The 72089-nt window shown below is 44.8% G+C and overlaps 1 long non-coding RNA gene and 8 other non-coding genes across 9 annotated transcripts in view; all 9 read right to left on the reverse strand.

Moving 5' to 3' along the window:
• TRNAL-AAG (transfer RNA leucine (anticodon AAG)) overlaps positions 1-75 on the reverse strand; it is an 82-nt gene extending 7 nt beyond the window's left edge. Inside the window, exon 1 of the tRNA in view lies at positions 1-75. This exon is cut by the window's left edge and continues 7 nt beyond it. This is a non-coding gene — a tRNA (tRNA-Leu).
• An 8245-nt stretch (positions 76-8320) lies between these two features.
• TRNAL-UAG (transfer RNA leucine (anticodon UAG)) lies at positions 8321-8402 on the reverse strand. The gene has a single exon. It is a non-coding gene; the product is annotated as a tRNA-Leu (tRNA).
• Positions 8403-13876: 5474 nt separating this feature from the next.
• TRNAL-AAG (transfer RNA leucine (anticodon AAG)) lies at positions 13877-13958 on the reverse strand. Its single transcript has one exon. It is a non-coding gene; the product is annotated as a tRNA-Leu (tRNA).
• Positions 13959-19369: 5411 nt separating this feature from the next.
• Positions 19370-19451, reverse strand: TRNAL-UAG (transfer RNA leucine (anticodon UAG)). The gene has a single exon. It is a non-coding gene; the product is annotated as a tRNA-Leu (tRNA).
• A 13085-nt stretch (positions 19452-32536) lies between these two features.
• Positions 32537-32618, reverse strand: TRNAL-AAG (transfer RNA leucine (anticodon AAG)). Its single transcript has one exon. It is a non-coding gene; the product is annotated as a tRNA-Leu (tRNA).
• A 4972-nt stretch (positions 32619-37590) lies between these two features.
• On the reverse strand, positions 37591-45771 carry LOC139057887 (uncharacterized). The gene is made up of 3 exons (XR_011513066.1): positions 45502-45771; positions 43863-43999; positions 37591-38815 (listed from the first exon to the last, which is right to left on the reverse strand). It is a non-coding gene; the product is annotated as an uncharacterized lncRNA (long non-coding RNA).
• Positions 45772-49869: 4098 nt separating this feature from the next.
• Positions 49870-49951, reverse strand: TRNAL-UAG (transfer RNA leucine (anticodon UAG)). Its single transcript has one exon. It is a non-coding gene; the product is annotated as a tRNA-Leu (tRNA).
• Positions 49952-60205: 10254 nt separating this feature from the next.
• On the reverse strand, positions 60206-60287 carry TRNAL-AAG (transfer RNA leucine (anticodon AAG)). Its single transcript has one exon. It is a non-coding gene; the product is annotated as a tRNA-Leu (tRNA).
• Positions 60288-64563: 4276 nt separating this feature from the next.
• Positions 64564-64645, reverse strand: TRNAL-AAG (transfer RNA leucine (anticodon AAG)). Its single transcript has one exon. It is a non-coding gene; the product is annotated as a tRNA-Leu (tRNA).
• Between the last annotated feature and the right edge of the window lie 7444 nt (positions 64646-72089).

A 72089-nucleotide genomic window follows, 5' to 3' on the forward strand; every position in this document is an offset into this window, starting at 1 on the left:
GGTGGGATTCGAACCCACGCCCCCGAAGAGACTGGTGCCTTAAACCAGCGCCTTAGACCGCTCGGCCACGCTACCGACAGGTTTATCGAGGCTGCTTGTTGCAATCGGCCGTCGCTCATGTGTGCTCGATACGCGACCTAATTCTTTTGAGTTTCCCGCCTTGCTCGCCTCTTTATCGCGTTCAATGGCAGCCCGGATAAAATAAACTATAAGCTAGCATCGCGGTTAAACAGAGCACAACCCCTGTTACTTTGTCAACGACCTTCACACATTGCACATCGAAAGGGTAGGCACATTCGCCGGGAACAGTGGCGTTGTCTGTTATAACAGAGATGTTTTCGCTCTTAAAACAGTCGCTGTGAACGGGCATATTATCATGTTTCCCTTCTATATGCTTTCTCGTTTTGCTTTCGTCCTTCTTTCTTCCTGTTTCTTGTTTTTCTCTTTTGGTTCCGTCATTCTCTCTTGCCTTAATTTTGTCACTGCGCTTTCTTCTTTTACATTTCTTCTTTGGTTTTCCTGCTCCTCTTTTCTAGTCCTTATTAGCTTATTGTCTTCATTCTATGCTGTTTGTGTCGCACACAGCACAGAATGAGAAAATAAGAATAATGTGAAGGCGATCACGAAGGTGATGTCGTCATCACCATCAGTAATCTCTTGTTGTTAGCCGAACTATTACAAACAGTACTAGTTACTAGGAGCAGTAATAGCAGTAGCAGTATGCTGTTCCACTTGATCCTGTGAGGACCGCAACCATCAAACAGGTTAGATATTATCCCATTTCCGCAAGAACAACGGCATCTGCTGGGTTACTATCGTCAATTCCCATACTGGCTTAGTGGTGATGGCGTTGCATTGCTAAGCCCCAGAGTACAGTATCCAATCCCGCTCACGGCAGCTGCATTCCTATATGGGCGGAATGCAAGAACGTCAGTGTGCCGTGCATTTGGGGCCCATTAAAGATCCCAAAGTGTTAAAATTAATCCGTAGTCCCCCACACGGCATGCCTCATAACCAAATCGTGGTTTTCGCACGCAACAGCCCAGAATTTTCTCAATTCATTAACACTGAATTACTGCTTGAAAGAACGCCAGCGACAGTGACTGGCTATTGAGTTTATTATTAAACGAGAATCCGTATAAAATACCTGGCACGGTGCGCCATCTCGCGGCATCTCGTCAAAGTGTCGACCCCCCGTCAAGATCTCTCAGATGAGTCAACATGCTGAAAGCGCGCTCGTTATCTGGTCGGCTCGGAAGCGTCAGTTGGTTATATCGTGTAGAAACTTATCTGTCACATAAGGTACGTAATCTTGAGACTCGCATCGGTCCGTGCTATCTAGTATGCATCGAACAGTTCTGTGTGCCAGATAAGTGTTTCGACCTTAAGGTTGCCAGAACAATTACATAAAAAGCAAAGAAAAACGCTTGAATTTGATCTTGATGGTGTAACATAGTGTCTCGAGGGGATGCATTATTTTTTTTTTCGCCGCTGTCCAATTTCCCCGGAATATCACTTTTATCAAGTTTTCGCTGAGCGCAAGACGCGCCTAGTTTATCCGAATTTTTTCTTACGTTGTAACGGATCCAATGGTAGATGGGCAGTGTCTGCTCAGATTGCGCGCAAGTCGCGAATATCTTTGTGCATTCTCGAAGCTACGCGAGCATCATTGACTGTTCTGGATACTACAATGAAGCACAAATAAAACGCGGACACACCCTCACCACTAACATTGTGGTTTGAGCGCATGGTTTGAGTGCTGCCTGCCTGTCCGGCCTCACTGTCAGGGCAATTTCGCCGCCACTACAACGTAATAGCGATTTCGAAACAAGAGAGAGAATGCAGTCGTCTGCCCGTAACTATAGCACTGAGACACAAAGCAAACCCGTGCAATTTCCGCGGAAACAATGCTTCGTCATTGAACAAAAGCTCGTCCTGGTCGGCCGGTCATTTTTATTCGGCGAGGAAGCCTTTCTTCTGTTGATTTATGTCATTATCTAGAAGCATTATACCTGTATCCCCCACGAGGCAAGAGAAGCCGGCGTTCTTGTTCTCATCGGGTGGCACCAAAAATTAATGTGACCTCATCACCGTCTTGTATGATGTCAGTAGTAGCACAGAAAATAGTAAATGGTACCACAACGTTAATTAGCAGTAATTATGGGTAATTCACGTAACTTAATCTGAATTGAAGTGAATTAAGGCGTATTAGGGTGAAGCAAATTGAATTAAAGTTAAACCAAGTTAAATTAGGGTGACTTAAGGGGGAGTAAAGTGAGTGAAAGCAGATTAGGCCGGATTAAAGTGGAATAAGGTGGATTAAAGTACATTAAAATGGATTAAGGATGGTGCAAATCAGAGCAGGGTGGTTTAAGGTGGGCTAAGGTAGAGTTGTGAAAGAGTGAAAATTATGACGCTACGTATCGTGGACGTAACCAAATAATTCGAGAAGTCATGATGCTGTCGCATTCAAATCACGAAAGCATGCTGAGTTGACTCAATATCTTTTTTTTTTTTTTCATCTTGAGCGACGAAGCTTCCTTTCTCATGAATCCCGACGGGTGTGCTCTGTCTAGAGACCTTCCTTTTTCGGGCAAATGCTACTTTTTAAGGCATGTTCAAATAAGAAAATTTTAAATACAAACTAAATGCACTTAATAAAAAGAAGAAAAAATCAAGCTTTGAATAACAAATCGCATACCGAATATTTTATCATTTGTGAGCACATTTAAATGGAAAGCTTGCGTCAAATCTATTTTACAAGAAAGGCTTGAAGAAGGCTAGACAGGAACTGCATATACCGGGTGTTTCAGCGAACACTTTCAATTTTTTAAAAAGTTGGCTGTGGCGCATTCCACAATTCTGGTTCATGAACTGGTCCATGCACTCGAAGAGGCGGACATTACTTGCAAAAAAAATTGAAATACACAATCGACTAACTAACAAAAACCGGTAAATAAGTTTTTGACTAATTACCTCATGGCCCATATTGCAATTTACAAATTCTAACCCGCCATGGTTGCTCAGTGGCTATGGTGTTGGGCTGCTGAGCACGAGGTCGTGGGATCGAAACCCCGCCACGGAGGCCGCATTTCGATGGGGGCGAAATGCGAAAACACCCGTGTGCTTAGATTTAGGTGCACGCTAAGGATCCCCAGGTGGTCGAAATTTTTGGAGTCTTCCACTACGGCGTGCCTCATAATCAAAGAGTGGTTTTGGCACGTTAAACCCCACATTTTAATTTACAAATTCTAACCGCGTAGTTCGCAAGGCCGATCCACTTGAAACGATTTCTCAGGATGACACCAGTTTCGAGATATTAATTCCAGAACATTGCGGAGAAATGAATTGGAGTTCCAGTAACTTCTTAACAAAACAACGTTTTACGCATTCAAGCACAAAATTGCGTTTTCTGAGCCAGACAAGATTGCTAAGCTGTGCTCCCGAACTTGCGGTGGCAGCAATTAACCGAGGATGCCAAATCATGCACGGAATCACCCACATCCCACGTACCATCGGTGTGGTTTATGCTTTCCCTCTCTCATGTGGAAAGACTTACATTGAGCAGGCAGGGCGATGTATCAATGAGCGAGTTAGGGAAAATGAGCAAACTGGGGAAGAATAATGCAGACAAATCTTGCTGCCCATCTTAATCCTGGTCGCAATGGTAAACCGCGATTTGGTGAGACGTCTATTCTTGGCAGAAGCATGAATGAACACGCGCGGCTGGCCTTGGAAGCTTTCCACATAAAGAAGAAATCATACGGCTGTACCAGTGATACCTCGTTGTCCCTGTAGTCAGCCGAATTTAGTTTCTTGTGCACACGTAGTCGGTGACTATATATATATATATATATATATATATATATATATATATATATATATATATATATATATATATATATATATATATATATATATATATATATATATATATATATATATATATATAAACGAGAAGAAAGGGAGTTAACCGAGGGACCCGATATTTATTAGTCATATAATGAGAAGCCAACAAACACTGACACCAAGAACAACATAGGGGAAATTGCATGTGCTTAATAAATGAAATAAAGTAATGATAAATTAATGGAAATTAAAGTGGATGAAAAAACAACTTGCCGCAGGTGGGAACCGAACCCACAACCTTCGCATGTCGCGTGCGATGCTCTACCAATTGAGCTACCGCGGCGGCGTTTCCCCATCCACTTTTCTTGGGTATTCATGTGTACTAGTAGAACCCTGGGAGTGTTAGCCAGCGCCCCCACTCACAGACCTTGGCGGCGGACGTGGAACGTCTTTTCTTGCCGCAGGCGTCACGAGAACGGAGAAAGTGGATGAAAAAACAACTTGCCGCAGGTGGGAACCGAACCCACAACCTTCGCATGTCGCGTGCGATGCTCTACCAATTGGTGTCAGTGTTTGTATATATATATATATATATATATATATATATATATATATATATATATATATATATAATGAGAAGCCAACAAACACTGACACCAAGTACAACATAGGGGAAATTGCATGTGCTTAATAAATGAAATAAAGTAATGATAAATTAATGGAAATTAAAGTGGATGCAAAAACAACTTGCCGCAGGTGGGAACCGAACCCACAACCTTCGCAGGTCGCGTGCGATGCTCTACCAATTGAGCTACCGCGGCGGCGTTTCCCCATCCACTTTCTCCGGCAACATTGATGCCTTCAGGTAGCATATGTGGGTTTATTGACCAGTTGCCTTCACCCGAAAAGATCACGTTCTCGTGACGCCTGCGGCAAGAAAGACGTTCCACGTCCGCCGCCAAGGTCTGTGAGTGGGGGCGCTGGCTAACACTCCCAGGGTTCTACTAGTACACATAAATACCCAAGAAAGTGGATGGGGAAACGCCGCCGCGGTAGCTCAATTGGTAGAGCATCGCACGCGACATGCGAAGGTTGTGGGTTCGGTTCCCACCTGCGGCAAGTTGTTTTTTCATCCACTTTAATTTCCATTAACACATGCTATTTCCCCTATGTTGTACTTGGTGTCAGTGTTTGTTGGCTTCTCATTATATGACTCATAATTATCGGGTCCCTCGGGTAACCCCCTTTCTTCTCGTTTATACATATATATATATATATATATATATATATATATATATATATATATATATATATATATATATATATATATATGCCCTTAAGAAGAATAAAGCAGTTGTTATTTAGCGCCAGTGCTTGTCTCGTCTCTTCTTTGTGGATTGTTCTATGTGTTTGCGCTGAATTGTTTTTACCTTAGAAAAAGCGAACAAATGAGCTCCAGAGCTACAGAACAGGGAACCAGCTGGTTGTCCCATAAACAATTCAAGAGCCTTATCAGTGTCGTGCATGGCGTTACAATTCTAAATGAAACAGCGTTTGAACGATCTAAAGAAGTCGCTGGCAGCGCTGGGATTCAAACCCACGCCACTTAAGAGACTGCTAACACCAACGCCTTAGAGCACTCTGCCGCGCAAAGTTTCGTTTTTTTTTTCTTTTTTGACTTGCTTGACACAGAGTTCACGCGCTCAAAAGAACACAATAACAAGATCATAGCACGGACAACGGTCAGCTGTTTTCTGACTACAAGCAGAGTCCTTTCATGTTTTTCTGGTCACGAAACTCCACCGTCACGCTATGGGAGAGGTTCATATACTGCCCAAAGGTGCCGCGACGCGGCGCCACTGTGCCACAGAGGGCATCGTTCGCGGACCGAAACACGTGCGCAGTGCGAGGCGAGCTGAGTGATCGGGTGCGTTTTGTGCATGTGCTGCGCAATTTGTCGAGTGCTGGGCTGTTTAGTTGAAGTGGCGGGGTGGGACAACGATGCTGAACACGTGTTGCAAGTAACAGCTGCAGAAGTAGAATGGTGGTATCTCTAACAAGCCAATTAAAAAAAAATGCTGTATTTGTGATGCGGCTACTTGTGTTCGTTTGAGATTTGTTTTGTCATGTGTTATGAAATGCTTATGTTTTAGACTTTCTTGTTGATAGAAACAATCGATTATGCATTCTGTATTTATTGCCATTCGTTTGCTCGTGTTTGTTTCCTGCCCCCCAATGCATATCTCTCACGTTTGATGTTATTTCTTTATGCTTATTATATCAGTGTCATGCTTTTAACAAACTTCTTGCATTGTGATTGTGGACCATTCGTGAACGGACGCCTCTGTGCTGTCTGTATTTCTGTCCGCTTATTTTAATGATAAATGAATGATCGTGCTTGTATGTTGCTTTTGCACCAACACGTTCTATTTCTTTTATTAAGCGAATTATAAAGTTTTTAACATATTGTAATTAGTTGCGCATTAAGAACCAAAATACCTAGTCTCGCCGCTTCTGCGTCGAAACCACGAGCAGCGTGAATAAGTGCTGGGCTTACTGACGCTTCTAAACGACTGTTTGCTAAGGCAATTGCCTAATTACAATACAGCTAGTTTCAACTGCGCAGGTCCTAACACTTTACGTTCGCCTCAATCCGTTGCTAAAGGCCGCACCAAAGACATTTAGTAGCGAAGTTTGTCTTGCATTAATCCTACCTAAATCTCATTCAGAAATGGCATCGCTTTGCAGAGAAATCTTAAGCGCACGGAGCAGCTCAAATTCCTTTTATTTGTCATTAAGTATTCTACGGTGCTGCCCTTTGCAATAACAATTTCATTCTTTTCATCTCCTTATAAGATACTGCCCACAGTCAGAGTTCTTCGCTGCCACAGTTAAACAGAAAGTGAACAGCTGTGCTCGGCGAACAATCTCGCGCTATGCGCAACGGGGAGTTGGCGCTTACTTACTGGTAAGCGGCGGTGCAAGAGCCCGTATGTTTGCATCTGGTGATAAGTGGGACCACTGGCGCTTTGTTGCGAGTGCGCGGAGTTCAATCTCAGGCAAATATTAAAAAGCGGAGACCACCAAAGTGCTGAGGCGAACGGCGATGATGTAGAAATGTGAACCGAGACCAGCTGGCCGAGTACAGCGGACGCATTTCGACGGGGGCGCAAGGCAAAACACCAGTTTATTTAAATTCAGGTGCATTTTAAAGACATTTAGTAGCGAAGTTTGTCTTGCATTACTCCTACCTAAATCTCATTCAGAAATGGCATCGCTTTGCAGACCTTTAGGTGCATTTAAAGACATTTAGTAGCGAAGTTTGTCTTGCATTAATCGTATACCTAAATCTCATTCAGACGTTTATTTACGTTTATTTAAATTCAGGTGCACTTTAAAGGATCCCAGGTGGTCAAAATTAATGCTCAGTCCCCCACTGCAGCATGCCTCATAATCGTATCGTGGTTTTGGCTCTTAAAGTCCCAGATTTTTTAATTTTTTAATTTTTTTTGTCTGAGACCGCCGCAAGGTTCATGTTATGAGCGGCTTCCGTTCGTCCCGGGCGCTCATATCATGGCAAAAGACGCGCTCAGGCAGTAATTTAAGCATATTCAATGTTAAAAACAGTTACGTGAAACTAAAGCGACGGTTGAGGAAGTTGAGAAAGCTAGAATACCGAGGCTGCCCCACACACAACCACAGCGGTAGCGGGGTTCGCATGCCCTCTCATGCACGGTTGCGCCTCTTGCGGCGGGCGCTGGCTCTATATGAAACTGAGGCGGCAGTTTCGTGACCAGAAAGAAATGGAAGGACTCTGCTACAAGTCATCAGTATTCCGACGTGTGCAACAACATTTCCAATCTTGGAGCCCAATGTGGTACATACGTCTGCACCTTCAGCACTTCGACAAAATGGGACACAGGTTCGCAAAAATATTCGCGAACTCGTCTAACATCGATATCTGCGTTGCGTACAGCAGTACAAGCTCGCATTATACTGCGCCGGCCCAGGAGCATAACCAGATCAAAAGGCACACCATCGTCGTTTTCGACCGTGAGATAACTGATTCCATGCGGACATAATGTCAACTCTTTTTTTTTTTTCAAAGTTCTCTTTAGGATGTCCCAGGAAAACACCCCATCCCAGCAATCTAAAAACAGATGCTCAATTGTCTCTGTTTTTTTTTTTTGCATAATAACGATGAGCACCCTACGGAACAAATAAAGCCCTCTATTCTAACCATGTTTAACGGGTAAGGATAAGAATACAGCAGTTAGTCAGCGTCAGAGCTTGTATCGTTTCCTATTAGTGGGTTGTACTGTGTATTTGCGCTGATTTTACAAATCAGCTCAAGAACTACAGCACAGTGCACCAGCTGGTTAGTACATAAATAATTGCGGAGCCGTATCAGTGTCGTGCGCGGCGCTACAATTTATAATAAAACACGGCTTGAATGATCTTAAAAAGATTCTGGCAGCGGTGGGATTCGAACCCACGCCCCCGAAGAGACTGGTGCCTAAAACCAGCGCCTTAGACCGCTCGGCCACGCTACCGACGTCGAAGGGGCGCAGAATATTGCGGTGTGCCATGGAGGACCCTCCGCGGAGAGAGGGGTAAACTTTGCAGAACCAGATATGCGCGGCGTTCGGTGTTGAGTAGATGCTCGTTGCGGGAAAATTAAGGCGCCCGAATGCCCCTCAATTTCATCCTCTCTTATCTATCCGTTTTCCCCGTTTCCTATTCTTGCAGTTGTGGCATAGACTTATCCGGAATGAAGAGGCGTGATGTTTGAACGTTCCTGTTGACGTTACCCTGGGTATGTCCATGTTGACAGCAAGAAAACTACGAAAAAAGAAAGTGGGCAGACTATGAAAACAAACCGTATTTTTTTTCTAAACCGTTGCATTCGACTAAAAATTAAGTACGATTCCTTCGCATCATTTCATGTGTCTATTAATGAGGAGTATCAGAGTCTGAAGGGATTCACTGTGGCCGCGCCCTTCCTTCTACAAGCCCTTCATAGTTCAACATTACGATACTATGATACCGAAATATTTTCATCAAGAAGAAAAGGAGCATCAGTGATGTGAGAGTTTTCTATTAGAATATTCGTGGATTACGTACAAAGGTGAAGAACTTTTTCTCCAACGTCATTTCAACTTCTTTCTCCATCACTGCCTTAACAGAGACCTCTGAAATACCACCTAATTCATACTTACCGTCCACTTATCAATTTTTCCGACGAGACCGCGATCCTTCGCAAAGAAGGTTCACATCTATAGTTAAACATTCATTCTGTCAAAAGCTTTCCATCTTCATAGAGCTAACACAAACACTCACGTTACCTACCCTCTCCTGCAGACGCAACAAATCGGATATTCTTTTTCTTTCCAAATTATTAATGGAATAATCTGCTGCTCGCACTTGCTTTCTAACGTGCGCTTTTACATTCCGCAGAAAGGCGCAATTCTCATACTGGCTTCAGAAGACGTTTCTAAAGCTGTTCCATTTGTGGCGCGTAAACGTAACCATCTCGTGAGGTTACACATTGCACAAGACAAAAGTGAACAAATAAATTCGCAGTTCCACCCGAAAGGCGAAGCACCGATTGCGATAGCAAGTTAGTAGAAAGCTGTATGAAGTAAGGATGGTAGTTTTATCGGCGGTATAAATATGTAAGAACTAAATTAAAAATGATAGAATATGTAAACGTGACTCAACCAGGACGTACAAAGAAACAGACACACACATACAGTGCTGTCTTTGTGTGTCTGCTTCTTTATACGTTTTCGTTTAATCACGCTCACACATTCTATCATGAATTCAAACCAACTAGCCCGCCAAGGTATTTTAACTAGATTAACCAGCACGGTGTCACGCGCGCACAGATATGAATGAATATATCATCTCGCTTGATGAGCGCGGAAACTCTCAAAATTATGGAATGTGGAATCACGACAGCAGCTAGCGAACTGACCTTCACGCGAACGAAATGTTTCGTTTATAGCGAACGAAACGTCGAAAGCACCTACCGGCATTACGCGCACTCGGAAACATCGCAGATCGCTTTGAATGTGAGGCCCGCGCGGGCGGGCACTTTGGCCACGTCGCAGATGGCGTTCCAGACACACGAGCGCCGGCAATGCATCCCTATGGCGTCCGTCAAAGGCGTCTATACTACGGCGTCCGCGATTTGCGGGGCTAATGCCGTAGTAGACGCCGCGGTTGTCTCCACTCAGTACGGAGCGGCAGGCGAGGAGGACATCGAGACAGTCTGGCAACAGCCGAAGAAGAACGCTCTCCACCCTCGCCGGACCACCCTTACTTGCGTACGACCAGAGAGGGAACTCATCCGGGCCGCCTTCTTCGCTATCGCACGCGAGGTTAAGCCGCCGTTTGTTGGCACCCCTCACACGCGTTCACTCATACGTAACGTCACGGCACCGCCGACTGTGACGGCAGAAATGTGCCTGGAGTGTCTTCATTGCTGACTCAAGAAAATTTAGAGGACGCTTAAGCTTCGCCTTTAAGAGTGGAACGCAATGGCATTCAAAGATCCCTGACATGCTTCTCACGCATCCCGACAAATCCAGCTTATGGAACCGTAATGTTTAGCGCGAAACGCTGGCGGCTAACGCTATGCACCAAGGCGAGCTATTTGGCAGAAACGCAGCCGGTTGCGTCGAGCCTCGTCGCGGCGGATGCAAGCGCCATCTTGAGGTGTTGCAAGGATCCTGAAGCGCAGCTTTGTGGCTCTTGAGATTTTGAGCGGTATGGATTGTCAGAATAAAGAAAGAAAGCTGCGATTGTTTTCAGTGCAAGACATTGTATCAACGTGTGTCCATGCTTTGAGGCCTTTGAAATATTGGGAGACATTTACGTAGTAATCCCAGAGCTTCTGCCGAGGTCGTGTGACATTGCATGACCGCTATTTACCACATAGCGGCGTGTGCGTTTACAGTGGATTGCCCTAGCCTGCAGATCCAACGTATACATGTTGAGCTTATTTGCAGTAGTCAATTACAACGCGTAGAATTGTCTTGACGCGCGAGGAAGAAAGGCGGCACGCCTCGACAGCGTCGAGGCTTTCATCTCCTGACTAGAGCGAGCCAACGCACTAATGCTTGAATGTGTTGCCACCGCGTGCTGCGGAACTATGTTTTATCTCGTTGTGTGAATTAATTTATGTCATATCGGTTCGTACAGTCACGTCGGGAAATTACTGTTATTGCGCTTGGGTGCGGCAGGTAATACAGTATACGCTGAAATGTATCATGGCTGAAGAGAGCACTGTAATAAGCCAGCATTAGAAGATATCATAAGAAGCCAACAAAGACACCAAAGACAACACAGCGGAAGTTGATTGTGCTTACTAATTAAATTAATGAAATGATAAATGAATTCCAATGAAAGTGGACGAAAAAACAACTTGCCGCTGCTACGAAACGATCCCACGTCTTCGCATTGCGCATGCGAATGCTCTACCAACTGAGGTACCGCGGTGCCGTTTCCCCATCCGCTTCCTTGGGTATTTATGTTTTTACTACCACAACTGACCTTGGGAATGTTAGCCAGCGCCACCACTCACAAACCTTGGCGGCGGATGTGGAACATCCTTTGTGCCGCAGACGTCACGAGCACGTCACGAGTATAGCTGGATGTTTCACAAGCCGAGCCGCGGCATATTACGTGGACGCCGCCTCCGCCCCCGAGAGCTGGGTGTCGGATTTGCCGGATCGGGACGCCACGACAGAAACGCAGCAGCAACAGGAATCTCAATAGGCGTGGGGCGATTACCTGACCACGTTCAGAGACCTCACCCAACACTATACAGACTCCAAAGACGCACATTCCCGCCAACGCACGATAAGCTAAACAGGAACGAGGCTGTAATGTTACGCTTACTGCAAACACACACCTATACCCTAGCCAGGCCGTCTTACACCATTGTTACCCAGAATTATACCTAACCGAAGCGTGTAAAGCTTGTAGTCAGAGAGAGACGCTGCTACACATGCTCTAAGAATGTGCCGGCAACAACGGTACTGAAACCGCCGCCGTTCGCGACGCGTCCATAACCGTGGCCGTTACCAGCGCAAAGGAAGCCTCGAACTCGCTCCTTCCCGACGCCGCCCCGGCTGCGATGGCCGCCGGGGACCTTCTCCGTCGGCGTCGCCGCCGCTGCGAGGCGGATCTCAAAAGTTCGGAGCTGGAAGACCAGCTCTGGGACGTCCGGCAAGCCGAAAATGCCACCCGAGTCCAACAACTTCGAGCGGCCGCATGAGGCCACCACAAAAAAAACTACCGGACCATTCCTTTCAGTAAAGTTTATTTTGTTCTTCAAGAAACCGATGTTTAATGCATTGAAACAGTAAGTAACTGGAACGCCACTGCATGTCGACGGACACTGAAAATGAATATCTCGTAAATGGCGCTGTCCAGAGAATTCGTTCCAAGTGAATACGTCGGTGCAAATTCAGCGGCTATAATTCGTAGATGGATATATGTAGCTTATTCTAATTATTTAAATAGTGAATTAGCCTAATTACGGGTTATTATTTGATTGAACATCTTGATTTCTCGTAGAAGGCCTCCTCATGGAGTAATTTGGATCAAGAGTTAGAATTCTGCTATCTGCCATAGGAAACCTATTTAAAATTTGGTAAAGCTATAAGAACACCCTGTATAATTTCATTCGAACACTACACCATGCGGGGCAACCCAGGCAAACAAAAGAAAAGCAGTTTAGACTGACAAACATTATTTTAAAGCATCTGTTTTTGCATTGTTCTGCTGCAGCAAAATTTGTCATTACCGTTCGCAGCGGTCAGTCGTGCTTGTCCGGTTCATCTCGCCTTACTTTGTCCCGTCTATCACGCTTCACCGTACTCAAATATGCACCACCATCTCTCCCAAAATTTTCTACTCTTCAGAATATGTTTCGAAAATTTATGTTTGTTGATTTTACGTCAATAGGCTTATTGTTAGCTCTATAGATAAAACTAAATTTTCCTTTTTTTCTCTCTTTTTCTTTTTTCTTCTAAAGTTTCGCTCCGGAACCCCTTCGTCCGCCGGTATACGTCAGCGTGACGTCACGCCTCTTTAAGTATGTCACCTTGTTCTGGTTGTTGTGGCGCAATATATGTTTCCGAAACATTGCTTGTATCGCAGAAGCATAATTTGCTTATACGGTGAAACCTGCTTTTCTTCCTTTTAGTGAACCGTTCAACGATTAGGCTTTCTGCTCACTGAATGTTGATCTATCACGCGGGAGCCGTTCCACTCGCATTCACGCACTAAGTTGCACAACACTGCATATTAGCCTAATGATTTGCTCTACTTCTAAGCAAGTAAAGAATATAAATTCCAACCGGCATACTTCGTTGACAAATGTGCGCAACAGGACAATAATGCGGTATTATCGGGACAATGAAAGGTGGTTATAGAGTACACTGACTAAATGAGAGGACGGGGCCGTGAAGATCGGTCTGAACTCGCTCTATGGCGCACGTGCCCAAATTGTAATGTCAAATAATATCATATCTGGTGTAGCGATAAGATTAGGAAAGTTGAAGCCTGCATAGGATGTGTGAGCGGTAATTGAAAGTAACACGGTAGAATACTTTGACCGACAGGTTCGCATAAAAGTAGGTGGTGTAGGGGGGGATGATGATTATAATGACGATGCTGTTCTTGCGAGCGCCTCGTTTCCCTTAGTATTATACTATATCTTTCCAAGTCACGAGTAGGGTGTATCATATGTTATAGTTTTGATTCACAAGAGGAGAGGAAACTGAATGCCATTTTAATTAACTTAAATAGGCGCCTCTCCAGACCGTATTCTCGCTGAGGATAACAGCATTTAGTTGTAATAATAAGTTAACGTGGAGTAATAAAGCAAAACGTCAATAAGTAAACAGTGAATGCCTGTAAGTCTTAGTGTCGTATAACGACCGTAAGCTAGATAAAGCAGGAAAGAAAGCTCCCCGAATGTTTATATGATTAAAAGCAAACTTTAAAAAGATATTGGCAGCGGTGGGATTCGAACCCACGCCCCCGAAGAGACTGGTGCCTTAAACCAGCGCCTTAGACCGCTCGGCCACGCTACCGACGAGTCTGCACAGTGGCGAGTTACATCGACCTTCGCCAAAGCGGGCTCGATACACGACCTACTTCCTTAGCAGCTGCACGCCCTGCCCGCCTCTTTAATGCGTCTAAAGGCAGCTAGGCCAATAAAACGCATAAACTAGCGTCGCCGTTAAGCCGAACACAACACGTGCTACTTTGTCAACGACCATTCACACAATGCACACCGAAATGGCAGCCACATTCGCCAAGAACAGCGGCATTGTCTCTTCCGGCAACAGGACGATTTTCGCTCTTTAAGTTATCCTGTGAACGGGAATTTCGCCGCTTTTCACTTCCCTCTCGTTTTGCTTTCGTGGTTCTTCCTGCTTTTATTTTTCTTTTCTGCTTCTTTTTCTCGATTCCGTCATTTTCCCTTAGCTCATTTTTGTCATTGTGCCTTTTTCTTTTATATTTTTTTCTTTGGTTTTCCCCTTCCCCCTTTTTGTCGTTAGTCATTTTTCTTCGTTTTTATTTTGTGCTGTTTGTTTCGGAAACAGCACAGAATGAGAAAATAAGAAAAATGTGATGACGATCACGAAGGTGATGGCAAAACTTGCGCTTGCTCCCGTCATCGCAATCAGTAATTTTTTATTGTAGTTAGCAGTACTAGATATAGTACTAGTTAGTGGGAGCAGTGACAGCAGTAGCAGTATTCCGTTCCATTTGATCCAGTGTAGACCGTAATCTTGAAACAGGGTAAATATTATCATCACATTTTCACAAGAATAGCAGCAGCTGCTGGGTTACTCTCGTCAATCCCCGTGGTGGCTTAGCGCCAACGGTGTTGCATTACTAAGACTCAGGGCGGGGTCTGAATTGCCACCCACGGGGGATACATTTCGATGGGGGCGAAATGCAAGAACGCCCATGCCCCGTGCATTGCGGACACGTTAAAAATCCCCAGGTGGTCAAAATTACTCCACAGCTCCCCATTACGGCGTGCCTCATAGTCAAATCGTGGTTTTGGCACGTAAAACCCCAGAATTCATTCATTCATTCACTTACACTGATGAATTGCTCGAAGGAACGACAGCGACAATGAGTAGCTATTGAATTTATTATTGAACGAAAATCCATACAAAAAAACCTGGCAGGGCGCGCCACCTTGTGGCACCTCGTCCAGGTGTCAACCCCCTGTCAAAGTGTCTCAGACGTTTCACACACTGAAAACGCGCTTGTTATCTCGCAGGCTCCGGCAGACCACTCGGGAGCGTCAGTTGGATATTTCCCGTAGTTGAGATGTGCCAGATAAGATACGTATGGCATGCCCTGTCTTGTGTGCATCGGAGAAGTCTGCGTGTCAGACAGGTGCTTCCACCTTAAGGTTGCCAGAACTTACAGAAAAAGAAAAAAAAACGCTTGAACTTGAGCCTGATGCTGTAACGCATTGTCGCGCGTGGGCGTTTCACTTTTCCACCGCTGTCCATTTTCACCGGAATATCACTCTTATCAAGCTTTCGCTGGGTGCAACACGCGCCTAGATTATCAGGAAATTTTTCGTACGTTGCCGCCCATTCAATGGTAAATGGGGCGTGTCGCGAATATATTGGCGCATTCTCGAATCTACGCGAGCATCGGTGATTATTCTGGATGCTACGATGAAGCACTTATAAAACGCGAACACACCCTCGCCACTATCATTGTGGTTTGAGCACATGGTTTGCGTGTTGCCTGCCTATCCGGGCTCACCGCCGCTACAACGTGACAGTAATTTCAGTGCTGAGAGACAAGTGATGTGCAGTGTACTAGACCAGTTGGACAATCGTACACTTTCAGAACTAAAAGCTTTAGGCCAATGCTCCGAAAGAACATCCGCGTTGAAGGCCTTACTCGCGCTGGTAAGGTTCTTGCGGTCTACGGGGCTTCACGACAGACTCTAAGAATGCCGTCCCTTACCGCTCTGTAGTGTACGCGCTTTGTTCGTGCTTGTCTCCCTTTCTATCTCCCCCTGCTACTATGTTTCTCTTTTTAACCCTCTTGACCCTTCCCCCTGCGCAGGGTAGCCAACCGGAACTACCTCTGGTTAACCTCCCTGCCTTTCTCTGCATTATTTTCTCTCTCTCTCTCTCTCTCTCTCTCTCTCGAAACAAGAAACAGAATGCAGTCGTCTGCCCGTGAATAAAGCACTGAGACACAAAGCGAACCCGTGCAGTTTTCACGGAAACAAAGCTTCGTCATTGAAGAAAAGCTAGTCCTCGTCGGCCGGACATCTTTCTTCAGCGAGGAAGCGTCCTTTCTTTTGAATTATGACATTATATTAAAGCATTACACCTGTATGCCCCAAGAGGCAAGAAAAGCCGACGTTTTGTCCACAACGGATGGTAGCAAAAATTAGTATGACGTCATCAGCGCCTTGTATGACGTCCGTAGTAATACAGAAAATAGTAAATGGTATGCCAACGTTAATAAGTAGTAAGTATGGATTATTTATGTAAGTTAAGGGGAATTAAAGTGAATTAAGTGGTATTAGGGTGAAATAAATTGAATTAAAGTTATTAGTCACATTAGGGTCACTTACGGTGTAGGAAAGTGAGTGAAAGGGGATTTGGGCGGAACAACGTGGAATAAGGTGTATTAAAGTGAATTAGGGTGGATTAAGGATGGTGCGAATCAGAGCAAGATAAATTTAAACGGATAATGGTTCGTACCAATTAGAGCAAGGTGGATTAAGGTAGAGTTGAGAAGGACACGTGAAAATGTATGTCATTACGTATCATAGACGTAACCAAGTATTTCGAGAAGTAGGGCCAAAGAACAAAATCTTCCTTACCTCAGTAAGGAAGCCTTCATTGTGGTGAGGCCACCTTATGTCACTCTAAAAGCTTCCTTACTGGGGGGCCCTCGGTGAAGGCTTCCTTGGTTCTTCCTCAGCGTAAGGTAGCTCCGAAGCTACCTTCATGCGTCCTTACGCCGCTCCTGGCCCTGAACGAGCGCTTCACCTCAACGCATAGCCACGGGACGTTTCCTTGCGCATGCGCGCTGTCGTACACCTGCGGAGAAGCGCGAGCACGGTACATCTTGCCAGGCATGTTCATTTCGGTCACACGTGCGGCATGAAAGCGTTCCTAGGCGTTGCTGGGCGTTGCACGACGCCGGCGTGCAAGCGTTGCTGGAGCACATCAAGTTTTGCACTGTAATGTGGTAATTTTTTTATGCGAAGCATATTAACGTAGGTTTCGGGCCTTCGCGCGACGCCCGGCGGTGGCCACCATTGACCCTGAAGTGGGGTCACGTGACATGTCGTCACGTGATGACGTCACACAGGCTGCAGATGGGGCCTCACATCGCGCCGTCGGTCGCCTCCCGGCGGTGGCCACCATTGACCTTCAAGTGACCTTCAAGTAGGTCACGTGACATGACGTCACGTGATGACGTCACACCGGCTGCAGATGGGGCCTCATATCGCGCCGTCGGTCGCCTCCCGGCGGTGGCCACCATTGACCCTGGCGTGACGTCACATATCACGTGATGCAGCAATGGTGGCGCCGCCGCCGCGTCGCGCGCGACGGCGCGAACCGAAGCGTGGAGGCCTCCGCCGGGCGACGTCCGACGGCGCGATATGAGGCCCCATCTGCAGCTGGTGTGACGTCATCACGTGACGTCACATCATGTGATGTGTGCCCGCAACCGCGCGAGCGTCTTTGCGCCGGGCGTGTATGCGGTCAAGATGCCTTCAAACGCTAAGGATACGCTAAGGTTAAGCCCAGTGGATGCTTCGCATCCACTGGGCTTCGCATCCAACGAAGAAGCTCCCTTTCTGATGAATCCCTACGGGTCTGCTTTGTATATAGTCCTTCTCTTTTCGAGTAAATGACAATTCTTAAGACATGTTTAAATAAAAACTTTTTCGAAACAAATTAAATAAGACTATTAAAAAGAATACGAAAAAATCAACTTTAATTAAAAAATTGTATACCGAATATTTTCTCACTTCTATGCAAATATAAATGCAAAGCTGTTGTGAAATCCATTTTATATGAAAGGCCGACTTATATTGTTTGGTACATGCATACACCGGGTGTTTCAGCGAACACTTTCAAAAAATTTGAAATGTTGCCTGTGGCAGACAGCACAATGGTAGTTGATGAGCTGGTCTGCTAGAAGAGGCGGACATGCAAAACAATAGTTCACATGCATAATCGACTGATTAACGAAAAATCACGCATTAACTTTTCAACTAATTATCTCATGTCCCATATTGCAATTTACAAATTCTAACCGCGGGGTACTCAAGGCAGATCCACTTGAAACGAATTCTCAGGATGACACCAGTTTCGAGATATTAATTCTCGAACATTGAGGAGAAATGCATTGAAGTTCCAGTTACTTTCTTAACAAAACGTCGTTTTAAGCATTCAAGCACAAAAATGCGTTTTCGGCGCCGGACAAGCTGGCTAATCTGTGGTCCCGAACTTGCGGTGATAGCAAGCGAGGACGCCAAGTCAGGCACGGAATCATCCACATCCCAAGTACCACCGGTGTGGTTTATGCTTTCCCTCAGCTCATGTGGAAAGACTCATATTGGGCAGGCAGGGCGATGTATGAATGAGGGAGTTAGGGAACACGAGGGAGCAAAATGGGAATAATAATGCAGGCAAAGGGGCACATCTTGTTGCCCATCTTCATTCTTGCCGCAATTGTAAACCGCGATTTGATGAGACGTCTATTCTTGGCAGAAGCATGAATGAACACGAGAGGTTGGCCTTGGAGGCCTTCCACATAAAGGAAAAAGCAGACGACTGTATCAGTGATTAGTACTTCTCCATGTAGTCAGCCGAATACAGTTATTTCTGCACACGTCTTCGGTAACTGGCTATGGTGTGACATGCGTCTTTCTATGGCTTGCATTGCGTGGACATGCATGGTTAAGTGGTTAAGGATATAGATGCGTTGTGAGAAGAAAAAATCAGTTGCCAGTCGGCGCCAGTATCGTCTCATCTTTATTGGTTGTCGTGTGTGTTTGCGCTGAATTCGTTTGCCTCGAAACAAAACCTATCGAATGAGCTACAGAGCGGTGAACCAGCTGTTTATTCCATAAATGATTCCAGAGCCGTATACCAGTGTCATGCACGGCGGTGCAATTCATAATAAAACACGATTTGAACGACTTCAAAAAGTTTCTGGCAGCGGTGGTATTCGAGTTACAACGAGGTGCGTTGTAAGAAGGAAAAATCAGTTGTTCGTCAGCCCCAGCATCGTCTCTTCTTTGTTGGGTGCCCTGAGTGTATGCGCCTGAATTTCTTCACCTTACACCAAAACCTAAAAATGAGGTCCAAAACTGTATGAACCCGCTGGTTGGTTATTCCATAAATAATTCTCGAGTTTTATCTGTGTCGCGCACTGCGTTACGGTTCTAAATACAACAGTCTTTCAACAATCTAAAAACAGTCGCTCGCAGCGGTGGGATTCGAACCCACGCCCCCGAAGAGACTGGTGTCTAAAACCAGCGCCTTATACCGCTCGGCCACGCTACCGACGTTTGAACCAGGCAGAATTTTGCGGTTTGTCTCGGACGACGCTTCGCGGAGAGAAGGGTAAACTGTGCTGAAGTAAATAGGCGTGGGGTTCGGTCCTGATTAGATGCTCATTGCAGGCAAATAAAGGCGCCCGAGTGCCCCAAAGTGTCATCATTTCTTATACATCCGTATTCCCCATTTCCTACTCTCGCAGTTGCAACATAGACTATCCCGGAATGAAAAGGCGGCATGTTTGAACGTTCCTCTTGACGTTACCCTGGGTATGTATATGTTGGGAGCAAAAGAAACAACGAAAAAAGCAAGTGGGCAGACGATGAGAACAAACGGCATTTTTTCTAAACCACTTTCTGCCCGGCCCAAATGAGAAACACGCGCTTACAATGCGTCTACTTCAAGATTGGTGAAGCCTATATACATATAAAAAAGCAACTCGTTAGGCGCGGAGCACACTGCATGTCGAGCGAGCACTAAAGGATCCGTAAAAATTAGTTTCGGGCTCCGCCAACGTGAACGGCAGCAAGGAAGTTCACCTTACACTTGCCCGCGACCGGCACCCGGAAATGGCACCGTAATTGTAGCTCGGTAGTTGCGTCACGTCTTCACGTCGCCTTCGTTATGCTTGCCGCCGGGTTTTCCGCAATGGTTAACGACATTGTGCTCACCTTCGTGTCACAACCTGTTTCCAGCGAAACCCGTCGCGAATGCTGAAGCATGACCTCCACAATCACCAGCGCAGCGGCAGCGATGACTTCCGGTTGAACAATCTCGACGATAGCGGCACCGTGGTCTGATGCATATTGTTTGTTGAGGACTCGCGAATTACCTACCACGTAAATAACATTAGCGTGGTAACGCTGAAGGTGCGGATACCATTCGACCCCACTCCACAGTTATGATTTCGAACCATAATGTGGTCTGGAAAGCATCGAGACTGCCAGAAGCTGTTGGTGTGACCTGGCCACGCTGCTCGTTCGTGCAGTAACTAGTTCTGAAGGATCTTCCGCGCAAGTATGGATGTGAATGGTCACCGTGTTTCATGACGTAAAGGATTGCCCCTTCTCCGCTATCCGCTATGGTAGGTGTCTTGAATTTCAGCGTTGCGGAAAAGGACAGACACAAAATGCAAATACGTTAAAAACACATTTATCCCGAGAAACAACTCTAATACAAAACAAATAAAGAGCGAAGTAAGCTCCCGCACCATAAATCCTATACACATAAGAGAAATTCATGAAACTAGACATATGCATAAATAACTAACTGACCCTCGGCTATTTATTGTTCTTCCGTTCGAATAAAAAAGCAACAAGGAGTCACGAGAAATCAATCGTTCTGACCGTCACCACCCGTGTCGGATTTCGGCCCAACATGGCATATGACGTTGGCCTGTGTGGTTCTGGCGCGGCGTGGGCGTCCACCTCCGTTGCGAGCGAAGGGGTCGTAGTCCTCTTCCCAGACCCTCGTGGCATAGGATCCAGTCTGGGCCAGTGGGGCCTTGTGCCACTGACGTGGCCAAGCGATTGTCTCCGTGGCACGTGACAGTGGGCCGGTCACGGCAGCGTCCATGGGGCTGGTCCCAGGCCGTGGAGCACTGCCACGGCGACGTCGTCGGGGCTGAAGAACTGGAACTGTCAGCGGTCAGCTCAATCCTGTCCAGTCGGTGACCCTCGAAGCTGCCGCTTCCTGTCTCCATGGCACAGCTGGAAATGCGTCTGCCCTGCTGCTCGTCCACGTCAGCAACGCTAACTCTGCGGCCTTTATCTCCTTTCTACAGCGAAGCTGTCTATTGTTAGGGTTCCGTGCATTTTTGTTCCGCGTATGCAAAAACTCAGGTCCCCAATTTGTTGCGGAACCGTTTGATTCTATCCAAAAGTGTATACGTCTCATCCCTTGGGTATCCATTAGTTATATCAGAGTCCTTCCATGTTTTTCTGGTCACGAAACTCCGCCGTCACGCTATGGGAGAGGTTCATATGCTGCCCAAAGGTGCCGCGACGCGGCGCCACTGTGCCACGGAGGGCATCGTTCGCGTACCGAAATGCGTGCGCAGTGCGTGGCGAGCTGACTTTTCGGGTGCGTTCTGTGCATGTGCTATGCTATTTTTCGAGTGTTGGGCTGTTTGGTTGAAGTGGTGGGGTGGGACAACGATGCCGAACACGTGTTGCGTGCCTGGGTGCCGTTCCGGCTACAAGGGCACGACCGAAAAGGTGTCGTTGTTCTGTTTACCTAATAACAAGGAGCAGCGCGAGAAATGGAAGCGGGCCATACCGCGGCAGGAAAGTGGCGGTTTTAATTTCGAATCGAAGTATACACGTGTGTGCGCGAAACACTTTGACGCCTCGGACATCGTCACTGCGTACAATTTCAACATCAACGGCGACGACGTGTCCCTGGAGCGTGAGAAGCCGACGCTGAACACATTTGCTTTATGCTTTGTTGCAACCTCAATTTGTGTTATACCAGGATAGAGTAGTTCACAGCAATAGCACCCTTACTCCGACCATCTATGAAAGGTATAGCATTAGAATTTCTTTAAATGCAAGTGTTAGAACAGAATAATATGCATTGTTTTATTTTCCATTGTCCTTTAGTCTTGGCTAATGATTGGCTACAATTCTTCAATTGCACGTGCTTTTAAGTCTATAAGCTGCTATGAGTAAGAAGGTTATTAGCACACTGTTAGCTACATTTGTATTGTGATTTGCTGAGCAAGTTTTGTCTGCATGTTTAAGTAACAGCTGAAGAAGTAGAAAGGTGGTATCTCTAACAAGCCATTTAAAAAAAATTGCTGTATTTGTGATGTGGCTACTTGTGTTCGTTTGAGAGTTCTTTAGCCGTGTGTTACGAAATGCTTATGCTTTACACTTTCTTTACACGACTATGCATTCTGTACTTATTGCCATTCGTTTGCTGGTGTTTGTTTCCTGCGTCCCAATGCATACCTCTCACGTTTGATCTTATTTCTTTATGCGTATTATATCAGTGTCATGCTTTTAACAAACTTCTTGCATTGTGAATGGTGGACCATTTGTGACCGGACGCCTCCGTGCTATCTGTATTTCGCTCCGCTTATTTTACATGATAAATAAACGATCGTGCTTGTATTTTGTTTTTGCACCAACACGTTTTATTTATTTTCTTAATCGAATTATAAAGTTTTTTTTTTTCATTTTTCGACCATGATAAGAATATCAGGACCGGTGATTGCAACATTTTAACATATTGTAAATAGTTGCGAATTAAGAACCAAAATACCTAGTCTCGTCGTTTCTGCGTCGAAACCACGAGCAGTGTGAATAAGTGCTGGGCTTACTGACGCTTCTAAACGACTGCTTGCTAAGGCAATTGCCTGATTACAGCTAGTTTCAACTGTGCAGGTCCTAACACTTCAGGTTCGCCTTAATGCGTTGTTAAAAGCCGCACCGAAGGCATTTAGCAGGATGCGTTGTTGGGCAAGTTGGTTCATTGTAATAGGAAACATTGGTTGCGCTTTCTAGACAATCACATGTAAGAAGACAGGACAGGTCTGCCTGTCTGTCCTGTCTTCTTACATGTGATTGTCTACGAAGACATTTAGTAGCAAAGTTCGTCTTGCATTAATTCTACCTAAATCTTATTCAGAAATGACATCGCTTTGCAAGAAATCTTAAGCACATGGAGCAGCTCTGTTCCGTTTTCTTTGTCATTAGGTATTCTACGGTAGCAGCCCTTTGCAATAGCAATTTCATTCTTTTGATCTCGTTATAAGATACTGCCCACAGAGTCCTTCTATGCCACAGTTTAACAGAAACTGAACAGCTGTGCTCGGCGAACAATCTGGCGCTATGCGCAACGGAGAATTGGCGCTTACTCCTCTGGTGATAAGTGGGACCACTGGCGTTTTGTTGCGAATGCGCGGTGTTTAATTTAAGGCAAATATTAAAAAGCGGAGCCCACCGAAGCGTTGAGGCGAACGGCGATGACGAAGAAATCCGGACCGGGACCGCACGGCCGTGTATAGCGGACGCACTTCGACGGGGGCGAAGTGCAAAACACCCGTTTATTTGAATTTAGGTGCATTTTAAAGGATCCCAGGTGGTCAAAACTAATCCCGAATCCCCCACTACGGCGTGCCTCATAATCGTATCACGGTTCTGGCTCTTAAAATTCCAGATCTTTCTTCTTTTTGGTCTGAGATCGCCGCAAGCTCCATGTTATGAGCGGCTTTTTTTTTTTTTTCGTCCCGTGCGCTCATATCATCGCAGAAGACACGCTCAGGCAGTAATTTAATTATATTCAATGTTAAAAATAGTTACGTGAAACTAAAGCGATCGTTGAGGAAGTTGAGAAAGCTAGAATACCGAGGCTGCCCCACACACAACCACAGCGGTAGCGACGTTCACATGCCCTCTCATGCACGGTTGCGCCTCTAGCGGCGGGCGCTGGCGCTATATGAAACTGAGGCGGCAGTTTCGTGACCAGAAAAAACATGGAAGGACTCTGGTTATATATAGGCACCATTTTCCAGATCAGTAGACACTCAGGTAGATAATAAAGGTTTCACAAAGATTTGCCGCTGTGCGACCTGCGTCGGTTATGTCTGCGTTCACATCGCCCTTTCCCTGTCGGCGTTCCAAGAGCTTGCGTATCTAGTTTCTTTTTCTTCCGCTATGCCATGGTAGCGATCCCGTCAAAACGTCACGCCTCTCTAGATAGTTTCCTCCGGCTGCACGGGGCAGTGGCACCGCCGTGCACGCGAATGTATATTTAAAAACCCAGAAAGGCAAGTTTGCCTTTCTGCATTCTTAAATTCATTCGTCTTCTGTCGTTGTAATGGGAACGCCGCGCATAGTCCGCACTCCCGAGGACCAACACGCCTACGAAAAGCGACGGCAGGAACAGAGACAAGAATTCCACTCGAATGACCACCGATGAAAGCATCAAATATGTATGCGTACCTTACGTCACGATGACAAGCGATCAAGACAATAAACGAGTTCGTACCTTTGTTCAAAATTCGGTGTCATCTCTGGGACGTGTGATGAACAGCTTCGCTTGTCATCCATCTTGTCTTGTCTCCCAAACACTTCCGTATAACCACTATGGGGGATCGACCAAGAAGCAGGCGGTTTCCCGTATGTTTAGAAATAAAGCAAAACTTTATTTCAATAGTAGAGCGTGGGACTACGAAAATATAATTTAGAAGTTTAATTAAGATAATTTTAAGAGTTATGATAAAATAAGTTAACATAAAGAAATGAAATAATAAAAATGATTGATTATTTTACAAATTCAGCAAGGTACTCTTTTTGTCTCCTGCAATAAAATTGTCGATGGTAAGAAAAGCCTTCCCGTGGCTGTATCCGCAGTGAAGTCGCCCTGGAGGAAAGAATGGTTGGCGAGGCTAGCGATAGCCCGATTTTGCTAAATGGGCTTCCTAAGAGTTTTCTTTGTCTAGAAAATCGGCGGCACGGGAGGAAGCAATGTTCGATAGATTCAGATGCACTGTAAGAAGAATGTAGAGGGGACATAGAGAGACCAGACCTGTGTAAGTAAATATTTAGAGCGGTATACGACATCACAATTTTGTAAAGCAAACTTCCAGTTGCCTTGAAGGACACCAGTTATTATGACATGGGAAGCAAAGATGGTGGAATTCAGAAGATGGTGTTAGAAGCGATATCGCAGAATAATGCGATGCAGAGAAATGATGTCGGCAAAACAGATACGATAGAGCCATTGAGGGATGCTCGAGCGAGTGAATAGGCCATTTCGTTCAGGTGCAGCCCACGATGTCCCGGTACCCAAAGAAAACATACTTTCCGTAAGTACGAAGGTACCATCTAATGAAAATGTTCGTTGGATTCTTGAATTTGAAGATACTGTAAGTACCGTGCAAACAGACAGCGAGTCGCTCACAATAATAGCTAATGGGTAGTTTTGGGGAAGCTTTCGTAATGCTAATATAATCGCTAATAATTCTGTCTGAAATATGGGTGTGAAGTCGGGAAGGCCAACAGAGTAAAACCGTTGAAGAGATACAGAGAAGATCGCCACTTGTCTCGCTTCTTGCAACAACTCAGCGCTAGGTGGCGATCGTATCATATACGAAATGATTAGGCACCTACACCCTGGAACACTGGAAGCACTCCTAGTCTCTTTTCAATACCATGTGGGCGGCAGGGTATATTCTATCGTCCTGGAAAGAAACTATAGTCATCCCTCTACTTAAAAAATGGAAATACCCGGCCTTAGCCAGCAGCTACAGGTCAATAGCGTATGTGCAAAGTTTTTGAAAAAATGGTAAACTGGCGCTTAATCAGCTTCCTAGAAAGTAACAACAAACTATACCCCCTTCAATGTGGTTTCCGAGCGGGAAGGTCGACAATAAACCACCTAGTCCGCATTCAGGAAAACATTAGAGATGCATTCATTTATAAGCAGCTCTTGCTTTCAGTATTTCGCAACCTAGAAGAAGCGTACGACACGACATGGCGATTCGGGATCCTCCGCGATCTTTCCGTGATGGGTGTCAGTGGGAACATATTAAACACAAATGAAAGCTATCTGTCTAACCGCACTTTCCGCGTAAAAGTTGGTAGTGTTTTATCTAAATCATTCACTCAAGAAACTGGTGTTCCGCAAGGGGGCGTACTTAGTTGCAGACTATTTAGTGTAAAAATGAACAGCCTGCATATAGTCGTTCCACGCGCAATGTTTTATTCCGCTTATGTTGATGATGTAAAGTGAGTTGCAAATCATGCAATATTGCTATCTGCGAACGACAAGTGCAGCTTGGGATAAACAAATTAGCTAAATGTGCAGATGAGAACGGCTTCAAAATAAACACCCCAAAAAGTACCAGCGTACTCTCCTCAAACAAGAGAGGGGTAGCACCGCTGCCTGGTATTACGATCAAGGGAGACCAACCCTCTGTGAGCAGCCAATATAAACTCCCGGAAATCACTTTAGACTCAAAGGCCACGTTTATACCTCATATTCAAAATTTTAAAATAACATGTATGAAAACAATGAACCTTCTCAAGCTTCTGTCACACACTACATGGGGCAGAGATCGAAAGTGCCTTCTGAACTTATATAACAGTCTTGTCCGCTACGGCCTTGATTACGGAGCAATAATTTATAATTCTGCAACACCAAGGGTATTAAAAACCCTAGACTACGTCCATCATCTGGGTATCCGTCTCGCGACCAGTGCTTTCAGGACAATTCCAATCCAGAGCCTCTATGTAGAATCAAATCAGTGGTCACTTCATCTGCAGTGGTCCTATAGCAGTTGTGCATATTTTCTGAGAGTACAAGCGAACATTGAACATCCTTGTTCAACCCTAAGCGATATCACCGCTGCTACGCTCTTCCATAGCAGGCCTGCAGGCCGTTTGCTTTGCGTGTGAGGAACCGCATTGTGGAAATGGGCATTCCACTTCTTGAAAATTGTCCTAAGACTCATGCCAAACTGTTACCGCCATGGCAGTGTCAGCTCATAGACTGTGATATGTCGGTTTTAGATGTCACGCAACATGCGCCAGAGGCACATATTCAAATGAATTTTTAGAACATTAGTAAAAGAAATCTTGCACTCAGATTTACACGGACGCTTCCTAGTCAGATGCAGGGGTTTCTTACGCAGCCATGGGCCCATCTTTTTCAGAATCCGGTGCACTGCACCCGGAAACTAATATATTACGGCAGAAGCCCATGCACTACTGTCGGCAGTGAAGCACATAATGAAATCAAAACTTCGAAAAACAGTGATATTTACAGACTCTCTAAGCGTCGTAAAAGCCCTGAAGTCACTCTGTAAACACAGAAACCCTGTGCTTATTAGCTCTACTGCGTTCTGTGTAGAGCATACATATCTAACCAGCATTATCATTGTATGCTGGGTACCTGGCCATAGAGGCATTGAGGGAGATGTTCTAGCAGGCCAAATGGCCAGATCAATTACATCGCAAGCTGCTCTTACCGCTGCGGTCCCTGCTACTGATCTGAAGCCTCCCTTACGAAGGAAACTGCGGAACCACTGGCAACGCTTCTGGCACGCGGAAACAAATAATAAGCTGCACGTGATAAAGCGACAGTTAGGTTTTTGGGCCTCCGTAACAAAATCACGGTGAACAGAAATCCTATTCTGTCGACTCAGAATAGGACACATTTGAGACCCATTATTTCCTACTTTCTGGACATGAACCTCCAACCTGTGGTAGATGCGGGGAGAGGCTGACCATGCTCCACGTCTTACTGGAGTGTCGGGAAGCCGAAGCGGATAGAATGAAACATTTTCCTCTGGTACCGCCATTGTACCCCACTTCACCTGGCTTTGTTTCTTGGCAAAGAACCGCTTTTTAACGCCAAAGCAGTCCTCGGTTTTTTCAATGATGTTGTCCGACATGTTATTAGTCCCATACATTCATAGGGCTTCCTCTCTTCAGAGGATGCTGCTGCGATAGCAGTATTGTATAGCACATGTCTCCAGGCCATTCTGTCTCAAGGGCTCTGGTGAGGCCATAGTACTGAGGCCAATCTTAGCATCTGACATGTTTTGTATAGCATATCATTTTTCGCAATGTACTTTCAGGCTCTTAGTACACGTCAATAGTCATCGCCATAATCTTATTACACGTAGAGTTTGTGCAATTCGAAGCGACTATTTAGGCCCCTTTACAGCCACGTCACTTCAACTTCATAGAATCTATCACTACACTACGAAGTCACTAAAACTGGCATGGCACTCTTTGGCCATACCTGGCCCTTGCGTCAATAAAAACCACACATAAATTAATTCATTCACATTTATACTTAAACATCGATTCTGCCACAAGCCTTCCATCTTCACACAGCTAACACAAACACTCACCTTACCTACCCTCACCTGTAGACGCGACAAATCGGATATTTTTCTTTCCAAATCAATAAATGGAAAAATCTGCTGCTCGCACTTGTTTCTAACGTGCGCTTTTACATTGCGTAGAAAGGCAATATTCTCATACTGGCATCAGACGACGTTTCTTTTGTGGCGCTTTAACATACCCATTTCGTGAGGTTACACGTAGCAAAAGATAAAAGAGAACAAATAAATTCGCAGTCGCGCCCGAAATACGAAGCACCGATTGCGATAGCAAATTAGAAGATAGCTTTACGGAGTAAGGATGGTAGTTTTATCGGCCGTATAAACTCGTAAACATTCGTTTACTAACTAAATTAACAATGATAGAATATGTAAACGTGACTCAACTAGGACGTAGAAAGAAACAGACACACAGAGACACGAAATTTAACCGCGTTCATTAGCTCACCCTCGCACGCTTTTACTCATACGGAACATCCCGGCACCACCGACAGCGACGGCAGAAATGCGCCTGGAGTGTCTCAGTTGCTATCGCAATAAAAAATTGGAGGACGCTTAAGCTTCGCCTCCAAGAGTGGAACGCGACAGCGTTCCCGTCGACCCGCCAGGGGGTGTAAGACAATGGGCTACGGCGCAGAGACTACGCGCCCCGCATCGGACGCGGTGAGCGTCGAGCAACGCAGCGTTCGGCGCGGCAACGAAATGTGCGCCTGAGCATGCGACGCACGCCTGAGCCTTAGAAACAGCTCGTTTCTGAGGCAACAGCGCATTCACTAGACGCGCTTTTGTACCGCTTTGAAGCATCGAACTCGTGGCTCAGTGGTAGCGCCTCCGTCTCACACTCTGGAGACCCTGGTTCGATATTCACCCAGCCCATGTTGTAAGTTGTTTTTTAGTCATGAAGTGCCTGCTGGGATTTATCGCTCACGGCCAACGCCGCCGACGCCTACACCGACGCCGACAACACCGGCTTTTCTGCGACACGAGCTCCTTAACGCTGTCGCGTTAAAATTGGGAGGATGCTTAAGCTTCGCATCTACGAATGGCATGCGATGGCATTCAAAGATCGCTAACTGCTTCTCACGCTTCCTGACAACTGCAACTTATGGAACCATAATGTTTACCGGGAAACACTGGTGGCTAGCGCTACGCACCAAGGCGAGCTGTCTGGCAGAAACGCGGCATGTTGCGTCGCGCAGCGTTGCGGCGGATGCGAGCGCTATCTTGAGGTGTCGCAAGGATCCTGACGCGCAGCTTTATGATTTTTGAGTTTTTGAGCGGTATAGATTGTCACAATAAAAAAAGAAAGCTGCGATTGTTTTCAGTACACGACATTGGATCACTGTATGTCCATGCTTTGAGGCCTTTGAAATATTGGCAGACATTTACTTTGTAACGCCGGAGCTTCTGCGGAGGTCGTGTGATATAGCATGTCCGCAGTTTGCCACATAACAGCATCTCCGTTAACAGTACAAGCTCCTTCATCTCGAATAACCCTGCAGATTCAACGTACATGCATATTCCTTTCTCTATGGTACATGTTCGAACCTATTTGAAGCAGTCAAATACGACGCGTAGAATTTTCTTGACTTGGGGCTTTCGTCGTGCGAGGAGGAGAGGCTGTACGCGTCCGCATCGTCGAACCTTTCGGCTCCTGGTTGGAGCGAGCCTGCGCACCAGTGCTTGAATGTGTTGCAATCGCGTGTTGCGGAACTATGCTTTATCTCGCTGTGTGAATTAGTTTATGTCATGTCGATTCGTACAATGACGTCAGGAAATTAATGTTAATGCGTTTGGGTGCAGCAATAATTACCGTACGCTGAAATGTGTGTTGGCTACGGGCAGCACTGTAATACGCCAACATTAGAAGATATAAGAAGTCAACAAAGACACCAACATAGTGAAAATTACTTGCGCTTACTAATTGAAATAAAGAAATGGTAAATAAATGGAATGGTGAAAAAGGAACTTGCCGCAGGTGGGGAACGATTCCACGTCTTCTCATTATGCCCTCGATGATCGACCAATTGAGCTACTCGGCGCCGTTTCCCCATCCACTTTCTTGGGTATTTATGTTTTTACTACTAGAAATAACCTTGCGAGTGGTAGGCAGCGCCACCGCTCACAAACCTTGGCAACGGATGTGGAACATCCTTCCTGTCATAGGCGTCACGAGTTCGTCACGAGTACGGCTGGAAGTTTCACACGCAGGGCCGTGGCATATTATCTGTACGCCGCCTCCGCCCCGAGAGCTCAGTGTCGGATCTGCCGAATCGGGACGCTACCACAGAAACGCAGCAACAGGAATCTCAATAGGCGTGGGCCGATCGCCACGTTCAGAGACCACACCCAACACTACAGACTTGAAGGACGCACATTCCTGCCACCGCACGATAAACTAAACAGGAACGAGGCTGTAATGTTACGCTTACTGCAAACACGCACCTACCCTAGCCAGGCCGTCTTACACCATTGTTACCCAGAATTATACCTAACCGAAGCGTGTAAAGCTTGTAGTCAGAGAGAGACGCTGCTACACATGCTCTAAGAATGTGCCGGCAACAGCGGTACTGAAACCGCCACCGTTCGCGACGCGTCCATAACCGCGGCCGTTACCAGCGCACAGGAAACCTCGAACTCGCTCCTTCCCGACGCCGCCCCGGCTGCGATGGCCGCCAAGGACCTTCACCGTCAGCGTCGCCACCGCTAGGAGGCGGCTCTGAAAAGTTCGGAGCTGGAAGACATGCTCTGGGACGTCCGGCAAGCTGAAGTTGCCGCCAGAGTCCAAGGACTTCGAGCCGCCGCCTGAGGCCACCACAACCAAAACTGCCGGACCATTCTTTTTAATAAAGTTTATTTTCTTCTTTAAGAAACCGCTGTTTTATGCATAGAAGCACAGAAGTAATTTGAACACCACTGCATTTCGACGGTCCCTTGGAAGATGAATGTCTCAGAAATGGTACTCTCCAGAGAACTCGTTTCAAGAGGATACGCTGGTGCAAACTGAGCGGCTATAATCCGTAGATTGAACTATGTGGCGTAATGTAATTATTTAAAGAGTGAATTAGCGGAATTACGTGTAATTATTCAATTGAACATTTTGATTTCTCGTAGAATAAAGGCTGCCTCATGGAGGAATTCAGATCAAGGGTTAGAATCCTGCTATCTGCCATAGGCAATCTTTAAAAATTTCATACAGCTAAGAAAAAGCCCTGCATAATTTCATTACAACCCTACACCATGCGGGGCAACCCAGACAAACAAAAGAAAAACAGTTTAGACTGACAAAGCATCATTCTAAAACATCATTTCGCGCATTGTCCTGCTGCAGCGAAATCTGTCATTATCGTTCGCAGCGGTCAGTAGCGCTTGACCCGCCTGTCTCGCCTTACTTTGTCCCGTCTATCGCGCTTCACCGTACTAACATATGCACCACAGTCTGTCCCAAAATTTGCTACTCTACTGAATATTATTTCAAAGCTTCATGTTCGTTAATTTTGCCTCAATAGGATGACTGTTAGCTCCATAGATAAATCAAAATTTTCAGTTTTCTCTCTATTTCTTTTTTCTTCTTCAGTTTCGCGCCGGATCGAACCCCTTCGTCCGTAGGTGTACGTCAGCGTGACGTCACGCATTTCAAGGTATGTCCCCTTGTTCTGGTAGTTGTGGTACAGTATATGTTCCTGAAGCTTTGTTACTATTGCTGAAGCATATTTTACTAATACGGTGAAACCTACTTCTTTTTTCCTTTTAATGAATCGTTTAACGACTAGGATGTCTGCTCACTGAATGTTCATTCTTTACGCGGGAGCCTTTGCATTCGAATTCATGCACTAGGCTGCAAAACACTGCATATTAGCCTAATGCTATCATTTGCTCTTGTGCAAATAAAGAATGTGTATTTAAATCGGTACACTTTGTTCATAAACGTGGGCACCAGGGAAATAAGGCGGAATTATCGGGACAATACATGAGTTTTGTTTTACAAGGGAAGAGGAAACTGAATGACAATTTTAATTGACTTAAGTAGGCTCCTCTCCAGACCGTATTTTCGCTGAGAACAACAGCAGATAGCTGTCATACTAAGTTAAGGTGTGGTAATAAAGTAAGATCTGAATTAAAAAAACAGTGAATACGCGTTCACCTTAACTTCTTACAACAACCGAAAGCAAGATAAAGCAAGTAAGAAAGCTTCCCGAACGTTTGTACGACTAAAATGAAGCTAAAAAATCTTTGGCAGCGGTGGGATTCGAACCCACGCCCCCGAAGAGACTGGTGCCTTAAACCAGCGCCTTAGACCGCTCGGCCACGCTACCGATACATCGCACTGCGCTGCGTGTTGCAATCGGCGTTCGCCCATACGGGCTCGATACGCGACTTGCATACTTTGCAGCTGCACGCCCTGCCCGCCTCTTTATTGTGTCTAAAGACAGTCAGGACAAAAAGATCTATAAACTAGCGTCACCGTTAAGCCGAGCACAACACGTGTTACTTTGTCAACGACCATTCGCACAATGCACACCGAAATGGCAGCCACACTCGCCAAGAACAGTGGCATTGTCTTTTTGCTCGTTTTATTATCGCTGTGAACGAGAATTTCGTCGTGTTTCACTTCTCTCCTCTTGCTTTCGTCCTTCTTTTTTACTGCTTTTTGTCTTACTGCTTTTTATCTCTTTTCTGCTTCTTTCTTTCGATTCCGCCGTTTTCCCTTAGCTCATTTTTGTCGTTGTGCCTTTTTCTTTTACATTCCTTCTTTGGTTTTCCATCTCCCCCTCTTTAACATTACTCATTGTTCTTCGCCTTTATTTTGTGCTGTTTGTGTAGCAGACAGTACAGAATGCGAAAAGAAATATGTGATGACGATCAGGAAAGTAATGGCAAAACTTGCGTTTGCTCCCGTCATCACAATCACTAATTTCTTATTGTAGTTAGCAGTACTATATATAGTACTTATTAGTAGGAGCAGTTACGGCAGTAGCAGCATTCCGTTCCATTTGATCCAGTGTGGACCGTAATCTTGAAACAGGTTAAATACTATCCCCTTTTCACAAGAATATCAGCATCTGCTGGGTTACTCTTGTCAAACGCCGTGGTGGCTTAGCGCCTATGGCGTTGCATTACTAAACCTCAGGGCATGGTATCAATTCCCACCCACACCGGCCACATTTAGATGGGGGCGAAACGCAAGAACGCCCATGTCCCGTGCATTGGGGGCATGTTAAAAATCCCCAGGTGGTCAGAATTACTCCACAACACCACTAGGGCGTGCCGCATAGTCAAATCCTGGTCTCGGCACGTAAAACCCCAGAATTCATTCATTAATTCATTTATTTACACTGATCGACAGCTCGAAAGAACGACAGTTACAATAACTAACTATCGAATTTATTAATAAACGAAAATGCATACGAAAAACCTGGCAGGGCGCGCCACCTTGTGGTACCTCGTCCAGGTGTCGACCCCTGTCAAAATCTTTCAGATAAGTCAACACACTGAAAGCGCGCTTGTTATCTGGCCGGCTGCGGCAGACCGCGCAGGAGCGTCAGTTGGATATCTCCCGTAGTTGACATCTGTCAGATAAGATACATGGCATGCCCTGTCTAGTGTGCATCGAAGAGTTCTGCGTGTCACACAGGTGCTTCCACCTTAAGATTGCCAGAACTTACAGAAAAAGGAAAAAAAAAACTTGAATTTGAGCTTGACAATGTAACACATTGTCACGGGTGGATGTATTACTTTTTTTCGACGATGTCCAATTTCACGGGAATACCCGCCGCGGTTGCTCAGTGGCTATGGTGTTAGGCTGCTGAGCACGAGGTCGCGGGATCGAATCCCGGCCACGGCGGCCGCATTTCGATGGGGGCGAAATGCGAAAACACCCGTGTACTTAGATTTAGGTGCACGTTAAAGAACCCCAGGTGGTCAAAATTTCCGGAGTCCCCCACTACGGCGTGCCTCATAATCAGAAAGTGGTTTTGGCACGTAAAACCCCATATATTATTATTATTTCACGGGAATACCACTTTTATGAAGTTTTCGCTCGGTGCAACACGCGCCTAGATTATCCGAAATTTTTCGTGCGTTGTCGCCCATTCAATGGTAAATGGGGCGTGCCTGGTCAGATTGCTCGCAAGTCGGAAAGATATTTGAGCATTGTCGAATCTACGCGAGCATAAGTGATTATTCTGGATGCCGCGATGAAGCACTTTTAAAACGCGGACACACCCTCGCCATTATCATTGTGGTTCGAGCACATGGTTTTAGTGTTGCCTGCCTATCCACGGGCTCTCCGTCACGGTAATTTCACCACCACTACAACGTGACAGTAATTTTGAAACAAGAGAGATGATGCAGTCATCTGCACGTAACTGTAGCACTGAGACACAAAGCAAACCCGTGCAGTTCTCACGGAAACAAATCTTCGTCATTGAAGAAAAGCTCGTCCTGGTCGGCCGGTCATTTTTATTCAGCGAGGAAGACTTCTTTCTGTTGAATTATGACATTATATTAAAGCATTATATACCCCATGAGGCAAGAAAATCCGGCGTTGTCCACAACGGATGGTACCAAAATTCAATGTGACGTCATCAGCGTCTTGTATGACGTCAGTAGTAATAGATAAAATAGTAAATGGGATCACAATGTTAAAAAAGTATTAATTATACATAATTCCTGTAACTTAAAGTTAATTAAGGTGAATTAGGGAGAAGTAATTTGAATTAAAGTTAGAAAAAGTGGGAATAAGGTGACTCAAGTTGGAGTAAAGTGGATAAAGGTGAATGAAGACGGATTAAAGTGAAATAAGGAGGATTAAGGTTGGAACAAATTAGAGCAAGGTGGATTAAGGTAGAGTTGTGAAGTACACGTAAAAATTATTACGCTACGTATCATGAACGTAACCAAGCAATTCGAGAAGTCATGACGATCTCGCTTTCAAATCACGTAAGGATGCTGACTTGACGCAATCTTTTCTTCTTTGTTTTAAGCGACGAAGCTCCCTTTCTGATGAATCCCTATGGGTGTACTTTGTACAGTAAAAGCTCGTTAATTCGAACCGCAAGGGGCAGCCGCTTCAGTTCGAATTAACGAAAGTTCGAACTAACGAAAGTGCAGGAGAGCAACAGTACACTGCGATTTGGAAGCAGTAGGGCATGTCAGAAATTTGGCGTGTCAGATTACGATCAAGTCGAAGCTCTGGGTCCGACTGTGCCACACCACCGATGTCCACCGAAACGAACGTTAGCCGAGGCTTAACACCATCACAATGAATCGCGACGGCCGATACCTCTTAAGCTGAAAACAGATGTGCACAACCGATGAAGACTGCCTAGACAAAAACGCTGAACATGTGAAGGTGGCGAAGGCCCTGATTCGTTAGTTCATGATTGCAAGCGCAGCTGTGACGTCCTTGATTCGCTGTGTTTTAGCGCTTGCCGTGCCATCGCCGCGCAACATTAGCAGCTGTACCAGATTTTCAAAGCCTCCGAGATTCGCAACGGCCAAGAAGTCTCGCAGGTTACGTAGAACGGTGAGGCGGCAGCCGCCGCTGCCTTCTGGCTGACCCCGCGTCGGTTAGATTCTTTTCCGATTTTGCCTTCTCTCGCCGTTCTCTCCGTTTCGGAGGCAATACAGCCTTGTGTGTAGGCCGTAGGCGCGTTTCTCTGGCCGTGTGTGAGGCGAGCGTAGTTCGAATTATCCATGAGGGAACCTTCTCGCGTTCGAATTAACGGACTTTTTTATACATAGACTTCTGTGGAGCTTGGCCGGACCAAATCGTACAGTTCGAATTATCCATAAATTCGAATTATTGAAGTTCGAATTAACGAGCTTTCACTGTATATAGTCCTTCCCGTTTTTGGCAAATGACTATTCTTAAGGCATGTTCAAATAAGAAAAATTTTCGAAACATAATAAATACAATTAATAAAAAGAAGAAAAAAATTGAGCTTTGAATAACGAATCGTATACCGAATACTTTGTCATTTCTAAATAAATATAAATCCAAAGTTTGCCATGAAATACGTTTGATAGGTAACGCTGGCTTATATTATTTGGTATACTCTAAAAATTTTAACACCCTTAAGGGTGTAAATGACTTGTCCCATGGGTGACACCCTTTTTGGGTGTATTGCTACACCCCAAGCAACGGGATGCAAATTAACACCCCACAAAAGAAGGGGTGTTAATATGACGTCACCTCGCCTATGGGTGTAAAACCAAACAACACCCTTTCTATATGGGGTGTAACGCAGACACCACCCTTTCAATATGGGTGTAGCAGGGACAACAGCCTTCCAAAAGGGTGTTATCCCTGCAAGTATTTTAGCGTTCGCTACAGCCATGTAGTTGATGGCCAGACTAGCTGTTGTGAATGCTGCCTAGCCTTAGCTATGGTACTACCTTGTTCAGTATGAGCCAGAATCTGTGAGGCGTCCTCATATTGCGCTTCTGGTCCGTCATTTGGTAGCATAACGTGCGTCCCTTTCAGGCAAACAACTTAAGGTTTCGCCATTGCAGCAAGGCACACAGGCCATGCTTTTCGTAATCTTCCTCTGCAGTGATAGTACACTGCCGGCAGGATGCAGAGCGCAATAACAATGCGCGCTGCACTAAGGACACAGGATCTCCCGCACCTTGGTGCACCAGTACTTATAACGCCGTGGAAACAGCACACAGCCAAAAGCATGGTTACATGCATTTCAGAAATAATTAAAAACCTCCACTTTTCTTGGTCAAAAATTTTCGCAACCCCAGCTCGACCAGGAGGGAAAGACACCACAGCTCGTTGTTGTAGCTCATATTGAATGCAATTGAGCGCAAGCAATGCATGGATTGGCGACGGTAACAAGTGCAGTACTACAGAAGCATGCGTTTGCCTGTCAAGCAGTTTTTTGCCGTTTTAAGCACACATTTTATACCTCTATTCATTAAAGTTGTCATTTATCTCCACGGGATGCTTCTACTAGTACTTTCACATATGACTTAAAGGTAGCACTGAAAGCCAAAGAACAAAGTGTTTCCACGCCTATTAATGTTTCAGCATTTACGAACAAAACAGCATGTGTAGCTGTGCATGCTGTTCAATATATAAGCATGCACTATTTCCTGAAATATATGTATGCTCCATTTACTGCCAGTGACCTGCTTATACCCAATAATTTAGTTTATTTTTCACCATGTGCTTGCATTGAATATACCACAGGCATTGTAAGTTAAGCTACCAGAATAACAATCAGCTAGTCTAAGGTTACCTAATTGAACAAAATCATTGTAAAATTTGTGACGAAATGTCAGAAGAAAAGTATTTATTTCATTAAAGAGAAATGGTTACATAATAATGTTTGCACATTTTAAATGTAAAAAGGAAAATAGGGAGTAAAACCATACTAATACAAAGACATAAGCACCAAATAATGGGCACAGGCTTGCTCAATTAAATTTTAAGCAGAACAGTTTTTTTAAGTAGCCTGACTACGAACTATTTATTACATGTTTTCATTCGAAAAGCACTGCATCTTATTATAAAGCACAAAAATAACCGGTCACATAAGTAAGAACAAGTCTGAGTGTGTCTTTAACACAAGGATAGAAAGTTGTGCGAGTTAGTACAGTAACATGATCTAGGATTGTAGCGCGAAGTGACACGGACACAGACTAGAAGCAGACAGGATGAGCGCTAACTCTCAACTAATTTTTTATTGAAACGAAGAATATATATATATAGGTGACTGCAAAAAACCGCAGCACATCTAAATGAATATTGAATACATAGTAGTAAGATGAAGACGACAAACAAAAGCCATCAGCCATCAACTGCGTGGCAAATCGCAAATCTGAGTGCAAGCTATTCTCTTATCAAGTATACCTGTAGGCATTGCGACCAATGTGCTCCCAAGATGTATGAGGCATTAGTCATTGCAGAGTTGTAAGGACATGACAATCCTAGGATGATTATGTTCTTGAGGCTTTTTCCACACTTTCCATCTTTTGAAACGTGTATACTCTAGTCATGAAAATAAAAATTCTACAACTGGCGTGTGATAAGTTTTGCGTCTTATTTCCTAGCAGCTCATTGAAACGAGCCACGATGACAAATTCAAATGCCGTTACCTCATCAGACATTCAAATTTCTTAAACACAAACAAAACCAGATAGGCATTAGAGTGAGCATGATTTAAATACATTACACTGATTTAAAGTTATTGCACCACTTTGTGCCAGGTAAAAATGTTAGAAACATCAACAATGTTAAGATTCTACGGCCAACCGTGAAAACTAAATAAAACAATCATTAAGCTTTCTCAAACGGGTACAGGAGATTTACAACTGGCCGTCTTGGTGATGGACACGCAGATAGATGAGCAGCCATTCCACTGAGACGAGAATGTTGAGGGCTTCGCATGGAAGTCTGCGAGACACTGCAGAGTAGTTCTTGGTCCACATGAAGGAGGTTGCTTGCATGCACATCTGGGCCACCATACTGAATGCATGGTGTTACCGGAACCTTTTCCCCCTGCATTGTGGTAAAAAAGCATGGTTAAGTTTATACGATATTTAATATGCAAAAAAAGAGGTGAGGCATGCAGACAGGACACTAGAGTAGAGAAGTGAACATGAACACGAAAAACATGAAAAATTTCATTAAATTGTTTTATTAGATGAAATTTTTATACTTTGTGTCATTCATTATGAGGGTTCATAACCGCAACATATTTAATATATAAGCAGGTAGAATTATCAGCTTGGTCAGTTTGCACAAGCTCGTTTGAGGCAAGAAATCGAGTTACACAAACACAACCTCAACATTCTTGATTGAAAAAGGAACACCTCAGATGACATGCAGTCCAGTGAGTGGGAATTGCACAGTTCAAGAAAAACAAATTAAAACTCACAGACTGAAAGCGAATTAATTGATAGGTTTTAGTAGCACAAGGGCATCTTTGGCCAATGAGCGCCAAGTCTATACTGCAAAATATAAACTTAGTGCATCTTTACAAAGCAAATATATAAAGATGACTAATGCCTCTCTGCACTACAGTTGCTTTGCTCTAGCGTGAAATCATTTTAATGCATGCACACGTACATACACACGCTACACCCAAGTGTAACAGCTGCAGAATTAAAATTGGGCAGCAACAAAGTCGCAACATTTAACCATTGATCCCAAGCTGTACTAGTGACTGGAGGCAGTACCAATATCGCCAATGATGAGTCGCACTCTTTCTGCCCGATGTTACGCTGCTCTTATTGTCAAAGATGAGTTACAGCCGGCATTGAGGGAAAGCTGCCCGCAAGAGCAGCTCCTCTTTTTGTGTTATTTCTAACCAGAGACCAATTAAGTAATATATATTTAGAATGAGAATGACACCGAAAAATTAAGTACGTAAAAAATTCGGTACATTTTTCCGGAATTAACCTGGGGGTTAACGGCTAAAGAGGCAATCCAGAAACTAGAACAAGTTTTGACATGTTTGCTACCAGTGAATGCTAGAAAATATGTTGGCATTCTGTAGTTTTGTCCAACAATGCAAAAGGGATTCTTAATAACTGAGGAAATAAATGGAAAAGTATCATGAAGTATATTTCGTGAATGTAATGCAGAATCACTCAACTTCTGTTACTATATAATCTCCACTTGAATAACCTGCACTTTCTGAACTAGTTAAGGAGGTGCTGCATTTCACTACTCATTCCACCAGTTCAACGTGGCAGCAACTGCATGTTGTGATTTGTTTTACTTAGTGCAGGCTTTGTACAGGGCGAGTTCACAGCATTCACTGCACTTGGCCGAAAGGTAGTGCATGTTTACGCAGCAGGTGTGGTGCCGCTTCTGCACGAGCAAGGTGCAGAAATAAGAGTTTCATACAATAATTACTAGAGGGAACTCCGACGTTAGTGTCCACAGGAGATCAAACAGGAACGGCTGTACCAGCATGGAAATTATGGGAAGTATATGGATTTGCCTAAACTTCGTCTGTTTGGCTTCAAACGGCTTTGTGACTTTGTAAACTAGTCATTTTCAACAATATACTGTGTAATAAATAAATAAACATTAAAATCATCCGACGACAGGATTCAAACACAGGAACTCTAGAACAGAAGTCTGTTCGAAACCATTAAGCCACGGAGGCATGTAACGACAAGCGAGTGAAACGCCCTGATTAATTCATTTCGGGCATACCAGCGCCTTAAGACGCTTGGCGCCTTTCGATTTGGCCACCTGGACAAGCTCAATCGTTGCAATTATTAGCAATTGCGCGTGTTGGTGCCGTCTTCTGCACTTCGAAGAGTATAGACTGCGCTGAAATTTACGACAATAAGATTTATATAGCGTATAATATACGAAGCCACAAGAACGTCTGAATTCACAAGCACGAATATCAGACAAATCCATGTGCTTCCCATGATTCCCATGGTGGTGCGACTCCAGCACCAGAGTTCCCTCTAGTAATTACTGTAAGAAACTATGGCAGAAACAGGAGTAATAAACTAAGTTTTGCTGTCCCATAAATCTTACTGGTCATTAATTCCAAGTTTTAGTGCAGTCACATGTCTAGTAGGCAATTGTGGTATTTTGCATAAACATTGCAAAGCCAACTGTGATGAATGTTCACTATGGTAAATTGTTTATGATCGAGTAGCATAGACTACTGAAGCAATCTCTGGAAGGCAAGTCAAGTAATTTTCTTATTAGCAGCCTTTAAACAGCATTCGAGCATATGACACATGCACCTCAGATATGTAGATAATATTTCCTTGACTCAGCAAGAAGCGATGCTTCATGTTCCACGAGGCTACTTCTATCAAAGCAGTATTGGTGCTCTCTAAAAACAATGCCAATGCAGATGATCCAAATATTTTTCAGGGGCAACAGTTATGCCTGAAATCATGCTAGATTAGTTTTTTTAAACACATGCTCAGACCATGTTAGAAGTGCTTCTTAAAATCCGCCTATTTATTAAATTAGTCATATATCTGTACACAAAGGCTACTAATTAGGTCCCATGCTATATCATCATCTTGACAAAAACTTCACTTAGTAATACACATGCTGTGATAAAATTTGAGACCACACTGAGATGCTGAACAAGGTGAATTCATTATTTTTAAAATGAAGCTCCTGTTCTTCGAAACGAGAAGAAAGGATACTGAGGGTCAAAATTTTTCTGAATGACAGCTGGAAGATGCCAGGGAAGGCACGTGGAAACTTATTTGTAATTTTCTATTTAAATGTAGAAATGATAAAGGGAAATGAAAATGGTCAAAAAAAACAACCAGGCATGGGGGTAGAACGAACCTACAGCCTTTGCATTAGGCATGCGTTGCACTAACCACTGTGCAACCGAGGCAGCATTCAACCATCCACAATGGCCCCTCAGATTGTCGACGCTCGAACACGGCCGTAGTACCACAGTGGTTAGTATATCACATGCGTAATGCGAAGGTTATGGGTCCGTTCCCCACCCACAGGTGAATATCTTTTAATCCACTTTCACTTACCTAGAATTTATCGTTTCTATACTTCATATAAAAAACTTAAAACATGTTCCTGTAGGCTTTCCTTGGCCTCATTATCTGCTGGCTTCTTCCAGTTCTGTTACTTCCAAGATTTATACATATTCTAATCTGGTAAGTAAACAGTTTTGCATGATGCTGGAATGCAATATAAAACATTATTGCAGGGCCGTGTTATGTAGAATGCCTTATATTGCCCAGGCAAGGTGTATTAATGTCAATCTGAAAAAAAAAATTCCCACTCAAGGCAGAAATGCTGTGTAGTGCTGTGTGGAACAGGGTTTACCGAAAACATCTTGTTCAGAAATAAAGCCACCAAACAAGGAGGAAATACGAAAACTAGATGAAAATTTGTGCAGTTGCATGTTAAAAATTTTGCACAGCAACAGATGACATAATGAAGGAAGTGCGAAGATGGTCTATTTTGGACACATGAGGCAATATACTTGAAAGATGTATATGAGCTTACACGTGGAGAAATATCGTTTATGTAGCAGCTAAACTACGAACAGGCCTAGAGCACACTGATACAAGGTGTCGAGCATGTAAATCTTATCATGCCCTTAAGTCAAAGAAACATGGCTGTTTCTCATGATTCGCTACACATGGCTGGCTCACACAACTTAGCCACTTCTATATATGCCTTGTAATTGCCAGGTGGTCTGTATGACATGCGCAAACTTTAAATAAGTACAAGTGCCACGTAGCTGGACAGTACCAAGGTAATATCGTTTGTCATCGTTTTGAGGAAGTGAAACCAATTCTTGCATTTTTCCTAATTAGGTAATTAGGTATTAACAATTATTTAACTGCTCAAATATTTTATTCAAAGCAAAAGTGTCAGTGCAAAAATTGTAGAGCATCCTGAAAAATTCCCAATCCAGCTTTCTACTGCTCAGTAGGTGCAACAAATTTTTCTTTTCAAGCTTGAAAGAAGCCAGTGAACACATGCAAGAAGTGCCATGCAACTAACCGCTCGTGCACCTGAACACCATTTGGCTCCTCCTTTCATGCTTGAAAAAAAACTTTTTGAAAAGAATATTTTAGAAATTGATTAACTATTATTGACTATGTTCTAGGCAAAATGCATGAAATAGTGTGACTGCCACTTCCATTTTCGGCGACATGAATTGACTCCATTTGCATGTCCAAATCCAGCTATACATGGTGCGTGTTTTGAGCTGGTTCTGTAATTTAGGCTGGTTTTGACTAATTGAAGCTTCACACCTTAATAATGGAGTCAGCCTAAAAAGAAATTGGTACATAAACAGTCGCTGTCAGTACTCCATACAACTTAGTGCAAAGTGCTTGTGAGCCAAGAAGTTCGTAGTTCTAAGCAGTATTTCTCATTTTGACCTGGTGTTATAGCCCACTTACTATGATGCCATGCTGCTCAGTCATGCTGGTCCCAGCTTCAATCTAGGCCATGGCAGCTGCCCTCCAATGAGGGTAAAATGCAATACCGCTTATGCCCTTAGATTCAGGTGTACATTAAAGAAGCCAGGTTCCCAAAACTTTAGGTTTTGGAATGTAAAAGCCCATAATTTCATTTTAATATCTAAAGGTGCTTTATTAGGAGCAGGGGCATCATTTTGAGCTTTTACTGCACTGCCATGGCACCAAGAAGCTCCAAGTAAATAAAAACAATTTCTTAGACAATGTACATATCTTGCAAACAATTACAAACACTTCTCTGCATGCACCTCCGTTGCTGTTATATTTAGATCCGTATGCCAAGGCGGGTTATGATGTTAGAACATGTTTCAATTTTTTTTACCGCTTTAAAGTTGGTTATTTTGCATCTCACTGTGTGTCGAACGCACATTTCAGTGCATCAATTTCTTCAGAAAGTGCGCTCCCCTTTATTTATTTGTGCATGCAAAACGGGTTCAGAAGAACTGCTTTCTGAAGGTCTGTATAACAAGCAAAAAACAATTCTATGTAGGCTGCACAAAGAGAAAGGATTGGTTTGTAAATTTGTTATTTAGTTCTTAAAAAAAGAGGCAGCTGTCAGTATTCTGTTCCAAAGTAAAAATTACCCCTACCTGGCTCTGCTTCATTTTCCGATGTTGATGGTCCATTCGGGGGCACTCTACTGATAGGCTGCACTTTGGCGATGTCGGGTGTGCTGTCACCAGGCCCAAGGTCGATCGACATCCTCACCAAAAGTCGAGTCCAAACGCTATGAAAGAAATATCTCATCATTTTGCTATCAGTTTTGTCATCTTGCGTGTTTCACACACGGCCGTCAGTGAAATATTTCGTCACTTGGATACTGAAAGAAATTCAAGCATTTTCTGGCAGCCAAGCTGATGATGATGATGTGTGGTGTTTTATGGCGCAAGGGCCAGGTTTGGCCAAAGAGCGCCATGACAAGTGGTAATGTTGACGATGTATTATGGAAGATGTGACTTGGCTGTAAACTGGCCTAAAAATTGTCGCTGTAAAGTGCGTAAAATTTACGTGCTATAAAATTATGGCGATGACTAATGACGAATACTATTAACATTAAAATCCATCGTGGAAGAATGATGCAACATAGAAAATATATAGGATGGTAAAATTACTTGGAGCACTGCTGCCTCTCCGGAGTCCTTGAAACACAAGGGCCTAGAGGCATGTGCTATACGAAAGAGCTATCACAGCGGCATCCTCTGAAGAGAGGGCGGCAGCCAAGCTGAATACACAGTAAATGGAGAACATTAAAGAGCAAATGCAGTTGTCACATTAGATTGATCAAGTACAGCAGAAATGGAAATAAATCAGTGATACTGTGTCTGTTGGCTTTGAATGCAAGAAACGTAAAAACAGGAACTTGCAGCCACGCCACTTTGAATTTCCCGCGTTTGCTACACCTCACAAGTGTCGCATCGTCCGGTACTCGGGGATAGTAACCGCTTAAAATCAAGATGAACGAGCGTCGGCATAAATTAACAGGATACTTAACCGGGCAACATAGGCGCATAAAAACTAACGTAGCGAAGCTACTGTCAATTACCCGATGACGCATCTGGGGGCGGTGCAGTTTGGGCGAACAATTCAAAAAGGAATGCGAGTTTCACTTGTTTCACGCCTACTAAGCTAACACAGAATCTGAGTTTCTTACTAAACTATGCTGGATATTTACGCTCCGAATAAAACGCTGGAAATTTTGTTACCTCATATTGCATACGTATGAGTGAGGAAATTGCTTTTATTGTGTTCTACCCAGACGTCACGCAGCAGCTACCACTCTCATGCAACAAAAGCATGAAAGTGGTACTCGTGACACCGAAAACAAACATATACAGCACCAACGTTACGCTCCTTGGAGTTGGAACTAAGCACGATCAAGCCAGTTAGTTTTCTAGCTTTCATAACGCCATGAACACGACCAAACATCGAGCGAAAAAACTCTCTGCTCTCGAAAATTATTATCGCTTCCATTTATATACCTATCGCTGCCACAAGCAAAAGTCAATGGGCTAGCTGTCCACAAACCGCAGATTAGACTGACAGCAACATATTACGGTAACGTAAAACAATTTCCACGCTGACTTAGCAGCCGCGGTGTGCTCTAAGTGCCAAAGTTCTCGTTTGCCGCTCGAAATTCACACCATGATCACGGGCACTGCATCTTTCACATGAAATATTGCACGCTTTGCTCCGGAGCTCAATAGGACGGCGAAACGCATTTGCACGTACCTGAAATCCGCATGCCGGAAACCCGTCGACGCTTCCGAGAACGGGGCGCACAGCCATACACCCGTACGGCGGCTTGACTTGGACGTGAGGCACTTCGATCAAACATTTCACATGCGACATGTTTCACACCGATTGCGCGAGCACCAGAAAATGACGCAGGTTGCATTGCGACGCCGAGCAGACGTGCAGCCACCGATGAGCTGTGTGCGCGGATTGCAGAGAACCAAACCATACAAAACGTTAGGCGCGAGAAGATGGCGGCTCTCGTTGCGGCCGTTGCGGAGACGAAGCGGACGAAGCAATGACGCGCGAATGAATGTTGCCAACCGTTGATTCCGCGTTATGCCGGTGGTGGTGGCTTTAGTGGCGTGTGTTGCGGCTGTCTAATTTTTTATTTCTTTTCCCCAAACAGTATAGCTAAGATCAGTTCTTTGTTTGAATTTTTAGTTGTGTCGTTTGGCATTATATTTGTCTTTTTATGCTATTAAGCGGCCAATTATGGCCTCCCAGGTTCGCGCGCAAATCTCAGAGGCCATAAGACAACTCGTTCGAAAAGGCCGTTATTGTCGTTGTTAACGCTTCATCATCCTTTCTTCAACTGATATAGAAAGGTAGTGTCCCTTTTCCCGGGGTTGGGAGGGGGCGATCAAGACGGCATCGCTCAGCGGGGGGCGGGGGAGTAGGTTGGTGTTTGTTCTTATCGCGAAATTCGCGAACCCTGCGATTTTTTTTTATAACGTAAGCATTTCTATACTTCCCCAACAAGAAAAACCATCCGTCCGTCAGTCCGTACCGCACGATATCCTTCAAAATAGAACCCGCAGCAGCGAGTGAATTCACCTTCGTGCTAGCTTCGCTTCAACGCGACCGAAGCGGCGAGAACACTGCGCTCACGAAGCTTTCAGCTTATGCCGCACTATGCGCTTTCCGCAGATCACTTTCAAGATAGGTGTGCGCGCGTCTGTTTTCAAAGCGAAGTAAACGGTGAGAACACAGCGCGTGAAGTTTTCAGCAGTGGGCACACTCTGTCCACAATGCAGTTCGCTTTCAAGATACGGTTCGCGCGGCCGTGCCACAAGCAGCCACCGCCGGAGAACGGTTGATAATGGTTCGTCGCGGATGAGGAGGGCTAAAGAGCGATAACGGCTCAAAACGAACGGAACGTCACCAGCGCGCCTGGCCCCGCCACCTGCAGTACTTTGCTTGCGCTGCCGACCAGAGCAGCCCGTGTCGCCGCAGCGCTGTCGCTCATACTTGTCGGATCAAGTCTCATAACATTGATAACGACATGGGCTGCGTGTAGATGAGGAAGAGTCACAATGCTTACGCACACTTAGACAAATCCGAGAGGAGTTCCTGTGTGATTTTTTTACCGGAAATGTACAGTCAGCGGTGGGACCCAGAGTTGACAATGCCTGTAAGAGGGGTGCCAAGCTTTTTTTCTTTTGTGAGAGTCTTGCCCAGCTCCCAAAGATCTGCTCAAGCTAAGACTTTCTGATGGCTGTATGTGTTTTTTTTTATTGTCGCATGCCTTCGAACCGCCAGGAATCCTACAGTGTAATGGCATTAATGCAGTATTCACGTCCAAAGGGAAATGCAGCCGTTAATTGGGCTGCCTAAGGTTTGCGGCCCGGCGGCAGCTGCCCTCCCGTCCCCCGTTTCCGTTGACAAGTTAGGGGGAGGGGTCTAGAACAATCTTACACTGCCTCGCCACAGTGGCGTAACCAGAAAATTTTTTCGTGTGAGGGGGGGGGGGGTCCCAATTGCCCGTGGAGGGTGAAGGAGCGGGGCCATTGCCATAGCAGCAAAAATTTTACTGTGAGTGAGCGTTACAAGTGCACGGTGTGCCCCACTTGGCTACGCCGCTACTAGACCCCCCCCGCGCCATCGACGCAAATCGAGCTATCAGAACGTGCATGACACGCATGCATGACATAACATGAAAGACATGCCGCGAAGCTAGCATGGATGTCGTCACATCATCATCATCAGCTTACTTTGACGTCCATCGCAGGACGAAAGCTTCTCCAGCGATCTCCAATACCCCTGTCTTGTGCCAACTGGTTCCACGTGTTTTCAAGTTTCCCGAATCCATCACGTCCACGTTATTCTCTGCCGTCCTCGACTGTGCTTTCCTTCCCTTAGCACCCATTTTGCAACTCCAATAGACCAGCAGTTCTCTCCCTTACGCATTGCAATGTCTGCCCAGCACGACTTCTTCCTCATAATGTCAACCAGAATATCAGCTATTCCCGTTCGCTCTCTAATCCACATCGCTGTCTTCCAGTCTATTATCATCATGCCTAATAATTTTCATTCCATCGTTCGTTGCGCGGTCCTCAACGTCTTCCCAAGCTTCTTTGGTAACTTCCAAGTTTCGGCCCCATACGTTAGTAACGATATAAAGCAATGGTTAGCAGTAAGCTCCCTGATCATGATTTAGTAATGCCTGCCGTAAGCTCTCCAGCTAATGTTTCATATTTGTTAATTTCCTTGATCAGAGGCCCCTAAGAGTAATTAACCTCAATAAACGTATTTCTGAGCAGGTTCTAGAGGCTGACAGCCGACCATGACATTCGTTTTCTCGCCAGGCTGCGGAACATTACTTTTCTCTTCTGCATACTAACTCTCAATCAGACTTACACTTTCTTCGACAAGTTCCTCAAACGTTTGTTGCAAATAGTCTGCAGCGTTGCTGAGTATGCCAATGTCATCTACAAACCGTAAGTTGGTGAACCATTTACCGTTAGCCCTCACTCCTAACCATTCCCAGTCTAACTGGTTGCACACCTTCAAGTATTCCGTGATAGCATTGTAAATATTTTGCCATTGATAATATGAAGCCTTTTGCAGATATCTGGCTATGCAAAGTCTGCGCGTTAGTGTTATCTGTTCGATATCAACATTCGTGGGAAACTTCATTTTTGACCACTGTTCGGAGCCAGTGCGCTGCTGCCTAGGTGCCCCGATCTAATCATTCCAGCTACCTGATTCAAGCGCAGGTAGCGCGCGTTTCATGTGCAGCCAATATCAAGGCCTTAACTGGCAATGTTCATTCATCATATACTGTAAGCTTGTTCACTTACTCCCTTATTATCAGGGTGTAAATTAGAAAGACTGGGGTGTTCCAAGGGTGTTTTCTTGTTGAACACCCTTTTCCGTTAAAAAAGGGTGTTTCAAGGGTGTTTATAAGGGTGAAAAAGATGATTACACCCGCATTACACCCATAAGGGTGTGAAATTTTTTAGAGTGTACGTGCACATACTGGGTGTTTGAGCGAACACATTCAAATTTTTTTAAAGGTTGCCTGTGGCACGATTCTGATTCATGAGTTGGTCTACTCGAAGAGGCGAACATTACTTGCACAAAAAATTGAAATGCATAATCGACTAATTTACAAAACATCTACAAAAAATCACGAATGAACTTTTCACCTAAATAACTCATGGCCCATATTGCAGTTTGCAAATTCTAACCCCGGAGTTGGCCAGCGAGATCCACTTGAAACAAATTCTCAGGATGACACGATTTTCGATATATTAATTCCCGAACATTGCGGACAAACGCATTGGAGTTCCAGTTACTTTCTTAGCAAAACGCCGTTTTATGCATTCAAGCGCAAAAGTGCGTTTTTTTTTTTTGCGCCGGACAAGATTGCTAAGCGGTGCTCCCGCACTTGCGGTGATAGCAAGCGAAGATGCCAAATCAGGCACGGAACGACCCAGATCCGTTGTACTACCGGTGTGGTTTAGGCCTTCCCTGTCTCCTCTGGAAAGAATTACATCGGGCAGGCAGGGCGATGTATCAATGAGCGAGTTAGAGAACATGAGCAAAAAGGGAATAATAATGCAGGCAAAGGGGATCATCTTTTTGCCAATCTTCATTCTTGCCGAGATTGTAAACCGCGATTTTATAAGAGGTCTAGTCTTGGCAGAAGCATGAATGAACACACGCGGCTGGCCTTGGAGGCCTTCCACATAAAGAAAGAAGCAGATGACTGTATCAGCGATACATATTTCTCCCTGTAGTCAGCCAAATATAGTTTCTTGTGCGCCTGTCTTCGATAACTGGCTGTGGTGTGGCATGCGTATTTCTATGGCTTGCATTGCGTGGTTAAGGATATATATGCGCTGTAAGAAGAAAAAATCAGTTGTTGGTCAACGCCAGTGCTTGTATCGTCCCTTATTTGTGGGTTGTCCTGTATGGGTGCGTTGATTTTTTTCCCCTAAAGAATACTAACAAATCAGCTCCAGATACAGTACAGTGAACCAGCTGGTTATTCCATTGATAACTCCAGAGCCGCATCAGTGTCGTGCGCGGCGCTACAATTCATAATAAAACACGGCTTGAATGATCTTAAAAAGTTTCTGGCAGCGGTGGGATTCGAACCCACGCCCCCGAAGAGACTGTTGCCTAAAACCAGCGCCTTAGACCGCTCGGCCACGCTACCGCCATCAGCAGCACGCCGAATATTGTGGTATGCCTCGGACGACGCTTCGCGGAGAGTGGGGTAAACCATGCGGTAGGCAGATAGGCGCGCTGTTCGGTCCTGATTAGATGCCCATTGCGGGCAAATAAAGGCACCCGACTGCCCCGCAATATCGTCATATCTTATCTATCCGGATTCCCCGTTCCCTACTCTCGCAGTTCTGGCATAATAATTAACCTGAATGAAAAGGCGTCATGTTTGAACGTTTCTTTTGACGTTACCTTGGGTATGTATATGTTGAGACCAAAAAAGAAAAACAAGGAAAGAAGAAAGTGGGCGGGCGATGAGAATAACCCGTATTTTTTTTCTAAACCGCATTCTCTCCTGCCAAAATTAGAACCCCGTGCTTACAATGCAACAACTTCGAGATTGGTGAAGCCTACGTATAAGGAAAAGCAACTCGTTTGGTACGGAGCACACTGCATGTCGAACGAGCGCAAAATGATCCGTAAAATTTAGTTTCCAGTTCCATCAACGTCAACGGCTTCGAGGAAGTCCACCTTACACTTGCCCGCGACAGGTACCCGGAAATGACATTGTAATTGTAGCGTGGTAGTTACGTCACGTCTTCACGGCTTGCCGCCGTGTTTTCCGCACCGGTTAGCGACATTGCGCTCACCTTCTTATCACAACCGGTTTCCAGCGGAACCCGTCGCGAATCCTGAAGCATGGCCTCCACAACCACGAGAGCAGCGGCAGCGACGGCTTCAGGTCGAACACTCTCGACGACAGCGGCACTACGGTCTGAGACATATCGTTTTTTTTTTTTAGGACTCGCGCTGTATCTACCACGTAAAGAACCAACGCGTGGTAATGCTGAAGGCGCGGATACCATTCGACCCTGTCCACAGATATGATTCAGCATGTTGCCTGGAAAAGGTCTAAACTGGCGGAAGGTCACACCACTGGTTCGTGTCAGAGACAAAATGCAAATATGTATAAAACACATTTGTCTCGAGAAACAATTCTACCCCAAAACAAATAAAGAGCAAAGTAAGCTACCCCACCATAAATGCTATACACATGAGAGAAATTTATGAAACTAGACATATGCGTAACGAGTAATCTAACCCTCGGCTATATATTGTTCTTCCGTTTGACTAAAAGAAGTAACTTAATTGTTCTTCCGTTTCACTGAAAAAAGTAACAAGAAGTCACGACAAATCTAACGTTCTGACTGACCTGCGTCACCAGACGTGTAGGCTTTCGGCCCAACCTGGCATATGACGTTTGCCTGTGTGGTTCCGACGTGGCGTGCACGTCGACTTCCGTCGTAAGCGAGGGGGTTGTGGTTCTCTACCGAGACCCGCGGGCCACAGCACGCAGTCTGGGCCAGTCGGGCGTTGCGCCACTGACGTGGCCAGGCCATTGCCTCCGTGGCACTGGAGAGTGGCCGGTTACGGCAGCGTGGGGCTGGACCCGGGCCGTGGAGCACAGCCACGGCGACGTCTTCAGGCCTCAGGAACTGGAGATGCCTCCAGCCAAGTCTCTCCTCTCCGGCCCGGGAACATCAAAGCTGCCGCTTCCCGTCTCCAGAGCACAGCTGCAGATGTGTCTGCCCTGCTGCTCGTCCACGTCAGCAATGCTAACTCTGCAGCCTTTATCTCACTTTTCCAGCGAAGCTGTAAATGAGATTTCCGTGCATTTTTGTTCCGCGTGTGCAAAAGCTAATGTCCCTAATCTGATACGAAATCGTTTGATTCTATCCAAAAGCTTATACGTCTGATCCCTTGGGTATCCATATTGAGTACGTTAGTTATCAATAGGCACTATTTTCAAGGTCAGTAGACTCTCAGGTAGATAATAAAGGTTTCATAAACATTTGCCGTTGGGTGATCCGCGTCGGCCATGTGTACGTTCCCACCGCGCTCTCTTTATCAGCGTTCCCAGCGCTTGCGTATCTAGATTCCTTTCCTTCCGGTCTGCCGTGGTAGCGCTCCCGTCGAAACGTCACACGTGTCTAGTTTCCTTCGGCTCCTCGAGGTACGTTTCCGCCGGGCACGCGAAAATATATCTAAAACCCTAGAAAGACAAGTTGCCTTTATGCGTTTTGAATTTCACTTCTCTTCTGTCGTTGCAATGCGGACGCCGCATGTAGTTCGGACTCCCGAGGAGCAATGCGCGTGCGAAGAGCGACGGCAGAAACAGAGACGAGAATTCCGTCCAAATGACCACCGATCAAGACAATACATATGTGTGCGCACCTTTCGTCACGATGACAACCGATCGAGGCAATAGATTAGTTCGTCCCCTTGTTCAAAACTCTGTCACCCCTTTGTCATGTGATGAACAGCTCCGCTTGTCGTCCATCTTGTCTTGTCTCCCAAACACTGGCGCATATCCACTATGAAGGATTGCCCAAAAAGCAGGTGGTTTCCAGTAGGTTTAGAATTAAAACAAAATTAAATTTTGAAAGTGGAGCGTGGGACTAAGAAATGTGATTTAGAAGTTTCATAAAGATATTACAAATTTTGAGATGAAATAATAGAAATAACTGATAATTTTACAAATTCAGCAAGGTGTTCTTTCTGTCTCTCTAATGAAATTGTAAATTGCAAGCAAAGTATTCCTGTGGCTGGATTCCAGTGAAGTCGCTCCAAAGGCAAGAATGGTTGGCGAGGATAGCGATAGCCCAACTTTGCTACAGGAGTTTTCTCAGAAATTCCTTTGTCTAGATAGATAGATAGATAAACGTTATTAAATAATAATTAGAAAAACCGCTAATGGTCGGGGCCCCTAGTCCAGGGCTCCACTGGCTCTTGCCATCTTCTCAGCTATTTGTATCAGCTTGAGCTGGTGGTCGAGGGCCGAACTGCACAGCAGTGACTCCCATTGCTATCTCGTGGTGTTCGTGTCGGGGTGTTCTATGTTGTGTAGTGTGGAAAATCGGCGGCACGAGAGAAAGTAATGTTCGACAGATTCAGGTGCATAACAAAAACAACATAGGGGGGACATAGCGAGACCAGACCTGCGCAAGTAATAGTTTAGAGGTGGTATACGATATCTCAATTTTCCAAAGGAAACTTCCAATTGTCTTAAAGAAAACCAATTATTATGACATGGGAAGCCAAGATGTTGGAGTTCAGAAGGTGTTAGAAGGGATATTGCAGAATTGTGCGATATAGAGAAATTATTTCGGCCAAACTGATATGATAGGGCCATTGAGGGGTGCGCGTGCGAGTGGCTAAGTCATTTCGTTCAAGTACAACCCACGATGTCCCAGTACCCAAAGCAAACGTACTTTCCGTAAGTACGGAGGTACCATCGAACTAGGTGTTTGTCGAATTCTTGAATTTGAAGATGCAGTAAGTGTTGTGCACAACAGACAGCGAGTCGGCCACAATAACAGCTAATAGGTCACTTTGGGGAAGCTTTTGCAATGCTAATATAAAAACTAATAACTGTGCTTGAAATATGAGTGTGAAGTCAGAAAGGCCAAGAGAGTAAGACCATTGAAGAGATTCAGAGAATATCCTCACTCCTGCCTTCTCATTGCACACAGAAGCGTCAGTAGCTATTACATTGTCAGTGGTTAGGTGGTGTAGGTGGCCGTGTAAGATATTTATTAATTGTCTGCTTGCAAATAGTTTAGTGTGATTTGGAAATACGTCCTCGAACTCAATTTTGAGATTTGTTAAGCATACTTTGAATGACAAACTTGACGTATGCACATATCCAATTCTTGTATCTCTGATTGCACAAATATTATCTCAGGGCTTTGTAATATCCACCACGATACTTCAAAAAACTCAGACGGTTCAGTGATAAATGCATACTGCGTACGTCTTTTTAAAAAGACATACATATTTAAATATGTGTGAATCGTAAGCATCCGGAATCTGCAATCTAAGGTGGGTATATGAGCTTCCTGATATGAAACGACGTAGGCAACAAATCTTGGTAGCCCGAGGCATGACCGTAGAGCTTCTCTTTCTAACTGTATGAAAGGTTCAATTTTGTAGACGGGGCCAGCGGAAAATATTGCGCAGCCGAATTCTAATATGGGCCAAACATCTGTTGATCTTGTATATTGATACGACGGTGGCTAAGTCGACGGTGGTTAAGCCGGAAGAGTATAGCTACGGCACGTTCTGCCTTTGTTTGAATATGTTCAATGTGATTCCACCAGGCGAGCTTGCCGAGGTAAATAGCACCTAGTTACTTGACTGCGTTAATTTGAGGAAATATTTCCTGGTGTCATTGTAAACATATATGCACCTGTCCAGTTAACGGAAAGACTAGTACCGCACTTTCGCTTATATTTAACGACATGCATAACCCCTCTAGCCATGTTTCCAGCATTCCTCAGTATTTCAGCAACGACTCGTGTAGTGAATCTATATTATTTGCGGATGTAAAAAATGCGATATCGTCCGCATAAACATAAACGTGTGCTTCCGGAGAGAAAGGAATTATACTTAGCAAAATGTTAAATAAGATAGGTGAAAGAACGGCAGCCTCTGGTACCCGTCTTGCCTGCTTGTGTTCAGACGTCGAAATACAGAGTTGGCAACAATAAAACTCCCTATGCCTCATAAATTCATAGATTCAAGCGGTTATATACCGCGGGAAATTCGTGGACTGAAGCTCATCGAATAGAATACAATATTCTACAGTGCCGTATGTGCTTCCGCTGAATCTAGCGTCACCAAAGCTGCGTACCCTCGTTTGCGGCGAGCAACTTTAATGCGGCTATCTAAATCTACGTGTGTGCGCCATATGGAATGGCCGGGACGAAATATAATTTGACAAGGACTGAGAAGTGTATCATCCTGCATGAAATTTGTTATACAGCCGTGAACAACTCTTTCTATTAATTTGACGACATTGGAAGTAAGAGAAATTGGTCTTATGTTGTCCAAGCAAAGTCCAGCTGCTTTCTTCTTCAACAGTGGAATAAGTTTAGCTACTCTCCACTCTCTTGGGACCCATGAATTTTTGATAGAGAAATTTACTGTGTTTAGCAGGTCCTGAGACGCATAATCGAACAAAACTTTTAGCATTAGTGTTGTAACGCCATCCTGACCTGGGGCTGACGCCGGTAATGGTCTAATAATGCCCGCAAGCTCTGTCGCTGTTGTCGTTACAAATTCGTTTTCCGAGGGAGGTTTCCTTAGTCCTATCGACCATTTGTGTTCGAAACGTCGCGCAAGACCTTTATCAATTTTCTCAAGTGTCTCTGATAATTCTTTTGTCGATATAACGACACAATCGATATTCACGGGCGCAGGTATAACTTCACGGGATCGCAGAAACTTAAACAGGGATTTTTTACTGCTAGACTTCGGAAGATGTGTCGTGCTTGGAATCATAATCCTCTTTAGTATTTGAGACTGTTAGCTTAAATGTAGTAGCTATATATGTTTAATCAGCCCAATTACAGGGCACTGACTATATAAAAGTTTTTTCCATGCAGCTTTTCGACGTCTAAAATCTCACTCGCAGTCAAAATTCCACCAGGGACAATACGATGCACCCTTGGTAGATTGCACAACAAATTGAGTTTTTACTGATGGTTGTTTTAGAATTGAGCACAGGCTCATTGCTTTATTATCCATCTATATATGCCCTCCTGTGCACTTAAAGCTGATTTTAACTCATTTCTAAAATTTGCGCAGTTATCAAAAGTGCGCACATGACTATCTAAACTAGTTAACGAGATAAGCATCAAAAAAATTATAGGGAGGAAATCACGGTTAGTTCCAGAATCAACAGTCCTCCACAAGGTTACAGAAGTACTCGAGGTAGCAAAGGTAAGATCCAGGACAGGTCGCGATAAACCTCAAACAAAAGAATGCGATCTCGAATTTAAGCAAGAGAACTGATTTTATAAAATTCCAATTCCACAAGCGTTTGCCACAAATGTTAGTTCGCAAACCCCGCAATACAAGATGGCAATTAAAATCGCCCACTGGTATGATTTTCTTCTGAATGCAAGCAACAGAAGTATCGAGATAACGGATATCTTGCACTCCAGTGGGGATGTAAGTGCTAATTATAGAAAAAGGCCTGCAACCAGGAAGGATTACATCCAATGCTAATATTTCACAGTCTGGTGACATTCTCTGGTATGCTATAGCAGCTCTATGGCGGTTTTTTTATGAGACAAACAAAACTAAACCATCGCCTCGGGAAATGCAATACGATCGAAAACATAGAAAATGTTTTAGATCAAAGGTCTGACCGGCAGCAAGTTAAGTTTCCTGTAAAATAATAATATCTGGAGAATATCTAGAAGTAAGATATAATAAATCTGTTGCAGCGGAAAGAAGGAAAGAAAGTTTCAAAGAATGACTGTTGAATTTCGCATGGGGAATGAATCCGAGTAGCAGAGACTGCTTGGTCTAAAGCGGTCTCTTTTAAGAAGTCCTTCTTAGTCGGAATCTCTCTAACGTACTTTTCTTCCCTTGGAGTTGGTGGGAGAGCTAAACTTTTTCTCTATCGATGACCTTGTTCGTTTAAGATATCGGGGGTCTTCATAGTGCTAACACAAACACTCACGTTACCTACCCTCACCTGAACGCAACAAATCGGATGTTTTTTTTTTCCTTCCAAATAATTAAATGCAAAAATTTGCTGCTCGCACTTGTTTCTAACGTGTGCTCTTACATTCCGCAGAAAAGCACAATTCTCATGCCACCGCTGATGGCAACGGCAGAAATGGCCTGCAGTGCCTTAATTACTGTCGCAATAAAATTTGGAGGACGCTTAAGCTTCGCCTTTAAGAGTGGAACGCGATGGCATTAAACGTCACTGAATGCTTTTCACGCTTCCCGACAACTACAGGTCATGGAACCGTAATGTTTACCGGGAAACGCTGGCGGCTAACGCTATGCACCAAGGCGAGCTATCTGGTAGAAACGCGGCAGGTTGCGGTGGATGCGAGCGCCATCTTGAGGAGTTGCAAGGATCCTGACGCGCAGCTTTATAGCTTTTGAGATTTTGAGCGGTATGGATTGTCAGAATAAAGAAAGAAAGCTGCGATTGTTTTCAGTAAACGACATTGTATCACCGTATGTCCGTGCTTTGAGGCCTTTGAAATATTGGGAGACATTTACGTTGCAATCCCAGAGCTTATGCAGAGGTCGCGTGACATAGCATGACCGCAATTTGCACACATAGCGACGGTTCCGTTCACAGTCCCATGTCTCCAAGCTGTTGCAGAACCAGCGTACATGTTCGAACCTATGTGAAGCATTCATTTACGACGCGTGGAATTTTCTTGACCTAGGGTTTTCGTCGTGCGAGGTGAAAAGGCATCGACAGCGTCGAGGCTTTCATCTCCTGACTGTAGAGCCAGCCGGCGCACTAAGGCTTGAATGTGTTGCCATCGCAAGCTGCGGAACTATGTTACACCACGTTGTGCGAAACAATTTATGTCACTTTGGTTCGTGCAATGACGTCAGGAAATTACTCTTATTGCGTTCAGGTGCAGCCGTAATTACAGTACGCTGAAATGTATCATGGCTGAGGGGAGCACTGTAATACGCCAACATTAGAAGACATAATAAGAAGCCAACAAACAAAGACACCGAGGACAAAATAGGCAATATTACTTGTACTTATTAATCGAAATAAAGAAGTTATAAATTCATGTAATTATGAAAAAATAACTTGCCGCAGGTCTTCCACGTCTTCGCATTACACGTGCGATGCCCTACCAATTGAGCTACCGCGGCGCCTCCTCCCCATCCGCTTTCTTGGGTATTTACGTTTTTACAACTAGAACTAACCTTGGGAGTGGTAGGCAGTGCCACCACTCACTAACCTTGGCGACGGATATGCAACATCCTTCCTGTCATAGGTGCCACGAGTACGGCTGGAAGTCTCACACGCCGAGCCGTGGCACCTTATGTGGACGCCGCCTCCGCCCCGAGAGCTGGGTGTCGGATCTGCCGGATCGGGAAGCTACAACAGAAACGCAGCAACAACAGGAATCTCAATAAGCCTGGGTCGATCGCCACGTTCAGAGACCTGCACCCAACACAATACAGACTCGGAAGACGCACATTCCCGCCACCTCACGATAAATTAAACAGGAACAAGGCCGTAAGCTTACGCTTACTGCCAACACACACCTGCCCTAGCCTGGCCATCTTACACCACTGTTACCCAGAATGATGCCTAACTGATGCGAGTAAAGTTTGTGGACAGATAGCGACGCTGCTAAACATGCTCCGAGAATGTGCCTGCAACAACGGTACTGAAACCGCCGCCGTTCGCAGCGCGTCCATAACCGCGGCTATTACCAGCGCACAGGAAGCCTCGAGCTCGCCCCTTCCCGACGCCGCCCGGGCCAACGTTGGCCCCGGCTGCCATGGTCGCCGGGGACGTTCTCCGTCGCCGTCGCCGCCGCTGGGAGGCGGCTCTCAAAAGTTCGGAGCTGGAAGAGCAGCTCTGGGAAGTCCGGCAAGCCGAAGATGCCGCCTGAGTCCAAGGACTTCGAGCCACCGCCTGTGGCCACCACAACCAAAACTGCCGGACCATTCTTTTTAGTAAAGTTTATTTTGTTCTTCAAGAGACCGTTGTTTTATGCATTGAAGCGCAAAAGTAACTGGAACACCACTGCATTTCGACGGACAACTTGAAAATGAATATCTCGGAAATGGGGCTGTCCAGAGAATTCGTTCCAGGTGAATACGGCGGTGCGAACTCAGCGGCTATAATCCGTAGATACAAATATGTGGCTTGATGTAATTAATTAGAGTGAATTAGCATAATTACGGGTAATTATTCAAGTGCACATTTTGATTTCTCGTAGAAGTAAGGGCCGCCTCATGGAGTAAATTAGATCAGGGGTTAGAATTCTGCTATCTGCCATTGGCAATCTTTAAAAAATATGGTACAGCTAAAAAAACACCCTGTATAATTTCATTCCAACACTACGTCATGCGGGGCAACCCAGAAAAACAAACTAAAAACAGTTTAGACAGACCAAACATAATTTTAAAACATTATTTCGCGCATTGTTTTGTTGCAGCGAAATTAGTCATTATCGTTCCCAGCGGTCAGTAGCGCTTGTCCCGTCTGTCTCGCCTAACTTTGTCCCGTCTATCGCGCTTCACCGTACTCAAATATGCACCACAATACGTCCCAAAATTTTCTGCTCTATTGAATATTACTTCAAAGCTTCATGTTTCTTAATTTTACGTCAATAGGCTGATTGTTAGCTATATAGATAAATCAAAAGTTTTCTTTTTTTTCTTTCTTTTTCTTTTTCCTTCTCCAGTTTCGCACTAGAAACACTTCGTCCGCCGGTATACGTCAGCATGACCTCACGCATTTCCAAGCATGTCGCCTTGTTCTGGTTGTTCCGAAACTTTGCTTGTATCGCAGAAGCATAATTTGCTAATACGGTGAAGCCAACTTTTTTTCCTTTAGTGAACTGATTAACGATTAAGCTTTCTGCTCACTGAATGTTGATTCGTTAGGCGAGAGCCTTTGCATTCGAATTCATGCACTATAGGCTGCACAACACAGCGTATTAGCCTAATGCTTTCATCTGTTTTTGCGCCAATAAAGAATATCTATTCAAACCGGTATACTGTGTTGACAAATGTGTGCAGCAGGGCAAAAAGACGGAATTATCGGGACAATAAAAGGCGGTTATAGAGTACACTGAGTGGATATGTGAGTGCGTGCGTGAATGAGAGGGCGTGGCCGCGAGCATTGGTCTCAACTCGCTCAATGACGCACGTGCCCAAATTGTAATGTCAAATCATATCATATCTGGTGGTGCGATGAGAGTAGGAAAGTTGAAGGCGGCATAGGAGTTGTTTGTGGTAATTGAAAGTAACACGGAAGAAGACTGTCCGATAGGTTGGCATAAAAGTAGGTGGTGTTGGTGGGGGTGATCATCATTATCATAACGATGCAGTCCTTGCGAGCGCCTCGTTTCTCTTAGTATTATACTATATTTTTCCAAGTCACAAATAGGGTATATTATATGTTATAGTTTTGTTTCCCGAGGGGAGAGGGAACTGAGTGGCCATTTTAATTAACTAAAATAGGCTCTTCTCTAGACAGTATTCTCGCTGAGAACAGCAGCAGATAGCTGTCGTAGTAAGTTAACTTGCAGCAATAAAGTAAAATGCGAATGAAGTAAATAGTGAATACGTGTTAGTCTTAGTGTCTCAAAACAACCGTAAGCTGGAGAAAGGAGGAAAGAAAGCCCCCGAACGTTTATATGACTAAAAGCAAACTTTAAAAAGATATTGGCAGCGGTGGGATTCGAACCCACGCCCCCGAAGAGACTGGTGCCTTAAACCAGCGCCTTAGACCGCTCGGCCACGCTACCGACGACCGCCGCACAGTGGCAAGTTATATCGGCCCTCGCCAATGCGGGCTCGATACGCGACCTACTTCCTTAGCAGCTGCACGCCCTGCCCGCCTCTTTATTACGTCTAAAGCAGCAAGCACAAAAAACGCATGAACTAGTGTCGCCGTTAAACAAAACACGACACGTATTACTTTATCAACGACCATTCGCACAATGCATACCGAAATGGCAGCCACATTGGCCAACAAAACTGGCACTGTATGTTCGAATAATAGATTGATTTTCGCTCTTAAAGTAGGCGCTGTCAACGGGCATTTTGTAGTGTTACCCTTCTTTCTCGTTTGGCTTGCCTCCTTCTTTCTTCCTGTTTTCTTGTTTTTTATCTCTTTCCTGCTTCTTTTTTTCGATTCCGTCATTTTTCCTTAGCTCATTTCCGTCGTGACTTTTTCTTTTACATATATTTTTTCTTTGGTTTTCAACCTCCCCCGTTTTGTCATTATTCATTTATTGTCTTTTACATTTTGTGTTGTTTGTGCCGCAGACAGCAGAGAATGAGAATAGAAGAATAATGTGGTGACGATCACTAAGGTGATGGCAAAACTTGCGCTTCCTCCGGTCATCACAATCAGGAATTTCTTATTGTTAGCAGTATTATAAATAGTACTAGTTAGTAGGAGCAACAATAGCAATAGCAATCCGTTCCATTTGATCCAGTGCGGACCGTAATCTTGAAACAGGGTAAATATTATCACATTTTCACAAGAATAACAGCATTCGCTGGATTACTCTCGTCATCCCCCGAGAGAGAGAGAAAACAAGGCTAGGAAAGGCAGGGAGGTCAACCAGAACAGCATCCGGTTTGCTACCCAACACTGGGGGTGGGGGAAAGGGGAATAGAAAGCGGAAGAAAGGGAGAGAGTAAGTACTGAGTATGTGTCATCCCCTGAGGTGGCTTAGCGCCTATGGTGTTGCGTTACTAAGCCTTCAGGCCCCGGTATCAATTCCCACCAATGGGGGCCACATTTCGATGGGGGCGAAATGCAAGAACCCCCATATCCCGTGCATTGGGGGCACGTTAAAGATACCCAGGTGGTCCAAATTATTCCACAGTCCCCCACTACGTCGTGCCTCATAGTCAAATCGTGGTTTTGGCACGTAAAACCCCAGAATTCATTCATTCATTCATTTACAGTGATCAACGGCACGAAAGAACGACAGCTACAATGACAAACTATTGAATTTATTATTAAACGAAAACACACATAAAATACCTGGCAGGGCGCAACACCTTGTGGCACCTCGTGCAAGCGCCGACCCTCGTCCAAATCTCTCAGACGAGTCAACACACTGAAAGCGCACTTGTTATCTGGCCGGCTGCGGCAGACCGCCCGGGAGCGTCAGTTGGTTATCTCCCGTAGTTGACCTCTGTCAGATAAGATACTGATGACATACCCTGTCTAGTGTGCATCGAAGAATTCTGCATGTCAGATAGGTGCCTCCACCTGAAGGTTGCCAGAACTTACAGACAAAAAAAGACTTGAATTTGACATTGATGCTTTGACACATTGTCACGCGTGGATGTTCTACTTCTCCTTTCTTTTTCTCTTTTTTTTTTGCCTGTGACCAATTTTGCCGGAATATCGCTCCCATCAAGTTGTCGCTAGGTGCAACTCGCGGATAGATTATCCGAAATTTTGTCGCCGATTCAATGGTAAATGGGGAGTGTCTGGTCAGATTGAGCGCAAGTCGCGAATAGATTTTTGCATTCTCGAATTTACGCGAGCATTAGTGATTTTTCGGGATGCTACGATAAACTTGGCAACATTTTAGACCTAAATAAGCAAATTTCCAAAAATAGGTTTAAACAAATTCTTCTTGAAAATTGCATTGAATATGTTTAATTACTGTTTAAGTGTTGATTACAACCTCAATGTGTATTGACTTTTTTTATCTTACTCAATGTACACTGTGTTTTATTTCGTAGCACACATTGTTCCATGTTTTTTTGCTGCTTGTTACAATATGTGATTGTCGATCTGCTTGTTTTCTTTACTCTGTTATATTTTTCTGTTTCTTTTATAACTAGAGACAATTTAGATTGTTCAATGATTATCTTTTGTCTGCTTATGCCTGCTTGCTGAACAGTATCTCGGAGCAAAAGCCTCTGCCAGGCTGTATAGCGTTTTGCTTTTGCTTCGATTTCTGTTGATGTACAGAAAGAAATCAATAAATAAACCTCAATAAACCTCAAGCACTTATAAAACGCGAACCCACCCTCGCCACTATCATTGTGGTTCGAGCACATGGTTTGAGTGTTGCCTGCATATCCGGGCTCGCCGTCACGATAATTTCACCGCCACTACAACGTGACAGTAATTTCGAAACAAGAAAGATGATGCAGTCATCTGCCCGTAACTATAGCACTGAGCCACAAAGAAAACCCGTGCAGTTTTCGCAGAGACAAAGCTTCGTCTTGAAGAAAAGCTCGTCCTGGTCAGCTGGACATTTTTCTTCAGCGAGGAAGCCTTCTTTCTGTTGAATTATGACATTATATTAAAGCATTTTGTGTGCCCCAAGAGGCAAGAAAAGCCGGCGTTGTTGTCCACAACGGATAGTGCCAAAAATTAATGTGACGTCATCAGCGTCTTGTATGACGTCAGCAGTAATACAGAAGATAGTAAATGGTATCACAACGTTAATAAGTAGCAATTATAGGCAATTTATATATCTTAAGGTGAATTAGTGAATTAAAGGTGAATTAAAGTTATAACAAGTTAGGCTAAGGTGAGTTAAGGTGGAGTAAAGTGAATGAAAGTAGATTTAGGCGGAATAAAGTGAAATAAGGTGCATTAATGTGGATTAGGATGGGTTAAGGATGGTTTAAATCAGAGCAAGGTAGATTTAGGTGGATAATGGTTCGTACAAATTAATGCAAAGTGGGTTAAGGTAGAGTTGTGAAGGACACGTGAAAATCTATGACATCACTTATCATGTACGCAACCATGTAATTAGAGAAGTCATAATGCTCTCGCTTTCAAATCACGTGAGGATGCTGAGCTGACTCAACATTTTTTTTTTTCTTCCTCAGCGAAGAAGCTCCCTTTCTGATGTATCCCTATGGGTGTGCTTTGTATATAGCCCTTCTCCTTTCGGGTAAATAACAATTCTTAAGGCACGTTCAAATAAAAAAAATTCGAAACAAATTGAATAAGACCATTAAAAAGAAGACGAAAAAAGAACTTTCAATAAGGAATCGTATACCGAATATTTCCTCATTTCTAAGCAAATATAAATGCAAAGCTTGCGTGAAATCTATTTTATAGGAAAGGCTGGCTTATATTATTTGGTACGTACACATACCGGTTGTTTAAGCGAACGCTTTAAAAGTTTTTTAAAGATTGCCTGTGGCAGATAACACAATTCTGGCCCATGAGCTGTTCTACTCGGACAGGCGGACATTACTTGCAAAAAAAGAATTGAAATACATAATCGACTAATTAACAAAAATTGCTGAATATTTTTTAAATAATTACCTCATGGCCCATGTTGCAATTCACAAAGTCTAGCCGCGGAGTTCGCAAGGCAGATCCACTTGGAACGAATTGTCAGGCTGACACTAGTTTCGAGATATAATTCCCGAACATTGCGGAGAAATACATTGGAGTTCCGGTTACTTTCTTAACAAAACATCGGCTTATGCATTCAAGCACAAAAGTGCGTTTTCTGCGCCGGACAAGCTTTCTAAGCTGGGCTCCCTGACTTGCGGTGAAAGCAAGCGAAGATGCCAAATCAGGCACGGTACCACCCAGATCCCCTGTACCACCGGTGTGGTTTATGCCTTCCCTGTCCCTTGTGGAAAGAATTACATTGGGCAGGCAGGGCGATGTATCAGTGAGAGAGTTAGAGAACATGAGCAAAATAGGAATAATAATGCAGGCAAAGGGGATTATCTTTTTGCCCATCTTCATTCTTGCCGAGATTGTAAACCGCGATTTTATAAGAGGTCTAGTCTTGGCAGAAGCATAAACGAACACACGCGGCTGGCCTTGGAGGCCTTCGACATAAAGAAAGAAGCAGATGACTGTATCAGTGATACATATCTCTCCCTGTAGTCAGCCAAATATAGTTTCTTGTGCGCCTCTAGAACCACCGTACTCTAAACCTCCATCAGCTCTAGAACCACCGTACAGTGAACCAGCCGGTTATGCCATGGATAACTCCGGAGCCGTATCAGTGGCGTGCGCGCCACTAGAGTTCATAATATAACACGATTTGAACGATCTAAAAAACTTTCTGGCAGCGGTGGGATTCGAACCCACGCCGCAGAAGAGACTGGTGCCTTAAACCAGCGCCTTAGACCACTCGGCCACGCTACCGACGACGAAAGCGCGCCGAATTTTGCGGTGTACCACGTACGACGCTTCGTGGAGAGAGGGGTACATTCTGCTGAAGGAGATATAGGCGCGCTGTTCGGTCCTGATTAGATGCCCATTGCGGGCAAATAAAGGCACCCGAGTGCCCCACAATATCGCGATATCTTATCTATCCGTATTCCCCGTTCCCTACTCTCGCAGTTCTGGCATAATAATTAACCGCAATGAAAAGGCGTCATGTTTGAACGTTTCTTTTGACTTTACCTTGAGTATGTATATGTTGAGACAAAAAAGGAAAACACGAAAAAAAGAAAGTGGGCAGGCGATGAGAACGAACCGCATTTTTTTATAAACCGCATTCTCTCCTGCCAAGATTAGAGCCCCGTGCTTACAATGCAACAACTTCGAGATTGGTGAAGCCTACGTATAAGGAAAAGCAACTCGTTTGGTACGGAGCACACTGCATGTCGAGCGAGCACAAAGTGACCCGTAAAAATTAGTTTCCGGTTCCACCAAGGGGAACGGCAACGAGGAAGTTCACCCTTCACTTGCCCGCGACAGGTACCCGGAAATGACATTGTAATTGTAGCGTGGTAGTTGCGTCACGTCTTCACGTCGCCTCTTGTCAGGCTTGCTGCTGTGTTTTCCGCACCGGTTACCGACATTGCGCTCACCTTCGTATCACAACCGGTTTCCAGCGAAACCCGTCGCGAATCCTGAAGCATGGCCTCCGCAACCACGAGAGCAACGGCAGCGACGACTTCAGGTCGAACACTCTCGACGCGAGCAGCACCATGGTCTGAGGCATATTGTTTTTTTTTTTTTAGGACTCGTGCTGTATCTACCACATAAAGAATCTACGCGTCGGTAAAGCTGAAGGCGCGGATACCATTCGACCCTGTCCGCAGTTATGATTTCAAACCAGCATGTGGTCTGGAAAAGATCTAAACTGCCGGAAGGTCATACCAGTGGTTGGTGTCAGAGACAAAATGCAAATATGTTAAAAACGCATTTGTCCCGAGAAACAGTTCTAACCCACAACGAATAAAGAACAAAGTCAGTTACCACACCATAAATGCGATACACATCCGAGAAATTTATGAATCTAGACATATGCGTAACGAGCAAACGAACCTTCGGCTATGTATTGTTCTTCCGTTTGACTAAAACAAGTAACTTATTGCTCTGCCGTTTCACCCGCCATGGTTGCTCAGTGGCTATGGTGTTGGGCTGCTAAGCACGAGGTCGCGTGATCAAATCCGGGATGCGGCGGCCGCATTTCTATGGGGGCGAAATGCGAAAACACCCGTGTACTTAGGTTTAGGTGCACGTTAAAGAACCCCAGGTGGTCAAAATTTCCGGAGTCCTCCACTACGGCGTGCCTCATAATCAGAAAGTGGTTTTGGCACGTGAAACCCCATAATTTATTTTTTTTTCTTCCGTTTCACTGAAAAAAAGGTAACAAGAAGTCACGAAGAATCTAACGTTCTGACCTGCGTCACCAGTCGTGATGGCTTTCGGCCCAACCTGGCATATGACGCTTGCCTGTGTGGCTCCGACGTGGCGTGCACGTCGACTTCCGTTGTAAGCAAGGGGGTTGTGATTCTCTTCCGAGACCCGAGGGGCACAGCACGCAGTCTGGGCCAGTCAGGCGTTGCGCCACTGACGTGGCCAGGCAATTGCCTCCGTGGCACTGGACAGTGGCCGGTTACGGCAGCGTGGGGCTGGGCCCGGGCCGTGGAGCACAGCCATGGCGACGTCTTCAGGGCTCAGGAACTGGAGCTGCCTCCGGCCGACTCTTTCCTATCCGGTCCGTGAACATCGAAGCTGCCGCTTCCCGTCTCCAGAGCACAGCTGGAGATGCGTCTGCCCTGCTGCTCGTCCACGTCAGCAATGCTAACTCTGCAGCCTTTATCTCATTTTTACAGCGAAGCTGTAAATGAGAGTTCCGTGCATTTTTGTTCTGCAGTGCGCAAAAACTAATGTCCCGAATTTGATACGAAATCGTTTGATTCTATCCAAAAGCTTATACGTCGGATCCTTTGGGTATCCATTTTGAGTACGTTAGTTATCAATAGCCACTACCTTCCGGACAGGCCGCCATTGGAATATGAACCTGGCAACGTTTAACGCTAGAACGTTATCTAGTGAAGCGAGTCTAGCAGTGCTATTGGAGGAATTAGAGGGCAGTAAATGGGATATAATAGGGCTCAGTGAAGTTAGGAGGCCAAAAGAAGCGTATACAGTGCTAAAAAGCGGGCACGTCCTGTGCTACCGGGGCTTAGCGGAGAGAAGGGAACTAGGATTCGGATTCCTGATTAATAAGAATATAGCTGGTAACATACAGGAATTCTATAGCATTAACGAGAGGGTGGCAGGTCTTGTTGTGAAACTTAATAAGAGGTACAAAATGAAGATTGTACACGTCTACGCCCCTACATCCAGTCATGATGACCAGGAAGTCGAAAGCGTCTGTGAAGACGTGGAATCGGCGATGGGTAGAGTGAAAACCAAATACACTATACTAATGGGCGACTTTAATGCCAAGGTAGGCAAGAAGCAGGCTGGAGACAAAGCAGTGGGGGAATATGGCATAGGCACTAGGAATAACAGGGGAGAGTTATTAGTAGAGTTTGCGGAACAGAATAATATGAGGATAATGAATACCTTCTTCCGCAAGCGGGATAGCCGAAAGTGGACGTGGAGGAGCCCGAACGGCGAGACTAGAAATGAAATAGACTTCATGCTCTGCGCTAACCCTGGCATCATACAAGATGTGGACGTGCTCGGCAAGGTGCGCTGCAGTGACCACAGGATGGTAAGAACTCGAATTAGCCTAGACCTGAGAAGGGAACGGAAGAAACTGGTACATAAGAAGCCGATCAATGAGTTAGCGGTAAGAGGGAAAATAGAGGAATTCCAGATCAAGCTACAGAACAGGTACTCGGCTTTAACTCAGGAAGAGGAAGTTAGTGTTGAAGCAATGAACGACAATCTTGTGGGCATCATTAAGGAGTGTGCAATGGAAGTCGGTGGCAACTCCATTAGGCAGGATACCAGTAAACTATCACAGGAGACGAAAGATCTGATCAAGAAACGCCAATGTATGAAAGCCTCTAACCCTACAGCTAGAATAGAACTGGCAGAACTTTCGAAGTTAATCAACAAGCGTAAGACAGCTGACATCAGGAAGTATAATATGGATAGAATTGAACATGCTCTCAGGAACGGAGGAAGCCTAAAAACAGTGAAGAAGAAACTAGGAATTGGCAAGAATCAGATGTATGCGTTAAGAGACAAAGCCGGCAATATCATAACTAATATGGATGAGATAGTTCAAGTGGCTGAGGAGTTCTATAGAGATTTATACAGTACCAGTGGCACCCACGACGATAATGGAAGAGAAAATAGTCTAGAGGAATTCGAAATCCCAAAGGTAACGCCGGAAGAAGTAAAGAAGGCCTTAGGAGATATGCAAAGGGGGAAGGCAGCTGGGGAGGATCAGGTAACAGCAGATTTGTTGAAGGATGGTGGGCAGATTGTTCTAGAGGATCTGGCCACCCTGTATACGCAATGCCTCATGACCTCGAGCGTACCGGAATCTTGGAAGAACGCTAACATTATCCTAATCCATAAGAAAGGGGACGCCAAAGACTCGAAAAATTATAGACCGATCAGCTTACTGTCCGTTGCCTACAAACTATTCACTAAGGTAATCGCAAATAGAATCAGGAACACCTTAGACTTCTGTCAAGCAAAGGACCAGGCAGGATTCCGTAAAGGCTACTCAACAATAGATCATATTCACACTATCAATCAGGTGATAGAGAAATGTGTGGGATATAACCAACCCTTATATATAGCTTTCATTGATTACGAGAAAGCGTTTGATTCTGTCGAAACCTAAGCAGTCATGGAGGCATTACGGAATCAGGGTGTAGACGAGCCGTATGTAAAAATACTGAAAGATATCTATAGCGGCTCCACAGCCACCATAGTCCTCCATAAAGAAAGCAACAAAATCCCAATAAAGAAAGGCGTCAGACAGGGAGATACGATCTCTCCAAAGCTATTCACCGCGTGTTTACAGGAGGTATTCAGAGACCTGGATTGGGAAGAACTGGGGATAAAAGTTAATGGAGAATACCTTAGTAACTTGCGATTCGCTGATGATATTGCCTTGCTTAGTAACTCAGGGGACCAATTGCAATGCATGCTCACTGACCTGGAGAGGCAAAGCAGAAGAGTGGGTTAAAAAAATAATCTGCAGAAAACTAAAGTAATGTTTAACAGTCTCGGAAGAGAACAGCAATTTACAATAGGCAGCGAGGCACTGGAAGTAGTAAGGGAATACATCTACTTAGGGCAGGTAGTGACGGCAGATCCGGATCATGAGCCAGAAATAATCAGAAGAATAAGAATGGGCTGGGGTGCGTTTGGCAGGCATTCTCAGATCATGAACAGCAGGTTGCCATTATCCCTCAAGAGGAAAGTGTATAATAGCTGTGTCTTGCCAGTACTCACCTACGGGGCAGTAACCTGGAGGCTTACGAAAAGTGTTCTACTCAAATTGAGGACGACGCAACGAGCTATGGAAAGAAGAATGATAGGTGTAACGTTAAGGGATAAGAAAAGAGCAGATTGGGTGAGGGAACAAACGCGAGTTAATGACATCTTAGTTGAAATCAAGAAAAAGAAATGGGCATGGGCAGGACATGTAATGAGGATGGAAGATAACCGATGGTCATTAAGGGGTACAGACTGGATCCCAAGGGAAGGGAAGCGTAGCAGGGGGCGGCAGAAAGTTAGGTGGGCGGATGAGATAAAGAAGTTTGCAGGGACGGCATGGCCACAATTAGTACATGACCGGGGTTGTTGGAGAAGTATGGGAGAGGCCTTTGCCCTGCAGTGGGCGTAACCAGGCTGATGATGATGATGATGATGATGACTACCTTCAAGATCAGTAGACTCTCAGGTAGCTAATAAAGGTTTCATAAACATTTGCCGTTGGGTGATCCGCGTCGGCCATGTCTACGTTCCCACCGCGCTCTCTTTATCAGCGTTCCCAGCGCTTGCGTATCTAGATTCCTTTCCTTCCGGTCTGCCGTGGTAGCGCTCCCGTCGAAACGTCACACGTGTCTAGTTTCCTTCGGCTCCTCGAGGTACGTTTCCGCCGGGCACGCGAAAATATACCTAAACCCCTAGAAAGACAAGTTGCCTTTATGCGTTTTGAATTTCACTTCTCTTCTGTCGTTGCAATGCGGACGCCGCATGTAGTTCGGACTCCCGAGGAGCAATGCGCGTGCGAAGAGCGACGGCAGAAACAGAGGCGAGAATTCCATCCAAATGACCACCGATCAGGACAATAAATATGTGTGCGTACCTTTCGTCACGATGACAACGAATCAAGGCAATAGATTAGTTCGTCCCCTTGTTCAAAACTCTGTCACCCCTTTGTCATGTGATGAACAGCTCGGCTTGTCATCCATCTTGTCTTGTCTCCCAAACACTGGCGCATATCCACTATGAAGGATTGCCCGAAAAGCAGGCGGCTCCCAGTAGGTTTAGAATTAAAACAAAATTAAATTTTAATAGTGCAGCGTGGGACTAAGAAATGTGATTTAGTTACAAATGTTGAGATGAAATAATAGAAATAATTGATAATTTTACAAATTCAGTAAGGTGCTCTTTGTGTCTCTCTAAGGAAATTGTAAATTGCAAGAAACGCATTCCTGTGGCTGGATCCCAGTGAAGTCGCTCCAAAGGCAAGAATGGTTGGCGAGGTTAGCGATAGCCCAACTTTCCTACAGGAGTTTTCTAAGAAATTCCTTTGTCTAGATATATAGATAGATAGATAAACTATTAAGAGAATAATCAGAAAACCCGCTAATGGTAGGGGCCCTTATCCCATGGGCTCCGCTGGCTCTTGCCATCTTCTTAGCTCTCTGCATCAGCTTGAGCTGGTCATCCAGGGCCGAGCTGGACAGCAGTGCCTCCCATTGCTGCCTCGTGGTGTTCGTGTCGTGGTGTGATATGTTGTGTAGTGTGGAAAATCGGCGTCACGAGAGAAAGTAATGTTCGACAGATTCATGTGCATTACAAAAAGAACTAGGGGGGACATAGCGAGACCAGACCTGCGTAAGTAAATGTTTAGAAGCGGTATACGATATCTCAATTTTCTAAAGGAAACTTCCAATTGTCTTAAAGGAAACCAATTATTATGACATGGGAAGCCAAGATGTTGGAGTTCAGAAGGCATTAGAAGGGATATTGCAGAATTGTGCGATATAGAGAAATTATTTCGCCCAAACAGATATGATAGGGCCATTGAGGGATGCTCGTGCGAGCGGCTAAGTCATTTCGTTCAAGTACAACCCACGATGTCCCAGTACCCAAAGCAAACGTACTTTCCGTAAGTACGGAGGTACCATCGAACTAAGTGTTTGTCGAATTCTTGAATTTGAAGATGCAGTAAGTGTTGTGCACAACAGACAGCGAGTCGGCCACAATAACAGCTAATAGGTCACTTTCGGGAAGCTTTTGCAATGCTAATATAATAACTAATAACTGTTCCTGAAATATGAGTGTGAAGTCGGGAAGGCCAAGGGAGTAGGACCATTGAAGAGATTCAGAAAATATCCCCACTCCTGCCTTCTCATTGTACACAGAAGCGTCAGTAGCTATTACATTGTCGATGGTTAGCTGGTGTAGGTCGCCGTGTAAGATATTTATAAAATGTCTGCTTGTCAATAGTTTAGTGTGATTTGGAAATACGTCCTCGAACTCAATCTTCAGATTGGTTAAGCATCATTTGAATGACAAACTTGACGTATGCACATATCCAATTGTTGTATCTCTGATTGCACAAATATTATCTCCGGGCTTTGTAATCTCCACCGCGATACTTCAAAAAGCTCAGACGGTTCAGTGATAAATGCATATTGCGTACGTCTTTTTAAAAAGTCATACATATTTAAAGATGTGTGAACCGTAAGCATGCGGAATCTGCAATCTAAGGTGGGTATATGAGCTTCCTGATATAAAACGACGTTGGCAACAAATCTTGGTAGCCCGAGGCATGACCCCTAGAGCTTCTCTTTCTAAATGTATGAAAGGTTCGATTTTGTAGACGGGGCCAGCGGAAAATATTGCGCAGCCGAATTCTAATATGGGCCAAACATCTGTTGATCTTGTATATTGATACGACGGTGGCTAAGTCGACGGTGGCTAAGCCGGAAGAGTATAGCTATGGCACGTTCTGCCTTTGTTTTAATATGTTCAATGTGATTCCACCAGGTGAGCTTGCCGAGGTAAATAGCACCTAGTTACTTGACTGCGTTAATTTGAGGAAATATTTCCTGGTGTCATTGTAAACATATATGCACCTGTCCAGTTAACGGAAAGACTGGTACCGCACTTTCGCTTATATTTAACGACATGCATAACC

Source organism: Dermacentor albipictus, chromosome 3 (genome assembly GCF_038994185.2).
Source record: "Dermacentor albipictus isolate Rhodes 1998 colony chromosome 3, USDA_Dalb.pri_finalv2, whole genome shotgun sequence".
NCBI lineage: Eukaryota > Metazoa > Arthropoda > Arachnida > Ixodida > Ixodidae > Dermacentor > Dermacentor albipictus.